This window comes from Mauremys mutica, chromosome 1 (assembly GCF_020497125.1).
Source record: "Mauremys mutica isolate MM-2020 ecotype Southern chromosome 1, ASM2049712v1, whole genome shotgun sequence".
Taxonomy (NCBI): domain Eukaryota; kingdom Metazoa; phylum Chordata; order Testudines; family Geoemydidae; genus Mauremys; species Mauremys mutica.
In genome coordinates, this window is record NC_059072.1 from 373,931,657 (window position 1) to 374,003,238 (window position 71,582).

Here is a 71,582-nt window from a genome sequence, read left to right on the forward strand (position 1 = left end):
ATTGTAGCAAAGAGCTGTAGCATCCCTCAGATACTGACACTGAGGGATGGCCAGATGCCCCCTGGTGGGTGGAACCTTAGCTCAGTCCTGCACTGGCTCAGGCAGCTCCAGCTGACACAAAGGACGGGTCCCTGGGCTACTGACTCTCTCATTGACCTGGCCGCCCTGTCAATCGGGCTGACCTGGAGCATTGGCCTCTCCCCATTGGCCCCAGGGACTGTCAGTCTCAGTATTCTGATTTCTTCACGGCCCTTCCCTGGTATTGGGAGAGGACAACCAAACAACCCCACTCAGTTTGCTTCAAGAAACTTGTCTGCTGATCCACTGTGAGTGGCTGAGTTTCCAAGACCCTACACAACACACACAGCCCCTGCTGTGAAAGGAAAAGGGGGAAATGAGAGGGGGGTACCCAGTGGTGACTTTGGCATGTACAGGATCTGAATGAATGTTTTCCTGATAGCTACCTAGGAGGGGGAGAGACCTTGGGTGTGTTTATGCAAATACAGTTTGCTCCTGCCCTGCTTAGATATTCAGCAGATAAAGTGGTGTCAAAGTAATCAATTTTGGCTGGTGTTAGGTACAAATCACTTTATTACTGAATGCAGGAGTAGAGAAATGCTGTTGCCGAAATGTTGTAAGTATTGTAGGACTACAAGGAAGCATGACTGTGCTTAACCTGTCCCAAATGAGGGGGGGGTCAGCTTCAGCTGAAAGGACCTTCTTAAGCCAGGAGCTTGAATGCCAGAGCCTGTGAACATAAGAGGGATGTGACAGATGTTCTAGTTAGGAGATGTATGGACTGTCTGTAGGCTGGTTTGACCTGTTTCTCCCCACTGTTCAAAGAAAGAGCTAAATAGGCTTCATTAGGAGCCTTTTTTGTTATTTTAAATGCTCCATCACTGAGAGCTGAAATCACTTAAGATGGGGTACTGTCTCTGCACGTCCTGCAAAGAGCTGAAAATCACAAAGAGATGGATATGCAGAGGTTACAGCAGAGAGGCTTGTGGCAGCAGAAGGTGACTGATGGCTGGCAAACGACTGGCTGGTGAGACAGTGAGCAGAGCAAGTGGCCAGTAGGGCAGCTGGTGGAGAGGGGTGGTGGACAAGTGCCTGAGCAGCAGAGCAAGTAAGGTGTCTCCTTACCTCCACCCAGGGTGGGAGGTGAACTCTGCAGATGCACCTTTGAACTCTGGGTCTGCACTGACCAAGGACAGCAACTGTGAGTGGGGTGCAGAGAAGGGACAGACACATTAAAGGGACTTTTGGGTTGCTGGACTTAAGCACCCGAGGGGAAAAGGACACTGCCAGCTTACTTGGGGTCGGTCTTTTGCTCAGGGGTTTATGTTTATGAACCCTGTGTCAGAGAAAAACACAGTTCTCACTCTCAGGTTGGATGCAGCAAGTCAGATACATTATATCTCTAGCAATTGCATGGAGGGAGAGAGCAGAACAGGTCTCTCTCCAGGTAAACAATTACAGCAAGCATTTATACCTTTTGTTACAGACAACAGTTGCATTTTGTTTATACATTGGTCATCCTGATATCTTATTTTTCTTACTAATTTAGACTCTAGCCTACATTCCACACTTATCTAACACAAGGTCGCAACAACTTCTCTCACAGTTCTTTCCCACCCGCCTCACACAATCCTCGCTTCTACAAATCCCGCGTTGTTAGGATTACAGCTACCCTGACTCTTGCTCACAAACTACACTATTTGCATTGAAATCCCCTTCATTTCCATCTCTATTTCCACACCAGTTAGTGGTGTTTTCCCAAATTAATGCTGAGTTATGTGATAGACCCAAGCTAGTTGGGTACAGCAGAATAGCAGAAGGCAGATATACTGGCCACTGGATTAACAGTTTTCTGTTCCCTGACTGACCAGAGCAGGGGCTGCTCCAGGCTAATGAGAACACCTGACTCTAATTAACCTGTAAAGAGTCAGGTGAGGCCATTCAGTTAATGTGACCACCTGACTCTAATTAAGGCCCTGCTGATACTATAAAAAGGGCTCACTCCAGTCAGGCAGGGGAGTCAGGGAGCCAGAGGAGAGGAAGTGCGGCTGAAGGGCTGGTTACTGAAGACACCCTAAAACCATCGTTAAAGGAGCCCTAAGGTAAGCCTGAAGAAGGGAGAAGCAGGAGAGCTGTGGGGAAGTGGCCCAGGGAAATGTAGCAACTCTGGCAGTGAAAGGTTGGCTGCCAACAACTGTTACCATTAGGGTCTCTGGGCTGGAACCCGGAGTAGAGGGCGGGCCCGGGTTCCCCCCAACCCACCACTACAGGAACAGCTCATGGAAGGGGAAGTCAGGTCCCTGTCAGGACAGGAGGCTGAACAGAGACTGTGGGAGTTCTCTCACCAACCTCCTTGCAGGCCTATGATGAAAAGGGCTCAGTAGACTGTGACCCTGGCCCCAGAGAGAGAAGGGCTACGTGGAGGGTCACAGTGAGCCACTGAGGCTAGCGTAAACCGCCTAGAAGCGCAGGACCCACGGGAGCAAGGTCAGAGCTCTGCCACAGTTACTTCCCTCCTTTTATTAAAAGTTTCTTTTCTGCGCTCAGACTCTGTGCTTGCGAGTGGAGAAGTATTGCCTCACAGAGATGCCCAGGGGTGTAATTTTCCCAGGTTACTGGGTGGGGGCTTGAGCCAGTTCTGTATTGTATTGATGGAAAGGAACCCCTAGATTTTGAACCCAGCACTGGTTGTTGCTGGCTTCACCTGGCAGAAGGGTTACACAAGAACTAGGGATCACCAAATGAAATTAATAGGCAGCAGGTTTAAATCAAACAAAGGAAGTATTTCTTCACACAACGCACAGTCAACCTGTGGAACTCTTTGCCAGAGGATGGTGTGAAGGCCAAGACTATAACAGGGTTCAAAAAAGAACTAGATAAATTCATGGAGGATAGGTCCATCAATGGCTATTAGCCAGGGTGGGCAGAGATGGTGTCCTTAGCATCTGTTTGCCAGAAGCTGGGAATGGGCGACAGGGGATGGATCACTTGATGATTTCCTGTTCTGTTCATTCCCTCTGGGGCACCTGGCATTGGCCACTGTCGGAAGACAGGATACTGGGCTAGATGGACCTTTGGTCTGACCCAGTCTGGCTGTTCGTATGTTGGAGCTTTAGACTGGTTGGTGCCTGCGCTGCCTGAGGGCCTGGGCGCCTGAACTATTCATTGCTCTGCCCTGTCTGAGGGTTTCAGTCCTGGAGACCGATTGCGGCTTGGCCCAGCCCAGGGGGCTTGAGCTCTAGAGACTGCTAACTCCCCCCTTTTACAGACTGCCCTTCTAGGATTCGTGAGGGCAAAGAGGTGTGGCCTCCCTCGGAGATTGACAGCAAGGGACGGCCACACACACCTACACCAATCAGGCCTAATTGGTGGACAGAATAATAAGGGGATGGGCTGTTCCACCCACCACTTCCTTTCCTGGGTCCTTAAAGAAACACAGGGGGGGAAATTGGCTAGAGGAGCCAACCCCACTGTCTCCTGGGATCCCGGGGCCTTCGTTATCCTGATCCTCAGAGATGTCCTCAGCAGACCAGGCCTGAAAGACTGACCCAGATGACATCACCACCTTCATGGGCTTTGGCTGAAGCCCAAATACCACTTGGGATTTGAAACTTTAACAGCAACAGCAACGCCGGCTCCAACCCATTGTAACTAACTACCTCTTCCCCAAAAGGGCAACGATGACCATCCCACCGCAGAGACCATCAAACAAGGGAGCAGGGGACCTTTTAAAATCTCCTGAGCGAAAAAGAAAGGGAAGAAGGGATGTTGTGAAGATAAAAGCCTTGCTTTGCACTTTACATTTCAATGCTCCTGGCCCCGTTTTAATTTTCTTTTCCTCTGGTCTGAATTTTATAATGCATTTGCCAGGGTACTAAGCAGTGTGAGGTCCCTGAATGCCACCCTCTGGGCCTTGTTTCCAGCTGGTCAGTGTTGGACAGTGACGGGGTTATGTTACCACTCCTGGGGGAATTCTGCACCACTGTGTGTGCAGAAAACATGCCCCCGTCCCCTTCCCCACCCCCCTCACACTCTCTCTCTCTCTCTCTCTCTCTCTCTCTCTCACACACACACACACACACACACACACACACACACACACACACACACACACTCTCTTTGCTTCCCTGCAGAAAGTGATGAGGAAACAGTTGGAAGCCATGTGGGGAGGAGGAGTTGCTGGGGAGGGGTGTAATTAGGGGTTTTTGCCCCCAAACAGAGGTGAGGTGGGATGGCACACAGGGGAGGGGAGGGGAAGCGGGGGGGGGCAGCAGGAGCCCGGCAATGAGCCCCAGCTCCTCTGCACCTCACCCGAACGAGCCCCCCGGATACCCACCCCACTGAGCCCCAACCAGCTGCACCTGGATCCCCTCCTGACGAGCCCCCCCTCCCCTGCACCCAGCCCCCCACCGCTGAGCCTCCCACACCCAGCCCCCTCTGCTGACCCCCTGACCAACCCGTAGAGTCCCATTAACCCTGCGCCTGGAACCCACCAATGAGCCCCTGTGCATCCAGATCCCCCACTGAGCCACCCACACCCAGACGGCCCCACACAAAACTCTCTTGCCCCACAGCTGGATCCTCCCACACTAAACTCCTCCACACTTGGATCCTGCTGGGCTGACAATTTTTTCTAAAAGACTTCATTAACTTTAGGAAAAACAAACCAATATGCACATAGACACGTCCAAGCAATTGCAATTTATTTCAATGTAGGGTTTGTATTTTGCAGACTCAATAATAAAAATAACGTACAGGAGTCTCTATTGTTTACTGGACTCAAATGCAATAGAAACACAAATAAGGTGCTTTGAATGTTCTTGTCTTTTTTGTTGTTTCTTTGGCTTTTTGGTAAAAGGTGGATGTCTGAACAACTATTCGACCCAGACTTTGCTCCCGTTCTTGTGCTCTGGGCACGAGCTCCTCACCATGCCAGGAAGCTGCCAAGCCCTGCAACAGCCCACACCTGTTGAGCTGCAGCAGTAGCTACAGCATCTGTAAAGAGCGAGTGCAGCCCTTCAGCAAAAGCCCAGCCTGGGGAAGGTGGGCTGGGACCTCACCTGTGGCGTGTGGAGTCCCAGGCTCCCCGTGCCCCGGCCAGGCAGGAGTGGGGAGCTGCACAGGAGAGTGCCCTGGTGACCCAATGCCTCAGCTGCCCCCACTGACAAGAGCTGCTCCAGCACCACGTTTCTCCAGAGGTGCTGCCTACACCCTGCTTCACGAGTGCCCTTCACTGGAGGGTGACGGCCTGCGCCAGGACAGGCTAAGCCCACTTCTGCTGCCCTTTACTCACTTAACATGGTAACAATCTGTCAGTCCCCTGCACTCAGTAGAAAAGTGACTTGTAACCCAGCACCAGCAGCCAACAGTTTTCCTTTGGCACCGCAGCTCTGTCTGCTGGATATCAGGACAAAGGTGAGTTCATAGGATCAGAGAACTAGAAGGGACCTCGAGAGGTCTCTAGTCCAGTCCCCTGCACTCAGGGCAGGACTAAGTATTATCTAGACCAGTGCTTCTCAAAGTGGGGGTCCGCAGACCAGTGCCGGTCCACGAGTCATCGGCTGCCGGTCCGTGGCGAGTTTCCTCATAAGAGCGTCAAATAGGATAATAATATGGCACCGGTCTCTGGCACATTGGGAAAAAAATTGCCGCTCCCCCACATCAGGTAGCTTGAGAAGCACTGACCTAGCTCATCCCTGACAGGTGTTTGTCCAACCTGCTCTTAAAAATCTCCAACGACAGGGATTCCACAACCTCCCTGGGCAATTTATTCCAGTGCTTAACCACCCTGACAGGAAGTTTTTCCTCATGTCCAGCCTAAACCTCCCTTGCTGCAATTTAAGCCCATTGCTTCTTGTCCTGTCTGCGGAGGTAAGAAAAAAAAATGTTCTCCCTCCCCCTTGTAACAACCTTTTCTGTCTCATGTAAACACAGGAGTCTTTTCCCGCAGCCCATCACTAGATGTCAGGGGAGAGCTCGTTCACTCCCTGCTTACATAACCCCTGGGCGCTGCCAACAGGGAGGGGTTCGGAGGGTTAACAGGCCTGTGGGGAACGCGGCTCCCTCCCACCAGCCAGGCCCCCAGTGACTGAACCCTGCAGGAGCCTGCAGAGACCAGGCATGAGGGGCAGACGCAGCCCTGCCTCTATCCCCCCAAACCCCTGCAACCCTCTGCAGGGCCCCTCAGAGCCAGGGTCAGCCCCACCACAGCAGTGTGGGGGGGGGGGAGCATGCGTGTGAGTGGTGAGAATTCACAGGGGGCGGGGGGAGTTCACAGAGGGGAGGGGGGTGACGTCTCTGCTGCTCCCCCCCCTTCCCCAGCCTGGGCTCCTGCCAGCTCTTCTTGCAGTGGATCAGGAAGCTGAAACTCAGAGAAATGAAACCTAAAGGGACCGCGGGGAAACAGAAAGAGCCGGGCTGGGAAATGCAGCAGGCCGTGGTGAGCCCACGTCCCCTGCCGGCCTGCCTCACTCTGGGGCGAATGCGCCCAGCCAGCAGGGCCGTCCTTAGCCATAGGCAGAACAGGCAGCCGCCTAGGGCACCACTAGGTCTGGGGGCACCGCTCTGCCGGGAGCCCGGACAGATGGAAAGCAGTAGAGCATGTAAGAGCAGGGCTGCTGGGTCCTAGAGAGAGCCGAATGCAGCACAGTCTGAGGGAGGGGATTGGCTGCTGGGGTCTCTGGGAAGGGGTGGGGGAAGGAACTTACCTGTAGGGTGACCAGATGTCCCGATTTTATAGGGACAGTCCCGATTTTTGGGTCTTTTTCTTATATAGGCTCCTATTCTCCCCCACCCCCGTCCCAATGTTTCACATTTGCTATCTGGTCACCCTTGCTGGGGAGCGCGTCTCTCCCCCGGGCTGGCAGCGATCCATCTCTTCCAGGGGGAGCTGCACAGGGCAGGATGAGCTGCTGTGGCACCATGGGTGCTCCATCCCTGAGATGAGATGCTGTGCTAACTTCACCATGGTCGTTGCGCTGGCGGTGGTGCCCATTGGCGTGTGATCAGAGATGAGGGTTTGCTGTTGCCACTCTGCACCCCAAGAGGTGGATTTTGGGGTCCTGCAGTTTTCCACCTATCTCCTCCTCTACTGCAGCTGTTGGACCAGCAGGCTGGGGGGTGAGCCAAGCATGAAAGCAGTACTGAGTTGCCATTTAGATTGTCATTTAACAACTTTGTTTGCCAAAAGAGCTTGCTAACAATCCTGAATTAAATTTCAATTTAAAAAAAAATCAATATCTTAGCCAAAAACAGAAAATTAAGTTGTTGACAATTATTTGTGACAAGTTTGGTATGGGGAAGGGAGTGGGACAGTTTTCATCAGAGAAACAAAAAATGTTGATTGACTTTCCTAAAGCCCTATTACTCCTAAATAGAGCCCTCCAACAACTGTAATATGCTCATCTCCTTACTAATGTATAGAGCAGGGGTCGGCAACCTATGGCACACGTGCCAAAGGTGCCACACGAGCTGATTTTCGATGGCATGCAGCGGCGGGCTGAGCGGCTCAGCCCGCCGCTGCTCTGGGGTTCTGGCTGCTGCCCCATTGCCACCCAGGGTCCCGGCCGCCGGCCCCACTCAGCACCCACTGCTGTTGACATATATCCTAATGTGTACATTGCCACTCGTATTCTACTGACAATTCCTGTAACATTAGCATCAGGAGAACGGTGTTTCTCAAAACTAAAGCTCATTAAAAACTATCTCCGTTCTACAAGGAGTCAGGAACACTTGACTGGTCTTGCTATTCTTGCAATCAAACAAGACAACACTTTGTCTTTGTCATACGATGACATTATTACTGATTTTGCAGCCAAAAAAGCCAGAAAGATTGCTTTTAATTAAAAACTAATCCTTGTTTCAATACCTCGTCATATAAATTTCCAATAAAATGTTGACAAATTTAAAAAATTGCATTATTTGCATCATTCTGTCAAATCAGAATTTTTTCTATAGTGCTACTTCTTTAGTGCTAGTGCATCAGCATTACAGTGTGCTTAATTAAGTTAAACTGGTTTTAATAATATGCATGTGGCAAGTTTTCCAACAGTGTAAGCTTATGTTTGTGTTGCTAAGAGCAAGACAGGCACGGGGCACCAGTTTGATAATCCTGTCTAGGGCACCATAAATCCTAAGGACGGCCCTGCCAGCCAGCAAGGCCTCAGGCTGCTCTGAGAGCCTCGCGTGACCCCGGCTGGGGAGCACACGGGACATGATGGGATTTGTGCCTTTAAGGAGCGTTTTGTGCATCTCCAGCAAGGGGCTCAGCTGGGAGCTGGTCAGGGCCCGTTAACCCTCGCACGCCCAGGCCTCAGGCACTGACACCCCCCAACAAAAAGAAATCGCGGCTTTGCTTCCCCTTTAAATAAATTGCTCTAGATGTGGCCCTAGGGTGCTGGCTGTTCCCCCTCACCCCTCAATGATGGGACAGTCCCCCCTTCCCCCACTGATTGAGGGCAGAGAACCAGGCAAACGATTCCCCGAGTTTGTTGAAATCGGCTTTTTAAGTGTATTGTCTTTATGCTGCTGCTCCCCCTCCTTCCTTCCCCTAGGATCACAACTCTGTCCTCACTTTCCCCCAAGTTGCCTTCCACCTTCAGATTCACAGCCAGCTCCTCCCTATTCATCAGAAGGAAATTGCAACTAGCCAGCGGCCGTCCCCCCTCACACCCCCCACCTTCAAACAAAACAAAATGTATCTTTAAAAAACCCTATGGAAACAAGACTCTTAGTTCTCCCTCTGGGGAGAGGGGAACCCAAGCACATACCAGGTGTTAGTCATGGTGGTTAATGCACAGCCGGACAGGGCCCAGACACTGCAGGGAGAGGCAGAGGATAAGAACCTACATAGGACTGAGCAGAAGAGACCCCACTGTCCCCACAGCGCAGTGAACCAGGCAGGGCCCCACGGAGATAGAACGCGATCGTGTAATTGAAGAGTGCACCTGCCTGCATCAGTGCAAAGGGCAGAGATGAGGCTGCACAGGGAGCCTGACTATAATTTCCTCACTTCAGAGGGTTTCATTTTTATGTGGGGGAGGCATTTTCAAAAGCACCGAAGTGATTGAGGAGCATGGATCACGCTGGCAGCCAATGGGGCCTGGGCGTCTAAATCAGGGGGGCACCTCTGAAAATCGCCCCCTGCAGGGGTAAAGCTGGGGGAGGGTTCGGGGAGGGGGAGGAGACCTGGGGGAGCAGGTACAAAGCGCTCACATTTTCCTAATTGCCCTGCCCCAGTCATTTCCCTCTGCTCCTCACTGCTAAGTGCCCCGTGCCAGGGGCAGGGGCGGGGGCAGGCTGCCAGCTGTGCCGCACAGTCCCCGTGTGTAGCACGAGGCCGGGCTGCCCACTGCCCTGTGCAGGCACCTTGAAGTGACCGAGGGAGAGCTCCTCTGTGCTATGGGCCCCATCCTCTGCACACAGCCGCAGCCCCTGTGCTCAGGGCAGCGCAGGCTGTTCCCACCCGGGCGACACGAACACCCCAAGGTGGCGGGGAAGGGCTGGCCGGAGGCCGGGACACGGCCGACCTGTTCACTGCCCGGGGCTGTGGCGCTGTGGGGTGCGGTAATGGTGAGTGACCCCATCTGTGTGCTGGGAAACCCAGGGCAGGATTGTACATGTGCAAACGTGTGTGTGCATAGACACACACACACACACACCGTAACTAGTCCCATATCACCCATGGGGCTGCAGATAGCAGTTCAGGCAGAGTGCAGGCTGCAGATGACAAGTGGAAGTGAAAGTTAAGTTTCAGTTTCCTTTTCTCCGGCTCTCTCTCGCTTTCTGTGGCAATGCAGTTCCCCAGCCAGCCCGGGGGGCTCCCCGGCTCGCAGCCCAGGCTGGCTATAAAGGGGCAGGCGGGTCCCAGCAGACACAGTCCGTTCTGGCCCCCGACAGAACTCGGGTCTCTCCCAGAACCGGGCACTTCTCCAGCTTGGGTAGGAAACCAGTGCAGTGAAAGGAGCCGTCACCCCCCTGGCTGGGCTGGGGACTCAGCGGAGCGCAATGAGGTAGGAGCTTTGGGGTCGTGGGCGGGGGGCATTTCCAGCAAGGGCTCAGTCCAGACACCTTCCCACCCCCTCTGCGCGTTTCTGGGGCTGTGAATCTCCGGCGTTTAGACCTACGGGGCGGGGTGAATCTGGGGTAATTTTGCATCCCGTTGACGCTCCAGGCTGGTGACTCACAGGGCTAGAGCAGGTCACTGTTTACACCTCACCCTGCGGGCTCACCTGGCCGCCACTTTCCGGAGAACTCCCCGCTCGGGCCAGCTGTCACTCCGGCTTCACTCCGCATCAACCCAGGAGCCGCGAGAGAGCCCCGCCCCCGCCCCGCCCCCTCTCCCTGTGGCTGTGACCAGACTAGTCACTGGCCTTAACTCCGGCTCCCCTCCGCACAAACCCGCGGGGGGGGGATTAACTCCGGTCCCCGGGGAGCTGGAGCCAAGGGGCAGCCGGGGGGCGGGACGGGACCAGCCCGGGAGATGCAGAGAGAAAAGGCAGCAGCAGGAGCAGGAGCCCTTAGCTACAGCGCGGGGGAGGCTGCAGGGAGGGGAACCAGCTGTTTGCAGAACGGGGGGGGGGCTCTTGTGAACGCTCAGCCTGGACTGAGACCACGTAACCCCTCCCCCACCCCCAGCGCAGGGCTCGACCCCAGACCAGAGAGCGGGGACAGCTTGGAGGGGGGAGTGGGGGGGGGTCGGTGTGTCTAGCAAGGCGCGGGGGGGGGGGGTTGTTCTATTGTTCAGTGCGGTGCTTGTTCCCAGAAAGAGGACACTGCCGGGTGGGGAGGGGGAGGGAAGCGGGGGGGTACAGTGGCGGGGGGCTGGAGGGGGTACCTGCAGCGGGGGTACTCACTGGAGGTGGGGGGCAGTGTCGCTCCCTGTCATGGTGGTGAGGATGATTGTAGGGTGCCGTGGAAATTCATTCAGCCCAGATGGAGTCTCATTTCCCCCTCTCTTTGCAGCCCCCTGCGTCTGAAGGAGAAGCTGCAGGCCCTCCAGTGCCACTTCACCTGGAACTTTGAAATCAGAGACAAGGTAGATGCAGCTCACATCCTCCAAACTCTGGCTCTCAGGATTGCCCACACTCACTACCAGAACCAGCCTACGCTCCTTGCCATGCAGGCTTATCTCTGCCACCTGCAAGGGCAATATGAAGACGCTCTGCAAAGCCTTAGAGAAGCCGAGGAGATTCTGCAAAGAGATCACCCAGATAACTTCCCCCCGCAGGTCCTGGTCATTTACGGAAACTACGCCTGGATCTATTATCACTTGGCCCACTATGATTTGGTTGAGCTTTACCTGGACAAGGTTAGAAATATCTGCAGCTCCCTGAAGAGCCGCTCTCCATATGCAGCTCAGATCCCTGAGATACATGCACAGAAAGGCTGGTCTCTCCTGGCAGCAGGCTTCCGCAATGGCGGAGAAGCCACAAAGTGTTTCCAAATGGCATTAAAAGAAGACGAAGCAAATGGGGAATTTCTTGCTGGGTCGGCAATTGCAGCCTTCGCATCATGGATTCACTCATACAATCCTGTATCTTGGAATGAAGCCAGAGAGAAGTTGGGCGCCATTATCCATGAACAGCAGCAAAACTATGAAGCTAAGGTGTATTTAGCCAAGATCCTTAAGAGGACGGATAGACAGCAAGCCGAAGCCCTCTTAGAAGATGTTGTCCAGAATAGCCTGGACCCTGAGGTCCTGAGACATGCAGCCATGTTCTTTCTACCAGAATTCCTAGAAAAAGCAATTTCTATCCTACAGCGAGCAATAGCTCTGAACCCCAATTATCATCTCCTTCACTATGACCTTGGCGTCTGCTATAAGAAACAACTGGAGGAGGCCAAATCAGGCAGAAGAGAAGAAATAGTGGCAGCAGCTATTGAGGCCTTCAAAAAAGCTGTGCAGAAAGATCCAGTGTCTGTGTTTTCAAAGCTGGCTTTAGCTGAAATGTATGGAGAAAATACACCTCACTATCAAGAAGAGATTTATCTCAATCTCATGAGTGAAATGCCCAGCCTCAGCAAGAAGTGTCAGCAGGCAGTCTCCCTTCACTGGGGGGATTTCCTCTTCTACAAGCAGAAGTCACTGTGGGAGGCAGCTGAGACATACAGAGCAGGTTTCGCCATTCCAGACAACTACCTGGAGAGGCGACAACTGAAAAAAAGGTTGGAAGAGGTGGCAGGAGCATTCCAGCAGAGCTCCCAGACCACTGAGGCTGAGGACATACATGACTTCATTCAACAGAATGAAACATCACAGTACATGAGGAGATCCACTGGTGGCAGCAACAGAGCAGGAGACTGGAGACGTAGAGAAAATGTGTGATCCTTTCCCTTCCCTGGACACACTTTGTGAAGCGAGTCACTTTCCTCACCTGTGTAACAATGACATTCATGTTGCAAATGATTCTGGGTCCCCTGAATAGTTCAGACCACGGCACATGCTGCTGCTGCTTCTTAGAATTATTATTAGCTACCTGTATTGTGATAGTGCCTAGAAACCCAGACATGGAGCAGGACCCCATTGTGTCTGGCCTCAACGAGTCTACAGTCTGTGACATGAGAGAACAGGAGGGAACCAGCAGACAGACAGGGGAGCACAAGCAGACAATACTGGTCAGCAAAATGGACAGTGGTCCCAGCCCACCAGCTACCCAGCCATTGTCAAGTGTTTCTAAGCATCACTGCAGAGGGGAGTTTAGCTTCTGATACTGAGCAGCTGTTTCTACTCAGAGGGGACGGTGCGACCATCCTTGTCTCTAAGCAAACCTACCTCCCAGCTCTGCTGCCTTCTAACATCCACGCAGCAAATAGGTGTGGAGTTTCTTCCAGCAGTGTTGCGCTTTTGTATTTGTATAGCCGAGTGCCTGTAGTGTGTCTATATCATGATTCCCATCTTTGCTTTCAGCACCTCTCACTGACAATGACTCACATTTACATGGCACCTTCATCCCCAGCTTGTCAGGGATCTGCTATGTTTTTTATTTCATTTACAATAGAAGTAACTGAGAAAACAGAAATAAATCAATGACACCATCTTGGAATGTTCCTTTCCCTGCCCTTCGATTGCATCGGGGTGAGCAGCCCCACAGGACCCCACGGGCACGTCGAGCTCACAGTAAAGCACCAGGACGGTCACTAATAGAGCAGGAGCCAAGGCTGGCGTTTCAGAAGCTCACTTGGTGGAAATGAGTGTCCAGATTTATCAGATAGCTCAGCACCCAGCAGCTCCCGTTGTTCTCATCTGGGGTCCAAGCTGCCTGCAGTATTCTCAGGGGAGTGGGGTGCGGTGGAATCCTCTATTGTTCTCAATGGAGGTGGGGTGAGGAAGAGTCTCCATTGGGCTCAGTGGACACTGCTAGCACTTTTGAAAAGCAGCCACAGACGCTTAGACAGCTAAGGGAGTATCTTTGAGGTCTGCTGGGCACTCCAGAGATTACCATAAAGGACCCTAAGCTCCCAGGTGGGTGAGGTGGACAAAGGGGTGGGGCAGGGGCGTGGGTAAATGCTCCTTACCTGGCATGTTCAAAAGCCCTCCCAGAGGTCCTGTGCGCTCCAACCCCTCAGGCACAGGGACCCCATCAGGTGCGGGGGAAGACGCTTGCCCCAGCGCTGCCGATTGGCCAGCCACGGCCAAACATCACGGGCCCCTCTGTGCTGCGATGAAGGGATCGGCAGACAGCCAGGGCAGGCCGGGTGGGAGTGAGAGAGGAGTGGGAAGTGGCAGGTTTGCCCTGTCGGGGGCGCTGGAGGGGACGAGGCATACATCCACAGGGAGTGGGGGAAGGGGCAAAACAGAAGAAAGCTCTTAGCGGGCTGGGGGCTGCTTCACACGCAGAGCAGGTGCCCTGCTTCCAGCCGCAATCCTGTTCCACAGCAAACACGGGCAGTGAGCAGGCACCTGCCCTGGGGCTGCCCAGGATTGGGGGCCCCTCCCAGCAGCTGTTTGCGGCTGGATGTGTCGCCAGTGAGAGCCGGAAAGGAGCCATTCTGTGGGCACAGTGGAGAGCTGAGGTGGCGTGATGGGGTCGGCACTACTCACCCATCGGCGGCACCTTCTTCTGGCTCACCTGGGGAATTAGCTTGGACGCCCCTTCCCGCGGTTACTCCGCCCGTCGAGCCCCTGGGTCACGCTCTGGCCTCTGGCGCGCCGGGAGCAGCAGCGCTTCCCTCTCCCTGAGCCCCCCGACCACGTCCTGTTAACGTTCTGCCCCCTGCCAGGTGTCACTGCAGTCTGCTCCAGATGGCCCCCGCTGCCCCAAGGGGTTCTCCCGAGTGTGTCACCCCAGCAGGGACTGGAAGGGGAACCCGGCCCGCCCTCTGCCCCGGGTGCCCGTCCAGTGACCCTTAACCTAGAGCTATGGGGTATTCCTCTCCCAGCCCTAACTGCTCCTCCCCTGTGTAAGTGCCCCCACCCCCGGGCTGCTCTGGCTCCAGCGCCCCCCACCTCCGGGCTGCTCCGGCTCCAGCGCTCCCCACCCCCGGGCTGCTCCAGCTCCAGCTCCCCAACTCCAGCCCCTCTGGCTGCTCCAGCTCTGGCGGCTGCTCTCCCCTTAGCTCAGCCCTGCCCTGGCTCTGGCAGCTCCCACTCATAGGGAGGACGGGACCCCGGGCTCCTGACTCCCTCATTGGCCTGCCTGCCCTGTCAATCAGCCCGACCTGGAGTATTGGCCCCTCCCCATTGGCCCCAGGGACTGTCAGTCTCAGGATTCTGATTTCTCCGTGGCCCTTCCCCCGTATTGGCAGAGGGCAGCTAAACAGCCCCACTCAGTTTCCGTGAGGGGCCAGCAGCCCCCTTACACCGAGACGGCTCTGGCTCCGTCCCCACAGCTTCCTGCCCTTCCCCCTCGCACCCGGGAGCAGGACTGCTGCTTTCCTCCTTGCAGCCGACCAACTTCCTCCCTTCAGAGAGCCGGACAGCTTCTCCCCCAATCAGCAACTAGCCCCTAGCTGTGCCTGGGTTTCCTCCGGGCGCAGCCTAGGAGTCATTACCTAATTGACCCCTTCAGGCCTTGTCTGGGGTGGACACCCCATCACAGGCAGCTTCAAGAAACTTTTCTGCAGGTCCACTGGGACTGGCTGAGTTTTCAAGACCCTACACAACTCCCTGCTGCGGGAGGAAAGGGGAGAAATTGGGGGGAGTACCCAGTGACCTTGGCATGCGAGGAAATGGAGTCCCCACTTTCTCCACCACTACCCAAGTGCCTGATCCTGCTGAAATCAGGGCAGCGGGTGGGGTTGCCACTGACGACAGCGGGAGCAGAAAGGACCCTGTGTCAGACACACTCAGTCCATCGGACGAGGGTCCCAGTGCAAGGAGGAGCCGAGCTCTCGCTGCGAACGGGATGGACGCAGAGAGGCTTCCTGGAGGTCAGAGTGAGGGATTTGCAGGGGGAAAGGGAGAGCACTCAGCATGCAGGGAGGGGCAGCAGGATGTCCCTCAGTCCCCCCAGTCAGGAATCCTCCTGTCTGCTCTCTTGTCGGAGCAGATTGGGCTCTCCCCCCACCCCACCCCCTCAGCTAAGGCATGGGTGGCAGGTAATGAAGACTGAGGGAGGCTAAGTCTCCCCAAACCTCTGCTAATGTCCCCTGCTGCAACCCCGGGATGAAGGATCAGGTCGCCGGCTGGGGCTCAGGACTCCTCCAGACTGCTCCAGGGGCCAGCCGGGCTTTGAGGCTGCTCCAGGCACCGGTTGGGGTTCCAGATTTTACTGGCCCTGGCCAGAGAGAGCGGGGGGGTGGGGGCAGAAGTGGCACAGTGGGGACAGGGCCTCGGGCAGCAGAGGCAGGGCAGGGGGTGCACCTGTCGCCCATGAGCTAAGGAATATCGCTCACCTCTCTTCTGCATCACCCTGCAATCCCCCAAAACCTGCTTAGCGTCTCCTCCCTTCCTGCCTCCTTCCCCACCCCTCCTCGGTTCCCAGCACCAATGGACGCGCACAGGGCGCTCACAGCATAGCTGCAGGTTTTACCCAGACTGGCTTGTAAGCAAAGCAGTCCTTGGCCCGAGCAGCTGGCTCTTCACTGCACTCTTGCAGAACGGGCCCGACTGTTCCAAATACATCGAAGGGCCTGGGAGGCAAGTGGAGAGAGGCGGGGCTTCCCCGGTTAGCCAAGCTGGGGGACTCAACCACCTGCAAGGAAACTCCACGTCTGAAGTGACTGGTGCATTATTCCCAGCCCCGACCCCCTGTGCAAAAATCATGAAGCCAGGGCCCCCCAACCCCAGCCAATCATGAGATGGGTGTAAAAGTCATGAGGTTTCCTAAATCTATGGATGTTGGGGGGGCTATTGGCCTTCTGATGTTGATGCTTTAGGGGGAAGCCCCGTGCCCCTGAAGTGTGTGCGCTCTCTGAAGGGTCAAAATCCAGCCTTAACACGCAGGCAAAAATGTGTCCTTCCCCACAGCTGCTCGCATGGGCTTTCCTGCCCCTCCATGCCTCCAGGGTAGGGGACATGCCAGCTGATCCCCTCCATCTCTCTCCCATCCCTAGCCTTTCACCCGCACCACCGGCCCCTTTCCTGTCCCGCTCCTGCCTCCTACCCCCTTTCCCTTAAATCTGCCCCCACCCCTTAGCCTCGCCAGCCTCCCTTTACAGGGCTCTGCTGCTCCTCACACCCCCTGAGACCTAACAGTATCCTGGCTAGCCCCAAGCCCAGCCTCATGGAGTGCCAAACATTTTGCCTCTGAGCATCAGGGTGACCACCCATTCTTTATTTTATAGGACTGTCCCTTATTTCATTGATTTGGCCCTTATGGTGACCACCCATAACTTAATTCTCCTGTGGTTTTTCCCCCTTTCTTCCATCCAACATAGGTGGTCACTTTACTACGCGAGGCTTCGGTCTCACTGAACACAGTCGGAGATGGCTGCTCTCTTCATTACAGGCAACTTCCCTGCCACATGCAGACAGCCTGTAGGGAAATGGCAGCCATCTTGCTGGCTTCCGCCCCACTGAGAGTAATGGGAGATAGCAGCCAAAATGGCTGCGGAAAACTTCACTCCTTGGCAGCGTGGCTGGTGAGGGCAGGGCAATGCAGGCCTGAGCGACCCTCTGTGTCAGGGATGGAGGCTGTGCCAGTCACATGGGTGGCTCTGCAGGGCTATGGAAAACTGTGTCCATCGGAGCATCAAGCCCCCATGTGCCATGGTGTTGCCGGCCCAGAGGGCCCGAGGGGGCAACAGCGGGGTTCGTTGCCTGGTGTGCGTCGCACTAATTAACACACCAGGGTGGAGAAGCAAACCAAGTTTATTCGAGATCTCGAAATAGGCACCAGGAGAAGCAGTATTTCAAATCAAGTGCACCGATACAAGCAAGTTCCCCTTTTTATATTCCAAGTTGTCTGTATTAGCCTTGGGTTTTTTCCTTTTTTCCCTTCCTCCCTTCCCTTGCAGCAGATACATTAGGCAATAAATTGTAGCTTGTTAGAAACTTTCCCGTCTGCATGTTTATCTCTGGCCTTCACGACACAGACGCATGCAGACTTCCCCCCCCTTCTCCCCTTTATCACTACCGCTTTTTGCTGGTTCGAGCTGTACTGCAGCTGCTAGCTAAAGAGCTGACAGTTACACATTTTTGCTTTCTGGCTGTTAGCATTTTAGGTTGGTTAAAGTTCACAACATGGAAGAACTTTGGTTCACTCAGGCCTCGAGACACCAACAACTCCCTCCTTTGAGAACACTCACCAAACCTTTGGCTGAGTTTTCTCATATTCTAAGGACAAAATGTGATTAAGCTCCATGCAGTCGGGGTCATCAATGAGAGGGTATAAAGGGAATTTCTGGGGAATGGGAGGTACAAATTTTGCGTAAAAGCACTTTACAGCAAGCGAGCAAAAGAAGAGCAACAAAACATATTACAACACCTGTGAGCAGGAGGTGAACAATGCCTCCCCCTAGATCCCACAGACCAGATAGCCAACCCCAGAGGGAATCAAAATAGTGGGTTCCCCTTTCTGGGCCTTCCACTGGTTAAAGGCCTGTTCAGCTGACAGGATGTGCTTGTTAATATCCTGTGAAGACTTTGGGACATAGGTACAGCATTTTTTCCTCAATAAGGGCACAGACCCCGCCCCATGAGGCCAGAACATAATCTAGGGCCTGGCGGTTTTGCAGGGCTAATAACCGGAGTTGGTAAAGCTCAGAGCTTATGCTTTTTTCTATGGCCAGGGTGTCATTGGCAAACTGGGTGAGGAATACAGAAAGTTTCTGGTAGAGTTGGGCTAGCCATCCCACTCCATACGTAGGGATGAATATCATTCCAAACCTGTCTCCTTCACCGATGGGCTCAATGGTAGCTCTCAGGTACCTGGGGCGACCTGAGGGAGCTTCCATGCCACCCATGAGGGAGTCACTTATAGGCATTGCGGCCACATATAAAAAATGCCTGACCATTAGCAACCAGTCCATTAATCCCCTGCTGGCGCTGGGCAGCAATATGAGGGGGCCAGTACTGGAGCCCTTCTCCAGTATCCTGGCCAGTGCTGTTGAGGAAGGGGCTGGTAACATTAGTTGTCGGGGATAAGTAATAGTGACAGGAACTATTACCCGCAAACCAGAGTGCGTTAGGTGAAGAAGGTTCCCTAAAACAAAGCAGACCTTGGGGTACAACCCGAAGTCTGATGGGGGTAGGTTTATGTGTGAAGTTGCCAAAGGGTCACCAGGAGCAGTTGGTTAAACTATAAAAGCACTCCTGAGAACAATTATGGCTCAGGTTTCCTCCAACCCTGCCCGACATAAAAGGCTGCCGCATATTATAAGAAGTTACCGATATTTCCTGGCAGATATTAGACCAATTTTGGGGAATGGCACGCCAGGGCAGCCCTGCTGAATGGTGGGGAATCTGGGCACATATTCAACCGTTGGAGAGATTAAACTCACGGGCAAAGGCAACTTTCAGGGCCTCATATGTGTTGGTAGCCATGTCTGCAGGGATTGCTCCCCATCCTGCATGTGCTGCGGGTGAAAAAGGAGCTAACAGAAGGGTTGCTCCTGTGACAAAAAGTAATGGTGTGACAGACCCTGGACCTAAACTCATGCTGTAATTACAATTTTTCAAATGCCCACAAAATAAAAATGATTAACAATAAACAAATCAGAAAATAAACGGACCAAGCCCACAGGCTAGGCCGGCCTTCTAAAAAGCAATAAAACCAATGCCCAAAGTCCTTGTGGGAAGTGCGCTGTGGCTGTTCAGAGAGATCACAGGGCATTCCCAGCAAACCTTATTGTCTCTTGAACAACAGTCTGAGTCCCAAATCGTCGCGGGAAGTTTTCTCAGCAGGCTGGACGGTCCATTGCTCAGGAGCGGGCACTGCTTTTAGGCGAGAGTGATGAATCCAGTTCTTGTGTCCTTCAACCTTTGCCGCCGTGTGGGAAACAAGCAGGACGGGGTGGGGTCCCTTCCACTTCTCTTGGAGAGGCTCGTCCTTCCAGGTCCGAACAAGCACAGAATCGCCTGGCTGCAAGGAGTGGACCGGGGCATCCAGCGGAAGAGGCTGTGAATCTTTGGTGTACCTGTGAAGAGAAGAAAGAACAGCAGACAGAGAGCACATGTACTGAGATAAGAAACCACACCCCATCTCCCACTCCCCTGCCAGAACCGGAGCACCGTTCAGAGGCCATGCCCTTCCAAACATAATCTCGAAGGGACTGAGCCCTAACCTGCCCTTTGGGAGAGCGCGAATGCGGAGTAAAACAAGGGGCAAAGCATCAGGCCACCTAAGAGAGGCCTCCTGGCAGACCTTTGAGAGGTGTCGCTTGAGTGTCTGGTTTCTGCGTTCCACTACTCCACTGGCTTGTGGTCGCCATGGCGTGTGGAGCTTCCAGGGGATTTGTAGGGCATCCGATATCTTTTGAACAACTTGAGACGTGAAGTGTGTTCCGTTGTTAGATTCCATCCACTGGGGAAGTCCGAAGCGGGGAATGATCTTCCTAACAAATTTGAGAGCCACCCTTTTGGCAGTGTTGTTATGACATGGAAAGGCTTTGGGCCATCCACTGAATTGATCCACTAAGACAAGGAGGTATCTGAACCCTTGGGTTCGGGGGAACTCAGTAAAGTTTATTTGCCACACCAATCCTGGGCCTGGGGTAGGTTCCAGAGTGGCTGGCAGCACTGATGCTCCTGGTCGAGGGTTATTCTTTTGGCAGATTAAACATTCAGCCTGTACCTGGGATGCTAGGGGTTTAAGTTCAGAGGTTAGAAAATACTTATTCATAAGATGGGTTAAAGCCTCCCTCCCTGCGTGGGTGGGTTGATGTAGTTTCTGCAGCACCGGCCGGATTGGGCCCTTAGGTAGGAGGATTTTTCCCTCCGTGGTGTGAAGCCATCCCTCCTTTTCCTGGAGACCGAGCCTGTCAGCCAGGTTTCTGTCCTCCTGGGAATACTGAGGGGCTGCAAGCTCACCTACTGATGGGATGAGGGCATGCATTTGGGCATTCTCCTCTCTTGGTAGTTTCAGGGTGGCAGCACGCTTGGCTTCCCTGTCTGCTCTGGCATTGCCCTTGGTCACATCCTGATCTTCCCTTTGATGGGCTTTGCAATGCACCACCGCTACTGCTGAGGGGAGTTGTACCGCTTTTAAAAGCCGGAGAATCTAAGGCCCATGCTTGACCGGGGAGCCTTGGGCTGTTAGCATTCCCCCTTGCTTCCACAGGCCAGCGTGAGCATGCAGCACCCCAAAAGCATATTTTGAGTCAGTAAAGATATTAACCCGTTTGTCTTTTGCCAGCTTAAGTGCACGGGTCAGGGCCACCGGATCAGCAAGCTGGGCAGATGTCCCAGCAGGCAAACCCTCGGCTTCCACGGTATCGTGGAGGGTCACGAGAGCATAACCCGCCCTCCTTTGCCCATCTATAACAGCACTACTGCCGTCGGTGTACCACTCACAGTCTGCATTTGGGAGCGGTTGATCTTTTAAATCTGGGCAGCTGGAGTATTGGGCATTTATGACATTCAAACAATCATGTTCCTGCTTCTCTGTCTCCGGTAACAGGGTAGCTGGGTTAAGGGAGGGACAGGTTTGCAGGGAAACTTTGGGGTTTTCTAAAAGCTTTGCCTGATACCGAGCAACCCGAGCCTGGGTGAGCCACAGACCACCCTTAATGTCCAGCAGAGCTTGGACCATATGGGGAGTATACACTTGCACAATTCCCCCAGTATCAGTTTTTCAGCTTCCCCAAGTACTAGGGCAGTTGCTGCTGTAGCCCTGAGGATTAATCTGTTGGTCTGTATAAAATGTCTTTTTGATAAAAGTGTGTAGGCTGCATAGATTAATAGAATTTGCAATAAGCTGTAATACAAGATACCTAGAAACTTCTAGGCCAGACATCCTGGCCTATTTCCTCTGTGATGCTGAAAGCAACCTTTAAGACCCTTACTCAGAAAAGTAATAATAGGAGACAAACCTACGCAAATTGTCTAGGGACTTTTCGAATATCTGCTAACCTTTCACCTAGTTAGGTGCAAAAGGAGAGTATTTCTGCCCACAAAATCTAACAAGTACACCACAAGATACGTAGATAGTTGTCATTTAATACGTACACAAAGGTCAGCCTATGAAAACAGGTACCCTCACCTTTCCATGGGGGAAAGACAAATTTGGGCATAGGAGGAAGGATTTCTCCCTATAAAAAGGGTGACAATCCTCCATTAGGGCAGGCGATCCATCTCTCTGTTTCCTTGTCGTCTCAACCTGCTTCGAAGCCTCTTTCTCCTACGAAAGCTGTCAATACTAAGTCGTAGTATTAATTCTTTTCAAAGTTGTGAGTATGAACAAATTCTTATTTCTGCTGTAGCATTTAGGTTAAAAAGAGAGTTTCACTCATAACCAGTCTCTTTATAACTTCCTCTATCAATAGGTGTGAACAACACCCTCTTTGCTGCAGAGTGCATTCAGAACTGTGTAATAGCATCTCATATCTCTTAAAGAACTGTGATATTTTGTAACTTTGTAATCAAACTGCTTTTAACATTTTACATTTACTTCTTGTTTTATTGGTTTTAAATAAAAGGTCTTGTTTGACTAAACTTCGTCTCAGTGTAATTTCCTGTTATATACCCCAATCTCCTTGTATTAAATTCTGTGAAGCCTGATTCAAGACGAACTTTATCTTCTGATCACACATATTGGCGAGCCATATCCATATTATTAATATTTATCACTTATTATTAACATTCTTAATTCATTAGAAAATTAATTATTAAATAAAACTAAATTAAGTGGACAAATTCCACTGTCCCTACTAACCCTCCCCAAATCAGGCTACAGGCTGGCAAGCCAGCCAGGAGGAGATTTAAGGAGTGTGTGACAGGAATTTCAGGTATCCAGATATTCCTGGACCCTTTGAAACGCAAGTAAATAGTTAACTTCAGTAAACTCTGAAACTCTTAAACCAGAGTCAACTTCCTGTGATTATTGTTGCTGGCAGTACACCCAGTATTTCCGTTTTGTATTGTGGTTAAGCATCTTAAGGTCTTTATTTTCACTTTTGCCTAAAGGTTTTAACTGTATTGATAACTGAATATTAAAGTAATATTGTTTAAAAGTGATACGCGCGTAAGAAAGGGGTTTTATAAGTTGAAGAAAGAAATGAATGGTACCGAATAAAATATTTGCAGTAGCACGGGATCCAGTGACCCACACTAGTGGTGGCGGGGAGTTAATAAAGCAAGGTATTCATAGCCGCCAGAAAGGCCGCAATCAGTCAGAACTTGAACAGTTCAAAGATACCTTATCTTAGTCCCATTAACTCTTCCGGACTGCACCTCTGATCCGTCTGCCTCAGTATTCCCTGATATTTGGCAGGTCCCGACAGAGGGGAAAGACCTCTCGATCTGCTATAAGCCATCGAGAGAAGAGAGGGAACGTATCCCCACTCCCTCTATTTACTTGGGACTTTTATGATACAGTGTTTAAACCGGTTAAGGGGTATTATTCCTGTTGTTTTCTGTAAAAGGGACGCCTTTTTGGATCAGAATTAAATCAACAGAGGATTGATTCTAGTGAATATACTAGACTATACTAGATTCTAGTGAATATACTAGAAGAAGAAAGAGATGAATTCTCTATTTCGTATTAAGAGTATGAAAAGTGAAGATAGAACAGGAGTGGAGTGTGTTGGAATTTCTAGCAGTCTGGCTTTGGAAAACTTTGCTAGGAAATATATTCAGGAACATGGTGGAGGTTTGGAGCAGCTGAGAAATAGTGGAATGATTTCTGAGCAGAGAAACCCGTGGGGTTTTGTGAGTAATGTATTTGAGGAAGAAACAGAGCAGAAAAAGAAAAGAGCTAAGGTGGTGAAGGGAATAGCTGTTGAATGCTTGCTTGTAGCTTGTAGTGCATTGGGAAAGAAATTGGATAAAAAGATGGAGTTACTCAGGGAAGTTCAGCAGATGCTGGTAGCCTATAGAGTAGACCGTGGTCGGCTGTTGGAAAAGATTAAAGAACTAGAAAAGGGAGAAAATAGAGCAGAGGAGGTTGTAGAATTGATTCCCATCCCTATTGGTATGGTGGAACCAACAGAGGTAGAAAATTCTATTGGACCAGTGACTAGAAGTAAAACAAGAGAATTAGCTCAAGCAAACACAGTACCTTCAGAAGCAAAGTTGCAGATTGAATCTGTAGAGTCAGAAGAGGAAATTGGCAGTGCAGACGGTACTGACAGTCTGCCGACAAGAGACGGAAGTTCTGAAGTGACAGTTCAGGAGGCAGAGACAAGTGTCACAGTCAGTGAAGCAGTTAGTGACACAAACAGAGAAGCAGAGAAAGAGGAAAAGATCTCTACTTCTGTAGAGACAGCTTCTGTGAGTGAAGAAGCAGTGCCTTTAGAATCGGTCATTGTTCAAGGATTAGAAGAGGCCGTATCACAGGTAACACTTGTAGCTAATGCATGTGATGTAGTGATCTCTAAGTTACAAAGAGAGCTACAACAACAAGCAGGGAATAGAATTCCTGCTCCTCCACCCAATGTTACATTAGCACCATATAGAGTAGAAAATCCAGTCCCTTTGGGTGGACATTTATTGGCATTCGGGCAATCAACATTGCCTAGACCCCAGGAATTTTGTGGGGCCTCTACACCCCCGTGGTATATGCTGGTATCACCTAGTGTATCGGTAGAACGCCCTACCACACCAGATTTCAGTGGACTAAGGGATGTCCTGCGTCAGTGTGGAGACACTTTGAATGTAAGCCATAGACATTTCATGGAAAATTATCCTAGATACCCAGGATTATCTCCAGTGGAAAGTTTTGATGGTTCAGATGAGGAAAATGTGAATCCAGGTAGAAGGAGTCAAGGAATAGAAATTGTAGATTTAAGTTCAAATGAAAGCTCAGACTCAGATCCAGAAGAAGGAATTGCAGGTTCCAATTCTGATTGTCCTGTAGCAGTTGTTACAGATATTAAAACTTTAGACCTGGTGGCTAAGCAAGTAGGAATGATGGAGGATTCTTCAGTTGCTATGCATGCACAACGTGTGCAGGAGACAGCAAAAGTGTTTGGCTTACCAAGGGAAGATTGGGTTAAAATCTTACAACTCACAGTGAATCGAGCATTGTGGAGTACTTTGCCACTTAAGTTTAGGGTAGGAGAGAAAACTTTTCAAGAGACAATAGCCCTATTGGAACATAATCAGCACCCAGGGCAAGCTGGAGTAGCAATTCTGTCTAATTTAAAGCAGAAACCTAATGAAACTCCACATCAGTTTCATTTGCGGTTAAGTGCAGCTTGGCGGAGTCATATCAAAGAAGAAACAGATGAACTGCCATACATCAGTTTGCTAGTTAATAATTCTCTTCCTCAGTTAAGAGAAATGGTTAATATGCATATCACTGATGATATTTCTTTAAAAAGAACATTAGCCTTATTGGCTAAAGCATATGCACAGGGAGGCTCTAAATTAGGTCGGCGTGGAGCCCCGGTTGCAGTACTTCAGGAACCACAAACTAATCCTACGGTGAGGATTGAGGGACCTCAACCTCAGCCAGGATTAGGACGAGGAGTTCCTAAATTCCCTAAGTATCAACGTTGGCAAAATGACCCTAACCCACGTAATAACCCTGGACCTTCGAGTGGCCAGGCCCCTCGACAGGGTTATGCGTTTGGATCCTATGCAGGAGCCCGGGATCATGTTCCTTTCTTTTCAGATGCTGCACAGAACAGTTCACGTTTGCAGAGACCTAAATCACCGCCTTTGCACAAAACTGAGGACTCAGTTGTGAAAATGTTTAAAACAGTGCAACAGACGCTTGAGGCTCAACGACGGGCTATCCAAGAACTTCATGCCCGTGTGAATGAGCTAATGATGATGGAAGGCCAAGGCTCAGCAACCTTGAACCGTCCAGTGGCCTCCGTTGATCCATCCCCTTTTCCCCAGTGGACAGCCACTCCTCCAGAATTGGCTGCCTCTGAGGAGATAGAGGAGGAACCCCTAGATTATCTGACAGCATATGCTGCATGACTACAAACAACCCCGAGTGTAGTCATAACCCCTTTAGGCAGAGATACAAGTGGAAGACCCACAATATCTGCAGTGATAGAGGGACTAGACAGGAATCTCATTATAGATACTGGAGCAGCAATCAGTATTCTCCATGTCGAGGATCCTAGATCCTCTCCTCTATCATCAGGATGTACCAAGACACTTGCAACCTTTGCAAGTAATCAGGTTACTACCACACTTTCTATACCCCTTGAAGTACAGATAGGTCACCTAAGAAAGAATCATACTTTTGCATTAATGAAGTTAGCAGACCCAAAGAATTCCTTATTGGGAACTGATTTCTTATACAAACAGGGATGTGTTCTTGATTTGTGTAACCAATTATTGTGTCTTTCAGTAGAACAGGAAAAGGATGACTCTCCAGTAGTCATACCTGAGTGTGGCATGGTATCTCCAGTGGAGGACTTTGAACCTGAAGGGTATGATTTGGACGAAATAGTGGCTAAACATGCAGACCAACCTGAGTTACAGGCATTACTGTACAAACATGCAGATGCCTTTGCTAAACACAAACATGACTGTGGGATGCATGGCTGTCACTATTGTTGTGGAAGGAGGAGAAATTTCAGCCCAAAAACAGTATCCTTACCCAGAACAAGCAAATCCATACATAGAAAAGACTATTAAGTCCTTGCTGACACAGGGAGTACTACGAAAATGTACTTCCACTGCAAATTCACCTATTTGGCCTGTTAAGAAACCGGATGGTTCGTGGCGTCTCACAATAAATTACAGACGCCTAAACCAGGTCACACCAACTTGTGCCCCCACAGTGGCCAAAATGCCAGATCTAATCAAATCCTTTGATCCAGAGGCTGTATGGTTTACTGTATTAGACATCAGTAACAGCTTTTGGACATTACCATTGGCACACATTTCACAGTACCGTTTTGCATTTAGTTTTCAGGGAGTGCAATATTCTTGGACACGTTTGCTCCAGGGATATAAAAACTCTCCAGCTTTATTTCATGCACAAATGAGACGAATACTGTCATCATTTTCTAAACCAAATGTTCTATTTCAATATGTAGATGACCTGTGTTTAGCAACACAGACGAAAAAGGAGCATTTAGAAAGACTTGACGAGCTCCTGCAAATTCTAAAAGCAGCAGGGTTAAAGTGCAATCCAGCCAAAGCCCAGCTAATGGCTAATTGTGTCTCTTTCTTGGGCCTCACCCTGACAAAATGGGGTAGAACCAGGGGTGAGCTGCAGCGGGTTCGCACGGGTTCGCGCGAACCCGTTGTTAAATTTTAGCAGCCATTTTAGAACCGCTTGTTAAGGGCTGCTAAATTTAACAAAAGTTCCCGCCCACTCCTCTCCTGCTCCGCCCCCTTCTCCTCCCCCTCCCCTGCTTCCCGCGAATCAGATGTTCGCGGGAAGCCTGAACAAGCAGCATGGAGGCAGTCAGCAGGTAAGCTGGGGCGCGGAGTGGGAGGGGAGGTGCGGCTGGCTCAGCAGCTCCCGGTCCCAGACCGCAGCTCCCTCCAGCCCAGCGCCGGCCCGGGGAGTCGGGCCGAGCGGCCGGACCCCGGTGCCGGCCCGGCCCGGGGAGTCGGGCCGAGCGGCTCGGCGAGTCGGGCCCCGGTGCCGGCCCGGCCCGGGGAGTTGGGCCCCGCGGCGCCGGTCGTGGTCCTGGCAGAGTGGACCCGGTCCCCAGGCAGTGTGGTAAGGGGGCAGGGAGGGGGTGGGTTGTGGGGGGGGTGGATAGGGGTCAGGGCAGTCAGAGGGCAGGGAACAGGGGGATTGAATGGGGGCAAGGGTCCCGGGGAGCAGTCAGGAAAGAGCAGGGTTGGATGAGGTGGTGGGGGCACTCAGGGACAGAAAGAAGGGGTAGTTGTATGGGGTAGGGGTTCTGGGGGGCCATTGAGAATGAGAGGAGGGGTTGGGTGGGGCGGCAAGGGGCAGTCAGGGGACAGGGAAGGGGGGGATGGGTCAGGGGTCTCGGAGTGTGTGTGTTAAGGAACATGAGGGGTTGGATGGGGCACGACCCCCCCCCCCACGGAGGGGGGGGAAGGAGGGAACCCGTTGTTAAAATTTTGGAGGGAGGAGGGAACCCGTTGTTAAAAATTTGGCAGCTCATCACTGGGTAGAACCCCAGCGCAACAGAAGGTGGATGCAATCCAAACATTGCCTTTACCACAGGAACCTACAGCTTTAAGAGCTTTCCTAGGTTTAACTGGGTACCACAGGGATTTCATCCCTAATTTTGCTTCTATTGCAGGTCCTTTGTACCAACTTCTAAAGAAAGGTGTACAGTGGGAATGGTCTGAGCAACACACGGAGGCAGTATCCCAACTAAAACAGGCCATTATCAAGGCTCCGGTGTTGATCACACCAAATCCTGAAATACCCTATCATCTGGAGGTAGCGGTGAGTGTTAATGCGTTGGCGGCTGTGGCCTCACAAGAAAGGCATGGGAAAATCAGACCTGTGGCCTATGCCTCACGTTTAATGTCATCAATTGAACTCAAATATGACAATTGTGAAAAGTATCTATTGGCAACCAGTTGGGCCATACAACACTTTTCTTTTCTAATTGGCCTCTGCCCGATCATATTACACTCATCGCACACTCCTCTTCAGTTTTTACTGTCCAACAGGGTAAAAGATGGGCAAGTTTCAAATGCTCGCCTTGCTCACTGGGCATTATTACTGCAAGGGAAAGATATCGCAGTCAAACCTATTAGGACACCATCCTTGTTACCAACCGCTCTATTGTATCAGGGAGAGCCACACAAGTGTCCCAACTTCGATCAATTGGATCTAAGGGGGGAGGAAAAACAAAAGCTCTTTCAACCTTTAATCCAGGAGACAGATCCCATTAATAGGTATAAATTCTTTGTTGATGGTTCTAGTTATTACCATCAAGGCAAACCCTATACTGGGTTCGGAATCTATGCAGTTCCCCCTGAGGGGAAAGGAGAGCCTTGGGAAAAGGCATATTCATGCACTCCACATTCGGCTCAATATGCAGAATTAGCTGCAGTGGCTTGTGTGTTGGAGTACTGTGTACAGTTCTCCATCACCACCACATACCAAGATATCTGTCTGTTTTCAGACTCTGCATGGGTATGCAATTCTCTCACAGAGTTCCTACCATATTGGGAAACAAATGGTTTTACATCTTCTGATGGCACACCTATTAGGTATGCATCACTGATGAGATATATCCATTGGTTAACAGTAATAGTTACTGTTTCAGAGCGGCCAATCAAAGTAAAAAAGTAAAAGCTCACTGGAAATTGGACCCTTATGCTATGGAAAATGAGAGAACTGATAAATTGGCCCGTGAAGGAGCCCGATTAGGAGAATTTTAGGAAGGTAAGGATCAGGAGTATTCTGTTATTACCCCTAATCCTAAATGTCCTATAGCTGCAACTAAATTGGTACAACCCAATATACCAGATCTAAAAGATATGCAAAAATTGGATAAGGACATAATAAAAGTAATTTTAGAGCTTTCCAAAATAGACAAAGAGGGATCACTAACAATAGACCCTTTGTACAAACGACATGAACAGCAGTTACAAGTCGTAGATGGAGTTCTCATGTATACAGGAGGTCCTTTCCCTGTGTGGGTAGTTCCAGCTCACCTACGAAGGGAAATGATGTACATGGTCCATGACACTCCTACAGGAGGACATCAGGGAGTGGACAAAACTGTCCAACGTCTTGCATCTGTAGGGTGGTGGCCACTTCTTAGGATGGATGTGCAACAATATTGTGAAAATTGTCTGGCATGTGCCCAAGCTAATCCTACTCCATCCAAAAGAAATGCGCCACTAAAATCCCAGGTGTATGAAGGTCCGTGGATGGCTTTGCAGATTGACTTTGTAGGTCCTTTGCCAAGGACCCAAAGAGGTAACCAATATCTATTGGTGATTATCGATCCTTTCTCAAAGTGGATAGAGGCATTTCCTCTTAAAGCCAATACTGCAAAAGCCACTGCCAAGGTCTTGGTAGAACAAGTCTTCTCTCGCTGGGGGATCCCTGCAAAGGTAGAATCAGACCAGGGATCACATTTTACAGGACAGTTCTTTAGGGATTGTCTTAAATTGATGGGAGTCCCGCAGAGACTACACGTCCCATACAGACCACAGTCATCTGGGATGGTGGAACGAACCAATCGGACTATAAAAGTGATGTTGAGGAAACTGGTTGATGCCAATGGACGTAACTGGGACACCCTCATGCCTTTAATTTTAATGGCATTGAGGGCGACACCGGCTGCATCTACTGATAAAACACCTTTTGAAGTGATGACAGGCCGAACAATGAGATTACCAGAACATTTAATTTGGCAAGCTAGTGGCACTCAATTAGAGGGAATAAAAATGGATACCTACCTGCAAAATCTGCAAAAACATTTAAATCACATTCACTTGCAGGTAGCTGCTAAATTGGGAAAATCCAGACGTAAGGCAAAGGCTTACTTTGACAAAAACCAGAGAGAGAATACTTGGGAGGTAGGAGATCAAGTAATGTTATTGTCATATAAGTCACCAGAACATGGGTTGTGTAATCGATGGATTGGACCTTTCCAAATCATTGATAAACTCAGTTCAGCAGTATATAAGATCAGAATAACAGGAGGAAAGCATAATAGAGACAAGATTTATCATGCTAACCAGTTAAAGCTGTATCGATCGTCCAGGTCGCAGGAGCAACTTCCTCCTCAGGACTTAAGTGATCAGACGAAATCGCAACAACTGGAGCCCAGCAGTTTGCAACCATGAAATTGACATTGACATTTTTGACTTATTACACCCTTATTGTTGCTCTAAGGGTAGGACTATGCCAAAATCTTAAGTCTGAAACTGAACTATTGCAACCCCAGGAAACCAGACGACCGGATCGTACTCCATTGTCTGAGCCCAAGCAACAGACCATACCAACAAAGAAGGAACGGACTATTATACTTAATCCAGAACTGGTCAACAACCCGATTCAACAGGTTAAGGGAATTCGGGGGGAGGATGTTACTTTTGAATATCAATTGGAAAAAGTAACTGCACTACCCTCTAGTGGCTGGAAAAAGATGTGGCCCTTGGATGAGAATTCAAAGGGTGGTGGTTGCAAGACATTTATAAATTCAACTTCCCTAAAACATGGTATAGCTTATGGAACTTGGAAAAATAAAGCTAGCTGTAATAATTTGATAACAGGGGGAAGTTTAACCTTGTATAAGCTTGAATATGAGGATCAAGGGCGATATGAGGTGCTCATCATAGCTACCTTTCAAACCAAAACAGGAAACAAAAAATATGTCCAAAATATGACATTTGAACTTAGAGTTCAGGACCCAGTTATTGACTATGATGTTGATCAGTCAAAAATAAATGATGTAAATTGTCCAGTATTAAACCCAGAACCTGTTAGTGGTCTTATCACAACACCCATGATGGGGAAAATAATTAATCAAGTTCAATTTATGCATATTCCTGTAGTGGTAAATTTGTCTAATTGGTACTTGGGAGAATTTAGCTATTGTCAGCATACTAAAGTAGCTTCCTTTTTCTCAGTACGACTTGTGGGGGTGTTGGAGCTGAAGGGGACACCGATTCTGCCATTACAACTGTGGGGGGGTTTTGGGGACTAGCAGCAGTTACTACCGAATCTGTCGGAGTCAAATGTCACTTCTGCAAAATATCAGTACTATTTCATAAAACCATAAACGGATACGCATAGAGATGTTCATTCCATTTACCCGTTCGCTGACAAAACAGGAGTAATTGAAGGATTGTGTTGTAATTAAGTGATCCTTCCGGTAGCCACCTTTCCTGGCTCTCTAGCTGATACTGAGGCCAGTCAACTGTACAGAACCTCTTTAGTTTACTCTTAGTCATCGGATCCGAACCAAACACCTTCCAATTTGCTAGAATGCATTCTAAGGGCGTACACCTTGCCCTGCCGGCCGTACTCTGTCCCTGCCCCATACCATGCCCTTGACCCATTATATGACGCTCTATCGTCTAATGGGAATTACAACGACTGGGCGTCCCCAACCTCAGGCAAAAGTCCACACCACTGGACTGTTCCTACCTTATCCATGGGACCGGTTCCTCACCGTCGCCCGCAACAGCTTCTCCACTATCCATGTGCGTTGCACTGTTGTGCCCTCCGGGGTCGATCAAACCACGTCTCTACCGAGGCCCCCGATGAAGTCACCGGTGTGCGCTGGGCGTCGGTCGTCATCGCAATCCGTCGGCCGCCGGGAGGGATCTGGGCAAGGCTAAATTTCAGCCTCGAGCCCCACGTTGGGCACCAAAACTGTTTCCGGCACAGAGGGCCCGAGGGGGCAACAGCGGGGTTCGTTGCCCGGTGTGCGTCGCACTAATTAACACACCAGGGTGGAGAAGCAAACCAAGTTTATTCGAGATCTCGAAAAAGGCACCAGGAGAAGCAGTATCTCAAATCAAGCGCACCGATACAAGCAAGTTCCCCTTTTTATATTCCAAGTTGTCTGTATTAGCCTTGGGTTTTTTCCTTTTTTCCCCTTCCTCCCTTCCCTTGCAGCAGATACATTAGGCAATAAATTGTAGCTTGTTAGAAACTTTCCCGTCTGCATGTTTATCTCTGGCCTTCACGACACAGACGCATGCAGACTTCCCCCCACTTCTCCCCCTTATCAGTACCGCTTTTTGCTGGTTCGAGCTGTACTGCAGCTGCTAGCTAAAGAGCTGGCGATTACAAATATTTGCTTTCTGGCTGTTAGCATTTTAGGTTGGTTAAAGTTCACAACATGGAAGAACTTTGGTTCACTCAGGCCTTGAGACACCAACAACGGGAGCCCGGAGGTGGCTCCCCAGGGCCACGGGGAAGCGTATTTATTGTCACACCGGCTGGATGGCTCACAAGTGAGAATACCAGCCTAGGGCAGACTTTTAAGACCCACAGCACAAACCCCAAACTGGCTTGGAATTCTATACTTCGATTTCACCAACCAAGTGACAAGTTTGAACCCCTCAGCCTCTAGGCAGCTTTACCGTGGGGCCACAGACACTCCCCTGGGCCATTCCGCTCTATCTCGCAATCCAGGCAAGCTTGCTCTGTGGTACATGGTCGCTTTACAGCAAAGATCACAAAATATTCAGGTTAGTCCTACTCACAAAGGACCAGGCACTGACACCCAGCTCAATTTGCACCTTAGATCTCCCACCCAAGACACCACTTGTAGACATTTCTCTAGTAAACTAGAATTTATTAACCAGGAAAAAGAAATAAGAGCATTATTTACAAGGTAAAAACAAATTTACATTTAAATGAATGGAGATATCCTATCTCCTAGAACTGGAAGGAACCTTGAAAGGTCATCGAGTCCAGCCCCCTGCCTTCACTAGCAGGACCAAATAACCATACACACAGAACATGGTGCAGTCTTAGGATTCACATGGTGCTAGAGCTGCTGAAATATGCCAGCTCGATATGTCCATTAGGGCTAACCCCGGTTAGTCCTGCGCATCTCTTGCTTGTGTTTAGGAATCTTTGCCCCTGAGAATCCACACAGGATAAAAGGGCCAGAATTCCTTCTGCTCGAGATTTTTATCCCCAGCTCCCTAGAGTCTGGGATGAGTGCTTCTACATGCTTGATTTAGTTCTAAATGGAGCACAGGATCCGGTCCAAGAGGTGAATATCGCTCAACTGCTTTGTAATAGCATCCATAAAATAATTACATTTAACATCTCTGGGGGGAGGGGACCACCAAAGAAATCCAACACAGGAGCATTTAATTTCAGAAAGGGGAACTACACAAAAATGAGGATGCTAGTTAAACAGAAATTAAAAGGTACAGTTCTAAAACCTACGTCTGTATCTATTGGGTTCCGGGAAGTGGGCGGGCGGAAGCCCACCCACTGCTAAAGGATCCCCCCCTCCAGCCTAAGGGGAGGATCTACAGGACCAGAAAACCCAACTGAGTTCGGGGGAAAACTAATAAAAGAACAGGGACAGGAGTGCAGTCAGAGGGTCAAAAGAAAGGACCCTGATGGGGACACCGAGCAGAGAACCCTGGACAGCGCCCACTGCTCCTCGAAGGCGTCAAGGGAGCCAGTGGATGCCACCCAGAGGAACTCTGCCCGGATACGTGAACGGACAGAGGATCGGAACCAAGCCCCACAGTCACAGGAGTCTCCATTGGCCAACCTCCTCTCCCTGGTCGCGTAGATGGCCATTTTAGCCAGGGCTAGGAGGAGGTTGACCAGGAGGTCCCATGACTTTGTGGGGCCACGGATAGGGAGTGCATAGAGAAGGAGGTGAGGGGAAAAGTGCAGCCAGAAACGCAACAGTATATTCGTGAGGAGCCGATATAGGGGCTGCAACCTGGCGCACTCTAAGTAAACGTGAGCCAGGGTCTCCCTCGCTCCGCAGAAGGGGCAGGTGTCTGGGACAGGGGTGAACCGTGCCAAATACACGCCCGTGCTCACAGCCCCATGAAGGAGCTGCTAACTTATATCCCCGGCGGGCCTTGGGACCAGGGTGGAGTATAGGCTGGCCCACCGGGGCTCCTCACCCTCCAGAGGTGGCAGGAGGTCCTGCCGCTTTGTGTCGGGGCAGGACACGAGGGTGAGGAAGTGAAGGGTGTGGAGCACGAGCGTGTAGAGATGTTTCCTTGGCGCAGTTTGGAAGCGGACTGGCTGCAGATTGTGCAGCTGGCTTACGGAGGAGAGACGGGGGGCCGGTTGGGTCCACGGGGCACGGGCCCTCAGTCATTTAAACCAGCCTCTGTGCAAGATGAGAGGAGGATAGCTACTGTGGCACCAATTTCTAAAAAAGCTCCAGAGGCAATCCTGGCAATTACAGTCCGGTAAGCCTCACTTCACTACCAGGCAAAGTGGTTGAAACTATAATGAGGAATTATCACATATAGAAGAAAACGATTTTGTAGAATCATAGAACTGGAAGGGACCTGGAATGTTCTTCTAGTTCAGTGCCCTGCACTCAAGGCAGGACTAAGTATTATCTAGGTCATCCCTGACAGGGGATTGTCTAACCTGCTCTTTGACGGAGATTTCACAACCTCCCTGTGACGGGATGGGATTCACCACTCTAGTGCCTCCTACTGGCTGTCATGGAAATTAGCTCTACTCACTAGGGCACCTTCCTCTGGTGGTGTCTTGTCGCCATCACTTTTGTTCCAGGACCCATGCCACTCCCAGAACTGCAGAGTCCTCTTCAGTGACACTGCCCTCTGGCTGTTCCACACTCTGTGTTCCCCCCTTCCGGGGGACCCACAGTCTTTGTCCAGCCACTCCTCCAGTGGCAATTGCAGTCCATTGTCCCAAGGCCACTTCCCATGCAGCTGCAATACCCTTTTCTGCCCATATCTCAGGTCCTCAGCCTGCAGGCCGTAGCAGCCAGCCCGGAGCTCTCTCTAGCTCCCCCGGCCCCTGCTTGCAGCACTGCTCTATCCCAGGTGCTGGCGCTCCTTCGCCCGGCTCAGAGCCTGGTCTTCTCCCCTCAAGCTCTGTTCAGCTACTGAATTCTGCTATGCCTTGCAGCCTTTCTTATATGAGCCTGCTGGGCCATGATTGGCTGCTGCTCTCAGCCCCTTTCTAATTGGCTGCCTACGGCACACCCTCTGTAGGCCTGCTTTTAACCCCATTTCTGTCAGTGAGAGGTGACCGCCCCATCACACTCCCTAGGCAATTTATTCCAGTGCATAACCACATGGACAGTTAGGAAGTTTTTTCTAATATCCAACCTAAATCACCCTTGCTGCAATTTAAGTCCTTTGATTCTTATCCTATCCTCAGAGGTTAACAAGAACAATTTTTCTCCCTCCTCCTTGCAACAATCTTTTATGTACTTGAAAACTGTTATAATGTCCCCTCTCAGTCTTCTCTTCTCCAGATTAAACCCAGTTTTTCATATCATGGTTTATAGACCTTTAATCATTTTTGTTACCTCCTCTGGACTTTCTCCAATTTGTCCACATCTTTCCTGAAATGTGGTGCCCAGAACTGGACACAATGCTCCATTTGAAGCTGTATCAATGTGGAGTAGAGCAGAGAAATTACTTCTTGTGTCTTGCTTACAACACTCCTGCTAATACATCCTATTTCTTGGGGAAGAGTCAACATGGGTTTTGTAAAGGGAAAATCATGCCTCACCAATCTATTAGAATTCTTGGAGGAGGTCAACAAAGACAAGGCTGATCCAGGGGATCTGACAGAAAGCCTTTGACAAGGTCCCTTACCAAAGGCTCTTAAGCAAACTAAGTTGTCATGATAAGAAGGAAGATCCTCTCATGGATCAATAACTGATTAAAAGACAGGAAACAAATGGTAGGAATAAATGGTCAGTTTTTAGAATGGAGAGAGGCAAATAGTTGTTTTCCCCAGGGGTCAGTACTGGGACCAGTACTCTTCAGCATATTCATAAAAGATCTGGAAAAAGAGGTAAACAGTGATGTGGTAAAGTTTGCAGATGATACAAAATTACTCAAGATAGTTAAGTCCAAAGCTGACTGAGAAGAGTTACAAAGGAATCTCACAAAATGGGGTGACTGGGCAACAAAATGGCAGATGAAATTCAATGTTGATAAATGCAAAGTACTGCAAATTGGAAAACATAATCTCAACTACACATACAAAATGATGGGCTCTAAGTTAACTGTTACCACTCAAGAAAGACTTTGGAGTCATTGTGGATACTTCTCTGAAAGTATCTGCTCAATGTGCAATGGCAGTCAAAAAAAGGCTGACAGAAGGTTAGGAACCATTAGGACAGGGATGGATCAAATAGAAAATACGATAATGCCTCTATATAAATCCATGGCACGCCCACATCTTAAATACTGCCTGCAGATCTGGTTGCCCCAGCTCAAAATAGATATAAGGGCAACAACAATGCTTAGGGATATGAAACAGCTTCCATATGAGGAGAGATTAAAAAAACTGGGAGTTTTCAGCTTGGAAAAGAGATGGCTAAGGGAGGAATATGAAAAAGGTCTATAAAATCTTGACTGCTGTGGAGAAAGTGAATAAGGAAGTGTTATTTAGTCCTTTACATAACACAAAAACTAGGGCTCACCCAATGAAATTAATAGGCATCAGGAAGTACTTTATATAAGGTACAGTCAACCTGTGGAACTGGTTGCCAGGGGATGTTGTGAGGCCAAAACAATAACAGGGTTCCAGAAAGAACTAGGTAAGTTCATGGAGGTCAAGTCCATCAAGGGCTATTAGCCAGGATGGGCAGGGATGCAACACCAAGCTCTGAGTCTAACTTGCCTCTGTTTGCCAGAAGCTGGGACTGGATGACAGGGGATGGACCTTGCGATGATTCCCTGTTCTGTCCATTCCCTCTGAAGCACCTGGCATTGGCTGCTATCAGAAGACAGGATACTGGGCTGGATGGACCATTGGTCTCACCCAATATGGCTGTTCTTCTGTAACCTGTTCATGCTCCATGTAACCCCCTCATGCATCCTTGATCCCCATCTCCTCGTGCCCCGAACTAGACTATATAGCACTGCACAGACAAACCACCCTCAGTTCCTCCTCCGCCACAAAGTCCCATACGGGAACCCCGAAACAGTGGAAAGCAGGGCGGGTGGTGGGGCACGCACAGGGGGACACATCTCGAAGATCTCCAGTTACTGCACAGGGGGAATTACCTCTCCTTCTTTGATTGAGGAGCATGGATCACGCTGGCAGCCAATGGGGCCTCGGTGTCTAAATCAGGGGGGCACTTATGAAAATTGCCCCCTGCAGGGATAAAGCTGGGGGAGGGTTCGGGGAGGAGGAGGAGGAGGAGGAAGAGACCTGGGGGAGCAGGTACAAAGCGCTCACATTTTCCTAATTGCCCTGCCCCAGTCATTTCCCTCTGCTAAGTGCCCCGTGCAGGGGGCGGGGGCAGGCTGCCAGCTGTGCTGCACAGTCCCCGTGTGTAGCACAAGGCCGGGCTGCTCACTGCCCTGTGCAGGCACCTTGAAGTGAGCGAGGGAGAGCTCCTCTGTGCTATCGGCCCATCCTCTGCACACAACCGCAGCCCCTGTGCTCAGGGCAGCGCAGGCTGTTCCTACCCGGGCGACACGAACACCCCAAGGTGGCGGGGAAGGGCTGGCCGGAGGCCGGGACACGGCCGACCTGTTCACTGCCCGGGGCTGTGGAGCTGTGGGGTGCGTAGCAGGGAGCGCACTGGGGTGTGATAATGGAGAGTGACCCCATCTGTGTGCTGGGAAACCCAAGGCAGGATTGTACATGTGCAAACGTGTGTGTGCATAGACACACACACACACACCCCGTAACTAGTCCCATGTCACCCATGGGGCTGCAGATAGCAGTTCAGGCAGAGTGCAGGCTGCAGATAACAAGTGGAAGTGAAAGTTAAGTTTCAGTTTCCTTTTCTCCGGCTCTCTCTCGCTTTCTGTGGCAATGCAGTTCCCCAGCAAGCCCGGGGGGCTCCCCGGCTCGCAGCCCAGGCTGGCTATAAAGGGGCAGGCGGGTCCCAGCAGACACAGTCCGTTCTGGCCCCCAGAACCGGGCACTTCTCCAGCTTGGGTAGGAAACCAGTGCAGTGAAAGGAGCCGTCACCCCCCCCGGCTGGGCCGGGGACTCAGCGGAGCGCAATGAGGTAGGAGCTTTGGGGTCGCGGGGGGGGGGGGGGGCATTTCCAGCAAGGGCTCAGTCCAGACACCTTCCCACCCCCTCTGCGCGTTTCTGGGGCTGTGAATCTCCGGCGTTTAGACCTATGGGGCGGGGTGAATCTGGGCTCATTTTGCATCCCGTTGACGCTCCAGGCTGGTGACTCACAGGGCTAGAGCAGGTCACTGTTTACACCTCACCCTGCGGGCTCACCTGGCCGCCACTTTCCGGAGAACTCCCCGCTCGGGCCAGCTGTCACTCCGGCTTCACTCCGCATCAATCCAGGAGCCGCGAGAGAGCCCCGCCCCCGCCCCGCCCCCTCTCCCTGTGGCTGTGACCGGACTAGTCACTGGCCTTAACTCCTGCTCCCCTCCGCACAAACCCGGGGGGTGGGGGATTAACTCCGGTCCCCGGGGAGCTGGAGCCAAGGGGCAGCCGGGGGGCGGGACGGGACCTGCCCGGGAGATGCAGAGAGAAAAGGCAGCAGCAGCAGCAGGAGCCCGTAGCTACAGCGCGGGGGAGGCTGCAGGGAGGGGAACCAGCTGTTTGCAGAAGGGGGGGGCTCTTGTGAACGCTCAGCCTGGACTGAGACCACGTAACCCCTCCCCCCCCAGCGCAGGGCCCCAGACCAGAGAGCGGGGCAGCTTGGAGGGAGGGAGGGAGGGCAGGGGGGGTCAGTGTGTCTAGCAAGGCGCGGGGGGGGGGGGTTGTTCTATTGGTCAGTGCGGTGCTTGTTCCCAGAAAGAGGACACTGCCGGGTGGGGAGGGGGAGGGAAGCGGGGGGGTACAGTGGCGGGGGGCTGGAGGGGGAACCTGCAGCGGGGGTACTCACTGGAGGTGGGGGGCAGTGTCGCTCCCTGTCAGGGTGGTGAGGATGATTGTAGCGTGCAGTGGAAATTCATTCAGCCCAGATGGAGTCTCATTTCCCCCTCTCTTTGCAGCCCCCTGCGTCTGAAGGAGAAGCTGCAGGCCCTCCAGTGCCACTTCACCTGGAACTTTGAAATCAGAGACAAGGTAGATGCAGCTCACATCCTCCAAACTCTGGCTCTCAGGACTGCCCACACTCACTACCAGAACCAGGCCACATTCCTTGCCATGCAGGCTTATCTCTGCCACCTGCAAGGGCAATATGAAGACGCTCTGCAAAGCCTTAGAGAAGCCGAGGAGATTCTGCAAAGAGATCACCCAGATAACTTCCCCCGGCAGGTCCTGGTCATTTACGGAAACTACGCCTGGGTCTATTATCACTTGGCCCACTATGATTTGGTTGAGCTTTTCCTGGAGAAGGTTAGAAAGATCTGCAGCTCCCTGAACAGCCGCTCTCCATATGCAGCTCAGATCCCTGAGATACATGCACAGAAAGGCTGGTGTCTCCTGGCAGCAGGCTTCCGCAATGGCGGAGAAGCCACAGAGTGTTTCCAAATGGCATTAAAAGACGACGAAGCAAATGGGGAATTTCTTGCTGGATCGGCAATCGCAGCCTTTGCATCATGGAGTCACTCTCACAATTCTGTATCTTGGAATGAAGCCAGAGAGAAGTTGGGCGCCATTATCCATGAACAGCAGCAAAACTATGAAGCTAAGGTGTATTTAGCCAAGATCCTTAAGACGACGGATAGACAGCAAGCCAAAGCCCTCATTGAAGATGTTGTCCAGAATAGCCTGGACCCTCAGGTCCTGAGATATGCAGCCATGTTCTTTCAGCCAGAATTCCTAAAAAAATCAATTTCTATTCTAGAGCGAGCAATAGCTCTGAACCCCAATTATCATCTCCTTCACTACGACCTTGGCATCTGCTACAAGATACAGTTATGGGGGGACAACTCCAGCAGAAGAGAAGAAATATTGGCAGCAGCTATTGAGGCCTTCAAAAAGGCTGTGCAGAAAGATCCAGTGTCTGTGTTTTCAAAGCTGGCTTTAGCTGAAATGTATGGGGAAAATACACCTCACTACCAAGAAGAGATTTATCTCAATCTCATGAGTGAAATGCCCAGCCTCAGCAAGAGGTGTCAGCAGGCAGTCTACCTTCACTGTGGAAATTTCCTCTTTTACAAGAAAAGATCACTGCGGGGGGCAGCTGAGATGTACAAAACAGGTTTCGCCATTCCAGACAACTACCCGGAGAGGCAACAACTGAAATGGAAGTTGGAAAAGCTGGCAGAAATATTCCAGCAGCACTCCCGAATCACTGAGGCTAAGGCCATTCATGACTTCATTCAAGAGACTGAAAGTCATTCTCTTGACTAAAGGAGGAAGTCCACTGGTGGCAACAACAGAGCAGGAGACTGGAGATGTGGAGACAATGCAGGATCCTTTCCCTTCCCTGGACACACCAAGACCTCCTTCTGAAGCGAGTCACTTTCCCCACTTGTGTAACAATGACATTTGTGTTGCAAATGTTTCTGGGTCCCCTGAATAGTTCAGACCACAGCATGTGCTGCTGCTGCTTCTTAGAATTATTATTAGCTACCTGTATTGTGATAGTGCCTAGATACCCAGACATGGAGCAGGACCCCTGTGTGTCTGGCTTCAACGAGTCTACAGTCTGCGACATGAGACAACAGGAGGGAACCAGCAGACAGACGGGGGAGCACAGGCAGACAATACTGGTCAGCAAAATGGACAGTGTTCTCAGCCCACCACCTACTCGGCCATTGTCAAGTGTTTTGTAAGCATCACTGCAGAGGAGAGTTTAGCTTCTGATACTGAGCAGCTGTTTCTACTCAGAGGGGACAGTGTGACCATCCTTGTCTCTAAGCAAACCTACCTCCCAGCTCTGCTGTCTTCTAACATCTACACAGCAAATACGTGTGGAGTTTCTTGTGTTGTGTTTTTGTATTTGCACAGGTGAGTGCCTATAGTGTGTCTATATAATTATTCCCATCTTTGCTTTCTGCACCTCACCCTGACCATGACTCACATTTATATGGCACCACTTTCCCCAGCTTGTCATGGATCTGATTTATTGTAAATGAAGTAAAAATATAAGTAACAGAGAAAACAGAAATAAATCAGTCTCTGTGTTGGAACATTGCTTCTCCTGCCTCTAGATTGCATTGGGATGAACAGCACACACAGAAACCCACTGACCTGTTGAGCTCACAGTAAAGCACCACGACAGTCACTAACAGAACTTGAACTGTCCCAGACTGAGGTATCATTACAGGAGGTTTTGGAACAAATCAATGAACTAAAAAGTAATAAGTCACCAGGACCAGACGGTATCACCCAAGAGTTCTGAAGGAACTCAAATGTGAAATTGCAGGACTAGTAACTGTCATCTGACTGTAACCTACCATTTAAATCAGCTTCTGTACCCAGTGACTGGAAGATAGTTAATGTGACGCCAACTTATTTCTTTTTAAAAAAGGCTCCAGAAGTGATTCTGGCAATTACAGGCTGGTAAGCCTGACTTCAGTACTAGGCAAACTGGTTGAAACTATAGTAAAGAACAGAATTATCAGACATGTAGATGAACATGATTTGCTGGAGAAGAGTCAATGTGTACTTAGATTTTAAGTAAGCCTTTGACAAGGTCCTTTGCCAAAGGCTCTTAAGCAAGTAAGCGGTCATGGGATAAGAAGGAAGGTCCTCTCCTGGATCAGTAACTGGTTAAAAGGCAGGAAACAAAGGGCAGGATATGCGTATGAGTGACAGATATGTACGCAGTTTGTGGTGTACGTGTTAAATTTGGGGGTAGGTTTATGTGTGAGTGTAACCGGGTCCCTTCCTGGCCTCGCTTCCCTGCTGCTCTGGGCTCCTTCAATAAAGCACCTTCAGACTTTCTTTTGGTTCCTGGACTAGCTCATACGGCTTTGCCCAATTGTTATGTCGGACAGCTGAGTGTCAGAGTCCATGCAAAAGCAACTCCTTATAGGGGTTGAGCAACCTCATATCTGCCTCCTCATTTGGATTCCACCGGGCGTCCACTGTGGGGACAGCGACCTCAGGCAGGGGCTTTCCTTCGCTATCCTCCTCATGTCGTTTCTGCACCTCCTCCCTAGCCTTAGCTATAACCTGATTCCGCTCCACCTCAGACAGCACGGCTCTCATAAGTATGTTACAATTATCCCAGTCAGGCTTGTGGCTAGCTAGACACCCTTCAAAGATTGAAATGAATCGACTTGGATTCGTTGAGAATTCCCCAGCCTCTGTCTTAAAGGCAACTAGGTCTACCGTGTTAAAAGGCACATGGGTATAAACTTGCATAGTAGTAGCCGAGCGATCCTGTGTTCCTGGACGGGCTACCACATTCTCGGTAATCAACGGATACAATCCTACCGAGGGGGCGATCTCCGGAGCCCGGGGCACCCTTTCTTTATATGGTGGGGGTGTTGGAGCCGAAGGGGACACCGATTCTGCCATTACAACTGTGGGGGGGGGGGTGTTGGGGACTAACAGCAGTTATTACCGAATCTGTCGGAGTCAAATGGCACTTCTGCAAAATATCAGTCCTATTTCATAAAACCATAAACGTATATGCATAGAGATGTTCATTCCATTTCCCGTTCGCTGACAAAACAGGTAATTAAGTGATCCTTCCGGTGGCCACCTTTCCTGGCTATCTAGCTTATACTGAGGCCAGTCAACTGTACAGAACCTCTTTAGTTTACTCTTAGTCACCGGATCCGAACCAAACACCTTCCAATTTGCTAGAATGCATTCTAAGGGCGTACACCTTGCCCTGCCGGCCGTACTCTGACCCTGCCCCATACCATGCCCTTGACCCATTATATGACGCTCTATCGTCTAATGGGAATTACAACGACTGGGCATCCCCAGCCTCGGGCAAAAGTCCACACCACTGGACTGTTCCTACCTTATCCACAGGACCGGTTCCTCACCGTCGCCCGCAACAGCTTCTCCACTATCCATGTGCGTTGCATTGTTGTGCCCTCCGGGGTCGATCAAACCACGTCTCTGCCAAGGCCCCCGATGAAGTCACCGGTGCGCGCTGGGCGTCGGTCGTCATCACAATCCGTCGGCCACCGGGAGGGATCCGGGCAAGGCTAAATTTCAGCCTCGAGCCCCACGTTGGGCACCAAAACTGTTGCCGGCACAGAGGGCCCGAGGGGGCAACAGCGGGGTTCGTTGCCCGGTGTGCGTCGCACTAATTAACACACCAGGGTGGAGAAGCAAACCAAGTTTATTCGAGATCTCGAAAAAGGCACCAGGAGAAGCAATATCTCAAATCAAGTGCACCGATACAAGCAAGTTCCCCTTTTTATATTCCAAGTTGTCTGTATTAGCCTTTGGTTTTTCCTTTTTTCCCCTTCCTCCCTTCCCTTGCAGCAGATACATTAGGCAATAAATTGTAGCTTGTTGGAAACTTTCCCGTCTGCATGTTTATCTCTGGCCTTCACGACACAGACGCATGCAGACTTCCCCCCACTTCTCCCCCTTATCACTACCGCTTTTTGCTGGTTCGAGCTGTACTGCAGCTGCTAGCTAAAGAGCTGGCGATTACAAATATTTGCTTTCTGGCTGTTAGCATTTTAGGTTGGTTAAAGTTCACAACATGGAAGAACTTTGGTTCACTCAGGCCTCGAGACACCAACAACGGGAGCCCGGAGGTGGCTCCCCAGGGCCACGGGGAAGCGTATTTATTGTCACACCGGCTGGATGGCTCACGAGTGAGAATACCGGCCTAGGGCAGACTTTTAAGACCCACAGCACAAACCCCAAACTGGCTGGGAATTCTATACTTCCATTTCACCAACCAAGTGACAAGTTTGAACCCCTCAGCCTCTAGGCAGCTTTACCGTGGGGCCACAGACACTCCCCTGGGCCATTCCGCTCTATCTCGCAATCCAGGCAAGCTTGCTCTGTGGTACATGGTCGCTTTACAGCAAAGATCACAAAATATTCAGGTTAGTCTTACTCAAAAAGGACCAGGCACTGACACCCAGCTCAATTTGCACCTTAGATCTCCCACCCAAGACACCACTTGTAGACATTTCTCCGGGGAGGGGACCGTTAAGCCTCACCCCGGAGAGTCTGGGGGACGACAGGGAAGCCATTTCTCTAGTAAACTAGAATTTATTAACCAGGAAAAAGAAATAAGAGCATTATTTACAAGGTAAAAACAAATTTACATTTAAATGAATGGAGATATCCTCTCCTAGAACTGGAAGGGACCTTGAAAGGTCATCGAGTCCAGCCCCCTGCCTTCACTAGCAGGACCAAATAACCATACACACAGAACATGGTGCAGTCTTAGGATTCACATGGTGCTAGAGCTGCTGAAATATGCCAGGTTAGTCCTGCGCATCTCTTGCTTGTGTTTAGGAATCTTTGCCCCTGAGAATCCACACAGGATAAAAGGGCCAGAATTCCTTCTGCTCCGAGATTTTTATCCCCAGCTCCCTAGAGTCTGGGATGAGTGCTTCTACATGCTTGATTTAGTTCTAAACGGAGCACAGGATCCGGTCCAAGAGGTGAATATCGCTCAACCGCTTTATAATAGCATCCATAAAAGAATTACATTTAACATCTCTGGGGGGAGGGGACCACCAAAGAAATCCAACACAGGAGCATTTAATTTCAGAAAGGGGAACTACACAAAAATGAGGATGCTAGTTAAACAGAAATTAAAAGGTACAGTTCTAAAACTTATGTCTGTACCCATTGGGTTCTGGGAAGTGGGCGGGCGAAAGCCCGCCCACTGCTAAAGGATCCCCCCCTCCAGCCTAAGGGAAGGATCTACAGGACCAGAAAACCCAACTGAGTTCGGGGGACAACTAATAAAAGAACAGGGACAGGAGTGCAGTCAGAGGGTCAAAAGAAGGGATCCTGATGGGGACACCGAGCAGAGAACCCTGGACAGCGCCCACTGCTCCTCGAAGGCGTCAAGGGAGCCAGTGGACGCCACCCAGAGGAACTCTGCCCGGATACGTGAACGGACAGAGGATCGGAACCAAGCCCCACAGTCACAGGAGTCTCCATTGGCCGACCTCCTCTCCCTGGTCGCGTAGATGGCCATTTTAGCCAGGGCTAGGAGGAGGTTGACCAGGAGGTCCCGTGACTTTTTGGGGCCACGGATAGGGAGTGCATAGAGAAGGAGGTGAGGGGAAAAGTGCAGCCAGAAACGCAACAGTATATTCGTGAGGAGCCGATATAGGGGCTGCAACCTGGCGCACTCTAAGTAAACGTGAGCCAGGGTCTCCCTCGTGCCGCAGAAGGGGCAGGTGTCTGGGACAGGGGTGAACCACGCCAAATACACACCCGTGCTCACGGCCCCATGAAGGAGCCGCCAACTGATATCCCCGGCGGGCCTTGGGACCAGGGTGGAGTATAGGCTGGCCCACCAGGGCTCCTCACCCTCCAGAGGTGGCAGGAGGTCCCGCCACTTTGTGTCAGGGCAGGACACGAGGGTGAGGAAGTGAAGGGTGTGGAGCACGAGCGTATAGAGATGTTTCCTTGGCGTGGTTTGGAAGCGGACCAGCTGCAGATTGTGCAGCTGGCTTATGGAGAAGGGACGGGGGGCCGGTTGGGTCCATGGGGCACGGGCCCTCAGTCATTTAAACCAGCCTCTGTGCAAGATGAGCGGAGGATAGCTAATGTGGCACCAATTTCTAAAAAAGCTCCAGAGGCAATCCTGGCAATTACAGTCCGGTAAGCCTCACTTCACTACCAGGCAAAGTGGTTGAAACTATAATGAGGAATTATCACATATAGAAGAAAATGATTTTGTAGAATCATAGAACTGGAAGGGACCTCGAAAGTTCTTCTAGTTCAGTGCCCTGCACTCAAGGCAGGACTAAGTATTATCTAGATCATCCCTGACAGGGGATTGTCTAACCTGCTCTTTGACGGAGATTTCACAACCTCCCTGTGACGGGATGGGATTCACCACTCTAGTGCCTCCTACTGGCTGTCATGGGAATTAGCTCTACTCACTAGGGCACCCTCCTCTGGTGGTGTCTTGTCGCCATCACTTTTGTTCCAGGACCCATGCCACTCCCAGAACTGCAGAGTCCTCTTCAGTGACACTGCCCTCTGGCTGTTCCACACTCTGTGTTCCCCCCTTCCGGGGACCCACAGTCTTTGTCCAGCCACTCCTCCAGTGGCAATTGCAGTCCATTGTCCCAGGGCCACTTCCCATGCAGCTGCAACACCCTTTTCTGCCCATATCTCAGGTCCTCAGCCTGCAGGCCGTAGCAGCCAGCCCGGGGCTCTCTCTAGCTCCCCCGGCCCCTGCTTGCAGCACTGCTCTATCCCAGGTGCTGGCGCTCCTTCGCCCGGCTCAGAGCCTGGTCTTCTCCCCTCAAGCTCTGTTCAGCTACTGAACTCTGCTATGCCTTGCAGCCTTTCTTATATGAGCCTGCTGGGCCATGATTGGCTGCTCCTCTCAGCCCCTTTCTAATTGGCTGCCTACGGCGCACCCTCTGTAGGGCTGCTTTTAACCCCATTTCTGTCAGTGAGAGGTGACCGCCCCATCACACTCCCTAGACAATTTATTCCAGTGCATAACCACATGGACAGTTAGGAAGTTTTTTCTAATATCCAACCTAAATCACCCTTGCTGCAATTTAAGTCCTTTGATTCTTATCTTATCCTCAGAGGTTAACAAGAACAATTTTTCTCCCTCCTCCTTGCAACAATCTTTTATGTACTTGAAAACTGTTATAATGTCCCCTCTCAGTCTTCTCTTCTCCAGATTAAACCCAGTTTTTCATGTCATGTTTTATAGACCTTTAATCATTTTTGTTGCCTCCTCTGGACTTTCTCCAATTTGTCCACATCTTTCCTGAAATGTGGTGCCCAGAACTGGACACAATGCTCCATTTGAAGCTGTATCAATGTGGAGTAGAGCAGAGAAATTACTTCTTGTGTCTTGCTTACAACACTCCTGACTCCTGCTAATACATCCTATTTCTTGGGGAAGAGTCAACATGGGTTTTGTAAAGGGAAAATCATGCCTCACCAATCTATTAGAATTCTTGGAGGAGGTCAACAAAGACAAGGCTGATCCAGGGGATCTGACAGAAAGCCTTTGACAAGGTCCCTTACCAAAGGCTCTTAAGCAAACTAAGTTGTCATGATAAGAAGGAAGATCCTCTCATGGATCAATAACTGATTAAAAGACAGGAAACAAATGGTAGGAATAAATGGTCAGTTTTTAGAATGGAGAGAGGCAAATAGTTGTTTTCCCCAGGGGTCAGTACTGGGACCAGTACTCTTCAGCATATTCATAAAAGATCTGGAAAAAGAGGTAAACAGTGATGTGGTAAAGTTTGCAGATGATACAAAATTACTCAAGATAGTTAAGTCCAAAGCTGACTGAGAAGAGTTAAAGGGATCTCACAAAATGGGGTGACTGGGCAACAAAATGGCAGATGAAATTCAATGTTGATAAATGCAAAGTCATGCAAATTGGAAAACATAATCTCAACTACACATACAAAATGATGGGCTCTAAGTTAACTGTTACCACTCAAGAAAGACTTTGGAGTCATTGTGGATACTTCTCTGAAAGTATCTGCTCAATGTGCAATGGCAGTCAAAAAAAAGCTGACAGAATGTTAGGAACCATTAGGACAGGGATGGATCAAATAGAAAATACGATAATGCCTCTATATAAATCCATGGCACGCCCACATCTTAAATACTGCCTGCAGATCTGGTTGCCCCAGCTCAAAATAGATATAAGGGCAACAACAATGCTTAGGGATATGAAACAGCTTCCATATGAGGAGAGATTAAAAAAACTGGGAGTTTTCAGCTTGGAAAAGAGATGGCTAAGGGAGGAATATGAAAAAGGTCTATAAAATCTTGACTGCTGTGGAGAAAGTGAATAAGGAAGTGTTATTTAGTCCTTTACATAACACAAAAACTAGGGCTCACCCAATGAAATTAATAGGCATCAGGAAGTACTTTATATAAGGTACAGTCAACCTGTGGAACTGGTTGCCAGGGGATGTTGTGAGGCCAAAACAATAACAGGGTTCCAGAAAGAACTAGGTAAGTTCATGGAGGTCAAGTCCGTCAAGGGCTATTAGCCAGGATGGGCAGGGATGCAACACCAAGCTCTGAGTCTAACTTGCCTCTGTTTGCCAGAAGCTGGGACTGGACGACAGGGGATGGACCTTGTGATGATTCCCTGTTCTGTCCATTCCCTCTGAAGCACCTGGCATTGGCTGCTATCAGAAGACAGGATACTGGGCTGGATGGACCATTGGTCTGACCCAATATGGCCGTTCTTCTGTAACCTGTTCATGCTCCATGTAACCCCCTCATGCATCCTTGATCCCCATCTCCTTGTGCCCCAAACTAGACTATATAGCACTGCACAGACAAACCACCCTCAGTTCCTCCTCCGCCACAGAGTCCCATACAGGAACCCCGAAACAGTGGAAAGCAGGGCAGGTGGTGGGGCACGCACAGGGGGACACATCTCGAAGATCTCCAGTTACTGCACAGGGGGAATTACCTCTCCTTCTTTGATTGAGGAGCATGGAGCACGCTGGCAGCCAATGGGGCCTCGATGTCTAAATCAGGGGGGCACTTATGAAAATCGCCCCCTGCAGGGATAAAGCTGGGGAGGGTTCGGGGAGGAGGAGGAGACCTGGGGGAGCAGGTACAAAGCGCTCACATTTTCCTAATTGCCCTGCCCCAGTCATTTCCCTCTGCTCCTCACTGCTAAGTGCCCCGTGCCGGGGGCGGGGGCAGGCTGCCAGCTGTGCCGCACAGTCCCCGTGTGTAGCACGAGGCCGGGCTGCCCACTGCCCTGTGCAGGCACCTTGGAGTGACCGAGGGAGAGCTCCTCTGTGCTATGGGCCCCATCCTCTGCACACAACCGCAGCCCCTGTGCTCAGGGCAGCGCAGGCTGTTCCCACCCGGGCAACACGAACACCCCAAGGTGGCGGGGAAGGGCTGGCCGGAGGCCGGGACACGGCCGACCTGTTCACTGCCCGGGGCTGTGGAGCTGTGGGGTGCGGTAATGGTGAGTGACCCCATCTGTGTGCTGGGAAACCCAGGCCAGGATTGTACATGTGCAAACGTGTGTGTGCATAGACACACACACACACACACACGTAACTAGTCCTATAGCAATTCAGGCAGAGTCAGGTTAAAGATGACTGTAGTGGAATTGAAAGTTAAGTTTTAGTTTCCTTTCCTGCAGCAATTCCTTTCTATTGAGATTCAGGTTTCCAGGTAAACAAGAGAGTTCACCAGCTGGCCACCCCACCTGCATATAAAGGTGAGCCCCGTCCTGGCAGACACAGTCCGTTCTGGCCCAAGACAGAACACAGGCTTCTGAGGGACCCCAGCACCTGTAGAAGTTGGGCAGGAAACCAGTGCGGGGAAAGGAGCCGTCACCCCCCTGGCTGGGCTGGGGACTCAGCGGAGCGCAATGAGGTAGGAGCATTGGGGTCGCTGGGCGGGGAGGAGGGGGCATTTCCAGCAAGGACTCAATCCAGACACCTTCCCACCCCCTCTCTGCGCATTTCTGGGGCTGTAAATCTCCGGTGTTTAGACCTCTGGGGCGGGGTTAATCTGGGGTCATTTTGCATCCCATTGACTCTCCTAGCTGGTGACTCACAGGGCTAGAGCAGGTCACTGTTTACACCTCACCCTGCGGGCTCACCTGGCCGCCACTTTCCGGAGAACTCCCCGCTCTGGCCAGCTCTCACTCCGGCTTCACTCCGCATCAACCCAGGAGCCGCGAGAGAGCCCTGCCCCCGCCCCCTCGCCCTGTGGTGGTTTTAAACATCATGTCTGTTTGTGACGGTGCTGCCCGTGGGAGCCAGCAGAGATCACTCAATTAGGGTGAGCTGCAAACAGAACGGGGCAGACAAACCCCAAACGCTGGTGGATATTCCAAAATTTACATTTACCAAGCCAGCCCAAAACAGCCTCTGTATTACCTCACTGGTTACTCAGAAGTCCAACCAACGCAGTTCCCTTCAAGTGCCCAGCCTCAGGCCTCTGTCCAGACACACCTGTCAGATATGATGATAAATTCTGAAAATCTTTTTTCATCATATAAAAGAAAAGGTTCTCCAAATCCCAAAGGATCAGCCACGCACCCAGGTCAAATGATAACTTAGATCTTACTCAAAATACACGCTTATAGACAATTCTTATTAACGAAACTAAAATTTATTTAAAAAGAAAAGAGAGAGAGAGAGAGTTGGTTGAAAGATCAATATACAGACAGACTTGAGTTCAATTTCTTGAGGTCCAGTTACATGGCAGAGATGTTGAGTTTGTAGTTGCCATAAGTTCTTTTAGAAATAGTTCATAGGTTTTAGTCCAATGTCCATATTCAGGGTGGCTCCAGTCAGTGACTGGGGATCTCAATCCTTATGGCTTAAGGTTTCCCCCTCTTCAAACCCAAAGCAGATCTGAGATGAAGAAGGATCATGTCCCAGGGTTTTTATACATTTCCAGCAGCCTCTTGGCCTGAGAAAACAATAGGTTCAACTCTCCTTCTCCCAAACATCCTGGCAATTAGCACAGGGTAATTTATCCATTAAACAGTTCAGAAAAAGTTTCCCACAACCTTCAGAGACATAGAGACAGTAATACTATTTCACTCCAGTATCTTCCCAAATGTTAATACTCCTTTTTGATCTTTGAATCAAAGCTATAGTAATAGACAAGACTTGTTTGCTTACATCACAAGACCTGAGCAAACACCCACCCTTCTACCTCTAACACTGCAGGCTGCATTTCAAAGCTCTATTTATTCACATATCTTCCTAACCAGTCTCTATAGTTCGGCCATGGGTCGGGTCAGTCTGGGAGGTAATTAACTCTTTCTGGCCCTGTCACCTTTCAATGAGATATTATATTACACTCATAACCTAGGGTTACCATATGTCCATATTTTCCTGGACATGTCCGGCTTTTTGGTTCTTAAATCACCGTCCGGGAGGAATTTTTAAATATCTAAAACCATCTGGGATTTTACCATTATTGTTTTTCCCCAAAGAAGAGTTGATCATTTGAGAAAGAAAGTGAACGTTGATCACTCGAGAGAGTGCCTGCTTTTTCCCCCTAGCTCCCACCGTTTGTGCTGCGAAACAGCTGTTTCGCACGACTGGGGGGGAGAGGAGAATGCAGTGCGCTCAGGGGAGGAGGCGGGGCCGAGGCGGGGACTTTGGGGAAGGGTTGGAATGGGGGCGGGGAAAGGATGGAGTTGGAGGAGGGCCGGGGGCCCGGTGGAGTATCCTCTTTTTTGAATGTTCAAATATGGTAACACTGCATAACCTCACACTGTTACAAGACTATTTACTGGCCTTTTAACTCTTGCTGTCCCTCTGCACAAACCGGGGAGGGGGGATTAACTCCGGTCCCCGGGGAGCTGGAGCCAAGGGGCAGCCGGGGGACAGGACGGGACCTGCCCGGGAGATGCAGAGAGAAAAGGCAGCAGCAGGAGCAGGAGCCCGGAACTACAGCGCGGAGGCAGCTGCAGGGAAGGGAGCCCCAGGCAATGTGCCAGGGGGCCATGCAAAGTCAAATACCTCCCCTCCAGCTGGAGGCAGGGCAGGGGGTGCGGGGCTGGCTGCGGGCAGGGCAGGGGGGTGCGGCAGGGGTTGGCTGGAGACAGGGGGTGCAGGGCTGGAGGCAGGGCAGGGGGTGCGGGGCTGGCTGCGGACAGGGCAGTGGGGTTCGGGGCTGGCTGCGGGCAGGGCAGGACAGGACAGTGGGGTGCAGGGCTGGCTGTGGGCAGGGCAGTGGGGTTCGGGGCTGGCTGTCGGCAGGGCAGTGGGGTGCAGGGCTGGCTGTGGGCAGGGCAGTGGGGTTCGGGGCTGGCCGCGGGCAGGGCAGGACAGTGGGGTGCAGGGCTGGCTGTGGGCAGGGCAGTGGGGTTCCGGGCTGGCTGTGGGCAGGGCAGAGCAGTGGGGTGCAGGGCTGGCTGTGGGCAGGGCAGGGGGGTGCGGCAGGGGTTGGCTGGAGACAGCGGGTGTGGGGCTGGCTGTGGGAAGGGCAGTGGGGTTCGGGGCTGGCTGTCGGCAGGGCAGTGGGGTGCAGGGCTGGCTGTGGGCAGGGCAGGAGGGTGCAGCAGGGGTTGGCTGGAGACAGGGGGTGCGGGGCTGGCTGCGGGCACAGCAGGGGGTGTGGGGTTGGCTGGAGACAGGGGGCAGTGCCCTAAGAAGGGCGAGGCGAGTGAGGCACTTGCCTCGGGCGTGCAAAGCTGAGGGGCACAGAAAAAGATGATGTCACTGCATTTGTCTGCAGACACAACCACCGTCATTCGAGTAATCAAGTTCTAGTATTCCCAGTGAGCACACTCTTAGTATAGATTAGGACTTCTCAGATCCGCTTAAGACCCACCAAACGGAGGGAGGGCGCAATTTTATATTCTTGCCTCAGGCGCAAAAATAGCTAGTTACGGCTCTGACAGGGGGTGTGGGGCTGGCTGGAGACAGGGGGTGCAGCAGGGGCTGGCTGCAGGCAGGGTGGCGGGTACTGGGGCCATCCCTAGATATTCTGGGTACCTACGCTGCCCCCCTCACAGGTGGAGGGTTCTCGGGGGGGAAGGAATGGGGGGGCAGGGCTGGCTTGGGGGGCAGGGGGGAACCACCCCCCAGCGCTCCCCGGCGGCGCGGCTGGGACTGGGTCTCTGCACTTCCCCTCGCCAGTGAGCGCAGGCCCGGCCCTGGTGCTGAGCTCAGGGAGTGGGGACGAGCAGGGGCGGGGGCCCTGGGGCAGAGCCCGAGCAGCAGGGAGCAGCGCAGCACCCCCGGTGGCCTGAGGGGGAATGACGTCACTTCCCGGCGGCCTGAGCGGGAATGACATCACTTCCCGGCCGGCCTGAGCGGGAATGACATCACTTCCCGGCAGCCTGAGCGGGAATGACATCACTTCCCGGCGGCCTGAAGGGGAATGACATCACTTCCCGGCGGCCTGAGCGGATCAAAGCCGCAGCGCCGAGTGAGCATCCCAGACATTTTGGGCACCGCATTTTGGCGCCCTCGTGCTGGGTTGTAGAGCAATGGCTGCTGTGCCATTTTACATTTTAACTGAAAAACATATTGTCATCATTTTTTGTTCGGCATTCAAGAAAAGGAAGGAATCAGAAAGTCTCATATAAGTCTCAGATGTGTTTATGCCTCGAATTCTTAGGGTTTAGGTTCTATCCAGGCCAGTTCCAGAACAAAGAACAGAAATTGCATCCACAGAGTCCATAAGAACAGCCATAGTAGGTCAGACCAAAGGTCCATCTAGCCCATTGTCCTGTCTGCTGACAGTGGCCAATGCCAGGTGCCCCAGAGGGAATGAACAGAACAGGGAATCATCAAGTGATCTATCCCCTGTCACCCAATCCCAGCTTCTGGCAAACAGAGGCTTGGGACACCATCCCTGCCCATCCTGGCTAATAGCTATTGATGGACCGATCTTCCATGAATGTCGTTAGTTCTTTTTAGAACCCGGTTATAGTCTTGGCCTTCACAACAAAGAGTTCCACAGGTTGACTGTGCGCTGTGTGAAGAAATTCTTCCTTTTGTTGGTTTTAAACCTGCTGCCTATTAATTTCATTTGGTGACCCCCGTTCTTGTGTCTGAGGAGTAAATAACACTTCCTTCTTTACTTTCTCCACACCAGTCATGATTTTATAGACCTCTATCATATCCCGCCCCCATCATCTTTTTTCCAAGCTGAAAAGTCCCAGTCTTATTAATCTCTCCTCATACGGAAGCCATTCCAGACCCCTAATCATTTTTGTTGCCCCTTTCTGAACCTTTTCCAGTTCCAATATATCTTTTTTGAGATGGGGTGACCACATCTGCACGCAGGATGCACAGCACGGGGAGGGGCGTAACCAGTCTTGATTGCCTCAATTAATTGTCTGGAGAAAGAATATTTATGTTCTGCCCACCCTCAGAATCTCCCCATTACATTTCTCTCCTGCCTGCTGACTAGAGTGGGCCCCGTTCCCATGGATACTAAGGGTAGGCTACACTGAAGTCACAGGTGTGTCTAGCTCAGTGGGATAGAAATACGAGTACGTATCCGGGGGGCCAGATGGGCTCGCGGATCCCACGCCACCATGCATCACTGCTGTTTTCAGCTGTGGTAGCTAGGTTACAGCTAGTGTGGGTAGGGCAGCCCATGCTGTGATCACACCTATCACTGCAGGGTAGACACACCCTGCGGCCATTCACAGCACCCTGGCCGTGTGAAGGGGCCTGTACATTTACACTCACTTTATGCTGACAGTGTGCTGGGATCTAGCCTTTGTGTAAATGAGAGTGAGGCCCTTCCTGACTTCTTGGATAAATGACCCCCATTGAAGTCAGAGCGAGACTCTCTCTCCCCACACACATATATACATATTCCAGGCCATAAATGACCCCAGTGGCCAGACAGATGATTTCCAATGTTTGAGGGGGTTTAAGATTCAATTTTCTAGATATCAGCTCCTTGCAAACGACACCTTTCTATTGAGGTTAGCCCTCATCCTGTACATTAATGGTCCATATTGCATTTGCAACCTTTGCTCCAGATTCACAAAGTTCTTACATGGGAATTCCCTCTGGTTTGGGGGGCTCTGTTTATGACATCATGATGTACATGTTGGCTTGGAATAACATGCATCAAATATTCCAGTTAATAGCTAGCTTCAGCCCCAAAGTGAACTGCACAACAAAATAATCACTGATAAATGCTCTCACGCAGCAGCTCTGGTGCTGGATGGGGCATTCAAACAGGGAAACACATTTTGAACAAACATTGTACATTGTTATTTCCCCCATGAGAAATTCTCCTGAAGTTACCAAGTGTGGAGCTTTCTGTGACATAACAAATACCACAGACTGCGTCTATGGCAGTGAGCCATGTGGTTTTGCAGTGTTGCTTTCTAGGACACAGGAAGTACTAAGAGGATTTCACAAAGGTTAGATTCAACCCATTCATAAGAGTCCCACGCCTGAGAGAGTGAGGACGTCAGACACTGAAATCCAGCCTTGGTTATGTGTTGCCACTTGGCAATTTGCTTTTAACCAGAAAGAGACCATGTCACTCTATAATCACTGCCCCATGATTGTAGCGTGCAGTGAAAATTCATTCAGCCCAAATGGAGTCCCATTTTCCCCCTCTCTTTGCAGCTCCCTGCCCCTGAAGGAGAAGCTGCAGGCCCTCCAGTGCCACTTCACCTGGAACTTTGAAATCAGAGACAAGGTACATGCAGCTCACATCCTCCAAACTCTGGCTCTCAGGATTGCCCACACTCACTACCAGAACCAGCCTACACTCCTTGCCATGCAGGCTTATCTCTGCCACCTGCAAGGGCAATATGAAGACGCTCTGCAAAGCCTTAGAGAAGCCGAGGAGATTCTGCAAAGAGATCACCCAGATAACTTCCCCCAGCAGGTCCTGGTCATTTACGGAAACTACGCCTGGATCTATTATCACTTGGCCCACTGTGATTTGGTTGAGCTTTACCTGGACAACGTTAGAAAGATCTGCAGCTCCCTGAAGAGCCGCTCTCCATATGCAGCTCAGATCCCTGAGATACATGCACAGAAAGGCTGGTCTCTCCTGGCAGCAGGCTTCCGCAATGGCAGAGAAGCCACAGAGTGTTTCCAAATGGCATTAAGAGAAGACAAAGCAAATGGGGAATTTCTTGCTGGATCGGCAATCGCAGCCTTCGCATCATGGATTCACTCATACAATCCTCAGAGGGGTAGCCGTGTTAGTCTGGATCTGTAAAAGCAACAAAGAATCCTGTGGCACCTTATAGACTAACAGACGTTCTGCAGCATGAGCTTTCGTGGGTGAATACCCACTTCTTCAGATGCAAGACATTCCAAGATACAATCCTGTATCTTGGAATGAAGCCAAAGAGAAGTTGGGCGCCATTATCCATGAACAGCAGCAAAACTATGAAGCTAAGGTGTATTTAGCCAAGATCCTTAAGAGGACGGATAGACAGCAAGCCGAAGCCCTCCTAGAAGATGTTGTCCAGAATAGCCTGGACCCTGAGGTCCTGAGATATGCAGCCAAGTTCTTTCAGCCAGAATTCCTAGAAAAAACAATTTCTATTCTAGAGCGAGCAATAGCTCTGAACCCCAATTATCATCTCCTTCACTACGACCTTGGTTATTGCTACAAGATACAGCTGGAGGAAGCCAAGTCAGGCAGAGGAGAAATATTGACAGCAGGTATTAAGGCCCTCAAAAAGGCTTTGCAGAAAGATCCAGCCTCTGTGTTTGCAAAGCTGGCTTTAGCTGAAATGTATGGAGAAAATACACCTCACTACCAAGAAGAGATTTATCTCAGTCTCGTGAGTGAAATGCCCAGCCTCAGCAAGAAGTGTCAGCAGGCGGTCTACCTTCACTGGGGGGATTTCCTCTTACACAAGAAGAACTCAGTGCAGGAGGCAGCTGAGATGTACAAAGCAGGTTTCGCCATTCCAGACAACTACATGGAGAGGCGAGAACTGAAAAAAAGGTTGGAAGAGGTGGCAGGAGAATTCCAGCAGAGCTCCCAGACCACCGAGGCTGACGACATACATGACTTCATTCAACAGAATGAAAGTCCAGGGTACAGGATTAAGTCCACTGGTGGCAGGAACAGGAACTCCTGCATATGAGGAGGCTGGGCGAGAGCTCTGGAAGCTTTGTGCAAGGGTAGTGGGGCACTGGCGTCCAGACCATGACCCACCCCCTGCTTCACCTCAAGGTCCGCCCTCACTCAACCTCCTCCTCCTGAGGCCCCACCCACACTCCACCCCGCTCCCACTCAGCCCTCCTCGCCTGCTGCTCTTACCTCTCCCTCCCCACAACTGAGGGCCTCCCCATCCGCCACTCATGCCTCAGGGGGGCCCTCAGGGGAGGGGGCAGAGTGAGGATGGGAAGAGGAGCAGTGTGGGAGGGGCCATGAGGGAAGAGAATGAGCCGGAGTGGGGCCTCGGTGTGGAGCGTGGGAGAGGCCACGCCCCAGGGATCCGTTTGGCAGCGGCCATTGTCAAGTGTTTCTACGCATCACTGCAGAGGAGAGTTTAGCTTCTGATACTGAGCAGCTGTTTCTACTCAGAGGGGACAGTGCGACCATCCTTGTGTCTAAGCAAACTACCTCCCAGCTCTGCTGCCTTCCAACATCCACGCAGCAAATAGGTTTGGAGTTTCTTCTAACAGCGTTGAGTTTTTGCATTTGCATAGCTGAGTGCCTGTAGTGTGTTTATATAATTATTCCCATCTTTGCTTTCCGCACCTCACCCTGACCATGACTCACGTTTACATGGCACCTTTAGCCCCAGCTTTTTATGGAGCTGTAATGGGTTCCCCCTATGGAGCCACTTGGAACTAGGGTACCACTGAGCTCTCTGACCCACCAGCCTGGGCTCCCTCTCACACTGTGCAGCTTGTTGGATTAAAAGTAATAATTAATACATTAATTATTTTTGGGAAAATACGGTCCAGAACAGACCCCGGATTTGGCTTGTATTATTAAACAGAGATATGTCTCCCAGCCTGTTCTCTCAGCCTGCTGAGTTTGTGCTAAGTGAAGCAGGCCTGTTAGTTTGCAAGGTCTGTGCTAATTGTAGAAAAACATTCAGAAACAAAGAGCTTGTCCTAAAAGTGATACAACAACAACATGTTACAAATGTTTTTTTCTGAATTCAGGAACAAGATTTGTTGTTCCTCAACTTTTACATTCCTATCTTGCTTGTTTTCTTTTCATGCGTGACAAGTGGCCTGGCTAGATTCATTGGAGTCTGTCATGCCCTAATGATTTGAGAATAATTATGTTACGTGAAATAGGGTGTGATTGTAAATGTATGTTTGAATGAGTAATAAAAGGTTGAAGTGCCAGCCTAAGAAATAACAACTACCCAGGAACATTCGGCTGAAGAATGTGCAGCATAACAAAGCAAACCCTATGGATTTGAATGAGAATGAATTCCTGTAAAGACAGACTCTAAAAACGGAGAACTTTGAGTCTGGTTCTGCAACATCCCTCCAAGAGCATCGGATGCGCATCTGACAAGACTCGGCTTCATCCTTGTGTCCAGGCCACCTGGCCAGTGGCTTGGCACTAGCAACTCTGAGGCTGGTAACTATGATAACAACCTTGCAGAACCTGTGTGTGTATAAATAAATGTGAAATTGAATGGAATGTTATAGCTACAACTGGCTGCTTACTCTGATCCTTTCTGTATTCACAATAAACGTGGCATTTTGCCTTATCCCCTTTAATAAGATCCTGCTGGTTTTTATTTTATTGGTATAACAAACTGTGACAAGCTGCAGTGCCCTCCACTTTCACCAGCATTCACCCAGCTGCAGTTACGCGCAGGCTCTCTAACTACCAACTTCCCAGCTTGGACCCCAGAGCAGTACCATCCTGCCCTGTTCAAATCTGGCTAGTATATGAACATAAGAGCAGACAGACTGCGTCAGACCAAAGGTCCATCCAGCCCAGTATCCTGTCATCCGACAGCGGCCAGTGCCAGGTGCCCCAGAGGGAATGAACAGAAAAGGGAATCATCACGTGATCCAGCCCCTGTGGCCCATTCCCAGCTTCTGGCAAATAGAGGCTGCCACAATGACTCCAAGATCTTTTTCTTGAGTGGTAACAGCTAATTTAGACCCCATCATTTTATATGTACAGCTGGGATGATGTTTTCCAATGTGCGTTACTTTGCATTTATCAACATTGAATTTCATCTGCCATTTTGTTGCCCAGTCACCCAGTTTTAAGAGATCCTTCTGTAGCTCTTCGCAGTCTGCTTGGGACTTAACTATCGTGAGTAATTTTGTCTCATCTGCAAATTTTGCCACCTCACTGTTTACTCCTTTTTCCAGATCATTTATGAATATGTTGAACAGGACTGGTCCCAGAACAGACCTCTGGGGGGACACCACTATTTACCTTTCTCCATTCTGAAAACTGACCAGTTATTCCTACCCTTTGTTTCCAACCCATGAGAGGACCTTCCCTCTTATCCCATGACAGCTTTGCTTAAGAGCCCTTGGTGAGGGACCTCATCAAAGGCTTTCTGAAAATCTAAGTACACTATATCCACTGGATCCCCCTTGTCCACATGCTTGTTGACCCCCTTAAAGAATTCTAGTAGACAGGTGAGGCATGATTTCCCTTCACAAAAATCATGTTGACTCTTCCCCAAAAGTTATGTTCATCTATGTGTCTGACAGTTTTGTTCTTTGCTATAGTTTCAGCCAGTTTGCCTGGTACTGAAATCAGGCTTACTGGCCTGTAACTGCTGGGCTCACCTCTGGAGCCCTTTTTTAAAATTGGCATTATATGGGTTTAACACCCAGTCTGCCTCTCCCTCAATGTGAAGAGGACAATGCACACTTGTGGTAACCAACCAGAGATTTTCCCCTCACACATTAGTCAAAGCTCACTGGTTTCGATTAAAACATAAAATGAGTTTATTAACTACAAACGATAGATTTTAAGTGATTATAAGTGATAGCAAACAGATCAAAGTAGATTACCTAGTAAATAAACAAAATGCATCCTAAGTCTAAGATTCTAGAAAGATAGGATATGAACTAGCAAATTCTCACCCTGTCTGATGATACAGGTGGGCTGCAGATGATGGGACATTCATTGTCTTTGCAGCAATGTCTGGCTTCTTCATTGTTGCACCTGAAAGGCTAGTTGTGGGTGTGACCCGGAGTAAGCACCTTTGAAATACAGCTACATCGTCAATATTCCTAACTTTAGATACAAAAATGACACATACATACAAATAGGATAATCAATCATAACTTTTCCAATGACCTCACATGACCCATCTTGTACAAAAGGGATCATAGTTATGCCATAATCATAGCATAATATCATCACAGAAGAATATGGGGCGCAGGGTTATATCTCCCCCTTAGATTACTGCCAGAAGGTTAGTCACTGACTAATGCTCACTTTAGGTTTTGGTTATACAACTCTCACGAGTTACCAAACATGTTGGGTTACCCACAAGTGTTCTTGCAAAGTTCTCTGTTTCTTTTCTCGGGTTGCCTGAAAACATTTGTGTGCGTAGCATTGTTAACAATGCAGATAGCAATATCTTTAGAGGACTGGTGTCTTGACATTTAGCCACCAATGCCATGAAGCAGCGTGCCTCAATTTATCCTTCCACACAGCAGACTAGGGCTTTGGCTACACTTGCACTTCAAAGCGCTGTCGCGGCAGCGCTTTGAAGCGCTAAGTGTAGTCAAAGCGCCAGCGCTGGGAGAAAACTCTCCCAGCGCTGTCCGTACTCCACCTCCCTGTGGGGAATAACGTACAGCGCTGGGAGCCGCGCTCCCAGCGCTGGGGCTTTGACCACACTGGCGCTTTGCAGCACCGCAATTTGCAGCGCTGAAGAGGGTGTGTTTTCACACCCTGCTGCAGCGCTGCAAATTTGTAAGTGTAGCCAAGCCCTAGGTTTGTTATGCTTTCCCTGCTGTGCCAAACTCTAAGCTCATTTATAGGTATTATCTGAGAAGCAGTATCCTTACAGGACTTCCCTGATACCACTCCTGGCATGGTCAAAAGTTTTTTCCCCCAACAATCATGCATGTTACACCTTTTCATAGGATTTACCATTAGCACCAAATTCTTTGTTATAACCAACAAAATGTGTATTATGAGACTTAACCGTACAAGCAGATCCACGACAGGGAGGCGTTTCCAAGTATCTTCATCATACCACACACCTTCTGTTTAGATGGTCTGCTTTGTTTAATATTCATTGTGTTTTTCAATTCCTCCCTGAACCAGAGCATGTGTTCAGATCCTGGGCTTTCTTCCCCTTTAATGTTTTTCCCATTGTCCCCTTCAGTAAGGGGTCTCAGTTTAGGTACGTCTTAGGGGTTTTGGAGCGAGAAGGATGAGAGAGGACCTGGCATGTTGCTGGCTGACCCCCTATGGAGCTGCATTCGATCTCCAGGGCTATGCCCAGGCAAAAAATCCACACACACACACACACCCCTTGATGTTTTCTTGTATTTGCCACTCCCAGCATTGGGGCTTTCCCCACCCCGCTCTCCTAGAGAGTTCTGATCTTTCAGCAGCTTTTCCTTAGCTGCTTCCTGTTGTGACATTATTGACATGAACTGTGACCGTATCGGTCATTGTTGCAATCAGGGTCTTACAGTTGCACTAAATCTTGTACAAAGGAGGTCCAGTAAGGTGTCTATGGAAAGGTTACGATCTGCTGGTTATGATTATGCTATCTGTATGCATGTATCAATTTTGTAGTAGAAATTATTATTATTGGCTATGTACTTGTATCTCAATGTGTTTGATTCTAAGTAGCATTAGTGAAGCATTTGGTCAGCTTCTTGGGAAAGCAATTTGCAGATTAAGTGCCCAATTAAGAAACACTTAACTGACAATGGACCTTGGGAGACTCCAATCCACATGAGAAGTCTTCCTGGAAACATTCAAGGTAGCATGTGAGCAACAGCTGCTCTCCCTGCAAAGAACTGAGTCAAGCATGGACATGTGACTTGCCCATGTGACTCCAAGCTCCATCTTGCTGCTGTGATTTTTCACAGTAAGAACAAAGGGGTGTCCTTCCACATGGCAGAGTATATAAAAGGCCACATGGCAGAGTATATAAAAGTATATAAAAGACTTGCATCCAAAGAAGTGGGTATTCACCCACGAAAGCTCATGCTGCAAAACGTCTGTTAGTCTATAAGGTGCCACAGGATTCTTTGTTGCCTTTAAAAGGCCCTGGAATCCCCTCCATTTTGTCTTCAGTTCTGTTTCTTACCTCTGGAGGGACTTTGCTACAAACGGAAGCTCTGAACAAAGGACTGATGACCCATCCCAGCGGGGGATGTTCCAGAGACTTGATTTGAACCTGCAGTTTATTCCATCACTGCTACAAGCCTGAACCAAGAACTTTGCCATTACTGGATGGAATTGATTCCATTTAACCAATTCTAGCTCTCGTCTCTATCTTTTTCCTTTTATGAATAAACCTGTAGATTTTAGGTTCTAATCTAAAGGATTGGCAACAGTGTGATTTGTGGGTAAGATCTGACTGGTATATTGGAGCTTGGTTCAGGCTGTTAGCCTGGATTTATTCATATTGGGGCTTGATTCTTTGGGATCGGGAGAACCTTTTTTCTTTTACGGGGGTGTTGGTTTTCATAGCCAGTCATCCCCATAAGGAGTGGTGTGAATGGTGATACTGGGAAACTGCAGCATTTAAGAGAATTGCTTGTGTGACTTATGGTTAGCCAATGGGGTAAAACCAAAGTGTTCTCTGTTTGGGTGGCTTGGTTTGCCTTAGTAATAAAGCACACCCAGCTTTGGGCTGTGAGGGCCCTGCTCTAAGCAATTTGTCCTGAATTGATACTCTCCTTTGTGTCCTGCCAGGGCCACCTGTACCTGACCCACCTGGGAAATTGCTCCCTCTTCCCCTTCCTCAGGTGGGTCATTAGCATTTTCACAGACAATCAATTCTTCAGTACGGGCTGCATCCTGTCTTAAAGAGACAGAGTTAGTTTCCACAAATACGCCAGGAACCGCAGCCTGAAAAAGTGGGACCTGGATTGGGGTACCCTGTGTTACCCTTCTCTCTATCCCTGAGACGTTAGTTGTGTGACTGCTCCCCTCCGGGAGGTCAGATACACAGCTCCCTCTCAAAAGCTGAGCCGCAGGGTGGGTGCCTGCCAGCACAGAAGCTGACCCAGCATCTCCGTCCTGGGCAACCCCCACCCCCATGTAACCAGTGAGGAGATATTCCTGTACCCCCACTAATTCTCTCTCAGCTTCGTCCTCTGGGCGCCCCTCTAAGACACACACCACTGCTCTCTAGAGTGGGGTCTATCCCCTGTCCAGGTCTCACAGCTAACAGCCTGAACAGTTCTTCCACTGGCCGGCACTACCACCCTCCTCCCTCTCAGAGTTGGGTTTGCCTCCAGTTACAGAGTCCCTGGAGCCCTCACCCACCTCAGTGGTCTCTACAATTCCATCACCCTCCTCTGGGCTTCATTCTAGGACACATCTCCCTGTGCACGCTGGAGTGAGGTCTGTCCTTGGCTTAGCTGCAACCTGCCGGCAGCCAGCAACCTGGACAGTTTTCTCACAGACAGGCAGCACACTCCCCTCCCTCTCCGAGGAGAGGCTGCCTTTAGCTACAGGGTGGGAGCTGGTCTCAACCACCCCTGGAAGCACCCAGTTTCCCACTGCTGCAGAGGAATTAAGGAGACACTTTCCCATTCCTTCCGCAGTACCTGAGACTTTACGCTTTTCCTCTGGGGTTTCAGTATAAAATTTCTCTTTGACAGCCCGAGCTACACAGAAGAGATCATCCCCCAGTCAGAAGGCAATTGGGTTAGCATTTACCACTGCCACAGATAATACAGCTTCCAAATCTTCAGTTCCTATGTGCAATTTAGGAAGAGGCACAAGGATTTTGTAACCTCCCACTAATAAAAGCTTGGTCATCTGTCCTGGTAGTATGTCACTTTCCTGTACAACACTCTTCCTAACCACAGATATTTCTGCCCCTGTGTGTTTTCCAACCCAAGATGTTCTCTGCCATTAATTTTGACAGCCTTTATGTGCTTCATGCCTGGCTGAGCAGAGGCTACTTTTACAAACCCAGTATGATAAGTGGTAATTGCCTGAGGTGCCTCTGTGCTCATGGTAGCAGCATTTCCATGAGTTGCTTGCTGTCTGTTCCCACCCAGCCCAGGGCATTTACTCCTCAGGTGCTCAATGGAATTACAGTGACAGCACCTTCTGGGCTCTTCTGTTTCTAGGAGATCTGGGATGAGGACTAGAGGAATGCAGTGGGTGTGTTATTCCTTGACTTTAGCAAAGCTTTTGACACGATCTCCCACAGTATTCTTGCCAGCAAGTTAAAGAAGTATGAGCTGGATGAATGGACTACAAGGTGGATAGAAAGCTGGCTAGATCGTTGGGCTCAGAGGGTAGTGATCAATGGTTCCATGTCTAGTTGGCAGCCAGTTTCAAGTGGAGTGCCCCAAGGATTGGTCCTGGGGACGGTTTTGTTCACGATCTTCATTAATGATCTGGAGGATGGTGTGGACTGCACTCTCAGCAAGTTTGCAGATTACACTAAACTGGGAGGAGTGGTTGATGTGCTGGAGGGTAGGGATAGGATACAGAGGGATCTAGACAAATTAGATGATTGGGCCAAAAGAAACCTGATGAGGTTCAACAAGGACAAGTGCAGAGTCCTGCACTTAGGACGGAAGAATCCCATTCACTCTTACAGACTAGGGACCGAATGGCTAGGAAGCAGTTCTGCAGAAAAGGACCTAGAGGTTACAGTGGACGAGAAGCTGGATATGAGTCAACAGTGTGCCCTTGTTGCCAAGAAGGCTAATGGCATTTTGGGCTGTATAAGTAGGGGCATTACCAGCAGATCAAAGGGATGTGATCATTCCCCTCTATTCAACATTGGTGAAGCCTCATCTGGAGTACTGTGTCCAGTTTTGGACCCCACACTACAAGAAGGATGTGGAAAAATTGGAAAGAGTCCAGCGGAGGGCAACAAAAATTAGTAGGGGGCTGGAGCACATGACTTATGAGGAGAGGCTGAGGGAACTGGGATTGTTTAGCCTGCAGAAGAGAAGAATGAGGTGGGATTTGATAGCTGCTTTCAACTACCTGAAAGGGGGTTCCAAAGAGGATGGATCTAGACTGTTCTCAGTGGTACCTGATGATGACAGAACAAGGAGTAATGGTCTCAAGTTGCAGTGGAGGAGGTTTAGGTTGGATATCAGGAAAAAACTTGCACTAGGAGGGTGGTGAAGCACTGGAATGGGTTCCCTAGGGAGGTGGAGGACTCTCCTTCTTTAGAGGTTTTTAAGGTCAGGCTCAACAAAGCCCTGGCTGGGATGATATAGTTGGGAATTGGTCCTGCTTTGAGCAGGGGGTGGGACTAGATACCTCCTGAGGTCCCTTCCAACTCTGATTATCTATGATTCTATAAATGAATTTGGGGAGGTGAGTGCCCAGCCTTCCATCCACCATCCTTCTCCCCAGGGGTAAAATGGGAGCCCTGCTTCCCACCAGGTTTAAACTCCTCTGACTGTGATTGGTTTGCAACAGATGCTTGACTTTGTTCAAATTCAGCAGCCAGAGTAGCCAGCTCCTCTACAGTTTTTACCTTTGTCCCATAAACACTGTTTCACATCTTCTGTACCTATGCTCAGGAAATGTTCCCGAGCAACAGGGTCACGCATTCCTTCAAAGCTTCTAACACCTTTCCCATCGTGTCTTTCATCTAGTTTACATATGCCACATTAATCATCCCAGCACCCCTCTTAAGGCTTCTAAATTTTACTCTATATTTCAGGCGTAATCTGAAACATTTAAAAACCATTTCCTTGAATTTACCATAATCTGAAGCATGTTCAGTTGGCATCTTTTTTAATAAATCCAGAGCTGTACCAGTCAGCTTTGCAACCAAAGTGGGCATCTGCTGGTCCTCGGGAATCCCATGAAGTACACACAGCCTCTCAAAGGTGATAAAATATCACAGCAAGACAGGGGATATTGCTGATGCAGGACACAACCGTTCCCATTTGTGGATTTTTGGAGGGATGGGACTCACTGGAGCATGGGAGTTCAGCTTCTCTACCAAGCCCAGGTGGTGCTTCCTCTCTCTCTCTCTCTCTCTCTCTCTCTCTCTCTCTCTCCTCCCTGGCTAATTTCTGGATCTCTATTTCTTTGTCAGCCTCTATCGGTTTCAGTTCCAAAACTCTGGTGTGCAGCTTTTTGCTTGGTCTCCTCTGCTTCCAAGGCTCCTCGGTGTACAGCTTCTTGCCTGGCGTTCTCAGCTTCCATTTCTTCTATCTGTCATTGTTTTAATTCCAAAAGCCTTGTGCTATTTTTCTCTCTCTTCTGCCTGTAATCTGCACAGCTCCAGCCTCTTACTAGTTTCTCACGGACAAGGAACACGCTCCCCTCCCTCCCCGAGGAGAGGCTGCCTTTAGCTACAAGGTGGGAGCTGGTCTCAACCACCCCTGGAAGCACCCACTTTCCCACTGACAGTCCCCAGGATGAATGGGGAGATGCCAACACCCCGATGGGCAGGCCAGTGAGGGAGCGGCGAGCTCAGGGGCCCATCCACTGTGTAAGCTGGAGCTGCCTGAGGCACAGTGCAGGTAGCACACTCAGTATTGTAATGGATGGTGTGTGACCCTGTCTGGGTGCTGGGAAGCTCAGGGTCTGATTGTATATGTGCAAGTGTAACCCACACACCTCCTGGGTGTGGTGTTCTGTGCCATCGAGACCACTTAGAGAGAGATTACTGAGTTTTCTCTACACCAGGCCTGCACAACCCGTAAAGCAGTGAGGACCATATTACGCCAAAGAAAACAGCTGAGGGCCGAAACCCCCCGCCCCCTGAAACACACACTCCAGCACTGCCCAGCCCTCCTGAAACACACCGTCCTCCCCAGCGCCGCCAGCCTCATGGAAACAAACCCTCCTTCCCCAGCGCCGCCCCGCCAAAACAGCGGTATTGAACCTCGGTAATATGTTATAGGGGGCCCCTAAGGTAGTATAATTAAGGTAAAAGAAAAATGTCTTTTTGCTAGAAGTAGAAGAAGATCTTCCCCCGCTTTGTAATCAGTTGCCCTGTTGAGTGAATGAGGTGGGACTGAGGAAGGTGGGAAGGCAGCACCTCCAGACAGCTGCACCCCTTGGAGAGGGAATGGGAGCCAGACCAAGGACAATCAAACTTGTCAAGTGGGCTGACTCGAGAAGAGGAGACACACTGACGGCCTCAGGGTTAGGAGCAAGCACCTTCCTTTGGGAACCCCTCTGTGCAGCACTGGGACAACCCCCAGCCCAGAGAAAAGCAGCAAAAAGGACCAATTTTATGACAGACAAGATCAGTAGAACAGGTCAGTCACCAGCTCGCCTCCTCTCCCCTCCCCACCACTGCCCACCCGCTTGGCTCATCATCCCCCTCCCCCTCACCTCCTCTTCCCCGCACCGCCCGCACGCCTCCTCAGAGCCTCCTCACCCCTCCCCACCACTGCCCACCCGCTCGGCTCATCATCCCCCTCCCCCTCGCCTCCTCTCCCCCCCACCGCCCGCTCGCCTCCTCTCCCCTCCCCACCACTGCTCACCCGCTCGGCTCATCATCCCCCTCCCCCTCGCCTCCTCTCCCCCCCACCGCCCGCTCGCCTCCTCACCCCTCCCCGCCACTGCCCACCCGCTCGGCTCATCATCCTCCTACCCCTCCGGCTCATCTCCTCTCCCCCCCCCACCGCCCGCTCGCCTCCTCTCCCCTCCCCACCACTGCCCCCCCGCTCGGCTCATCATCCCCCTCCCCCTCAACCCCTCCCCGCCCGCTCGCCTCCTCAGAGCCTCCTCACCCCTCCCCTCCACTGCCCAGCCGCTCGGCTCATCATCCCCCTCCCCCTCGCCTCCTCTCCCCTCCCCGCCACCGCCCACCCGCTCGGCTCATCCTCCCCCTCCCCCTCGCCTCCTCTCCCCCCCACTGCCCGCTCGCCTCCTCTCCCCTCCCCACCACTGCCCACCCGCTCTGCTCATCATCCCCCTCCCCCTCGCTTCCTCTCTCCCCCCCACCGCCCGCTCGCCTCCTCAGAGCCTCCTCACTCCTCCCCGCCACTGCCCACCCGCTCGGCTCATCATCCCCCTCCCCCTCCGGCTCCCCTCCTTCCCCACACCGCCCGCTCGCCTCCTCAGAGCCTCCTCTCCCCCACCGCCAACTCACCTGCCCCCCTGCCACTGCCCGCCAGCTCAGCTCGTCATCCCCCCACCCTCCCTGGCTCGCCTACTCAGCCCCCATCCCCCACCACTATCTCACCTGCCCCCCCACTGCCTGCCCACCTTGTCATCCTCCCCTCCCTGCTCGCCTACTCACCCCCCCATCTCCCCCTGCCACCAGCTCACCTGCCTGCCCGCCGCTGGCCTCTTACCTTCTGCCACCAGCTCACCCTCACTCCCCAGCCTGCCACTGGCCTCTTCACCACCCCGCCCACCCGCCAGCTGGCCAGCCATTGGCTTGCCTCACTCCGCTGCTTGCCTACTCACCCCCCCGCGGGCCGCACAGCAAGCCCCCACGGGCCACATTCGGCCCGTATGTTGTGCAGGCCTGCTCTACGGCCTTAGCTAACAGCCAGTTGGCTTTTAGTGCATGTGGTAGAGACTCATGCACTAAGCTCCCACGATCCCAGGTTCGATCCTGCCCGCCGCCGACCAGGGTCTGTCAGTGTTACACAAGCACGTGCGTGCGTTATGCGTACACACACGTAACTAGTCCTACAGTGAATATATGAGTCAAAGCTAAAGATCACCAGTGGAACTGAAAGTTATGTTTCAGTTTCCTTTCCTCCAGCTCATTCTCCCTTTCTGTTGAGATTCAGGTCTCCAGGTAACCAGCTGAGATCACCAGCTGGCCACCCCACCTGCATATAAAGGTGAGCACCGTCCTGGCAGACACAGCCCATTCTGGCCCAAGACAGAACACAGGCTTCTGAGGGACCCCAGCACCTGTAGAAGTTGGGCAGGAAACCAGTGCAGTGAAAGGAGCCGTCACCCCCCCGGCTGGGCCGGGGACTCAGCTGAGCGCAATGAGGTAGGAGCTTTGGGGTCGCTGGGTGGGAGGGCATTTCCAGCAAGGACTAAATTCAGACAGTTTTCTGCTACCAGATGTGCCCATTACTTTGGGGTACGCTCATTTATTAGGGTTACTTTTTTGGGGGGGGTTACTGTAATTCTGTCAACGTTCTGCTTGTGCCACGTGTGTTTTCATATGGAGCTCTACTTCTCCCTGCTGCTAGTCCCCTCCCAATGGAGCGATCCTGCAGGACCTCCCCAGGGCTGGGTTCCAGCCCCTCCCACGTGCACACACACACACACACACCCCGAGTGGACCAGGTCAATCAGCACTTTCAAGCTGCCACCCTCGTATGTCACAGGTTCCGCACATCCCTATCCCCACTTTCGTGTTACTATTGTACTGGCAGTGACCCACTTGATGAGCAAACCCCACAGTATTTTTGGGCACTGCAGGGATCTTTAGCTTAGGTAAGAGGAGCGTTGCTGCACAGTAAATGGGGAAGCTAAAAGCAAAAAAGAGTAGAGAGAGAAAAGCAACCAGCTTAACCATAAAAGTTATTTATTGAATAATAGTGAGAACTACACAAGGAGCCTAAACCAACGTAACAGTTACATTATTAAAGTTACATTATTCTACCTGAGGTAGAAAGGAAAACGGTGGGGGGGGGGGGAGAAGAGAAGAGATCTCACCACTTCCATGAAGCTTGAACTGGTCGGGGTTCCCAGGTGATGGTGGCAGCTCAAGGTCCTGAGGGCTGGAGACAGGCAGAGCCTCCAGCACGATCAGCCAGGAGAAGATGAAGTCCCAGTGGAACTGATGCAGAGTTTGGATCCAGGCATCAGAACACTTACTGCAGCATGAGTAGGGGGTTCTGTAGAGAAACAATGGGTCAAGGGAGAACACTAGATTTGATTATGGGTAAACTGAGGACTCAAGAGTTTTCTTTAGACTAGACAATAGGAGCTGATCACTCTTGTCTATGGGTGGAGTTCCTTCCAGGGAGCTCACAATGCAGTTAGGTAGAGTCAGTATTTTGGATCCCAATCAAGGATTCATTACTAGAATTGGTCTGATAACTGCTGAGCTGGGTGTGGGCAGGCGTGGATTCATTAACATCTGGAGCAGAGATTCCCCCATCATGCCGTGCTTCCCGGCTTCTCTGGTCCCAGAGTTCAGTGCAGTTCTTGCCTTGGAATCTGTTCTCCATTCTGTCTGCCAATGGAGATGCCTCCTTGTCCCATCTTTGATGCAGATGAGGCTATGAGTTGCCTTAATCCTGTCACCCTTGTCAGGAGGGGTCTAGGTGTCTCTCCCACCACCCTTCACTGCTCTCTGCAAGTCTTCTCTGATCGGTTTTGGTTCAAGCAGAGGCGGGTGGGGGTGGCTGTCCTTCATGAGTCAGACAGGCTGGATACTGCGCCCTGGTTCCCCAAGAACACAGAGCTGACTGGTATCAAGGGACTCAGCTGAGCGCAATGAGGTAGGAGCATTGGGGTCGCCAGGTCGGGGGGGGGAAGAGTGGCATTTCCAGCAAGAACTAAATCCAGACACCTTTCCACCCCTCTCTCTGTGCATTTCTGGAGCTGTAAATCTCCGGCTTTTAAACCACTGGGGTTGGCGGGGCAGAAATCAATCTCATATGATTTTACATCCTGTGGAATCTCCAGGCTGGTGATTCACTGGGCTAAAGTGCAATCTCGGTCATTTAACAAGTAATTAGCTGTTTACATCTTCATACATACATATCCCAGGGCATAATATACCCCCGTAGGCAGAGGGATTTTATTATTTTTTGGTAATGAGGAGCCAACCACCTGCCATTAGCAGCTATATCACCATAAAAGCTAAATCAAGAGATCAGAGGATGACCTTTGGAAGCCAGTGCCCAAACCGCACATTACCGTTATGTCCCAGAACAGGGTGGCACAGTGAGGCTGTCTGGGACATCGTCACTCAGCAGTTCCCACATGGGAAACCATGAACATAGGTGCTGGAATTGGGATGCTGGCGCACCTCCTGGCTTGAAGTGGTTTCCATCATAGCCAGGGTTTACAGTTTGGTTCAGTGGCTCTCACCACCCCCACAATACATATTGTCCCAGCACCCCTGCTCATGAACGATTGCCAATATTTGAGGGACTTCAAGTGCACCCTAAATGCTCAATTTTTCAGATATCAGTTCTTTAAAAACACCACATTTCTTTCATGATTCCTCCACACCCCTTATAATATCGGTCCATACTGCATTTGCAGCCTTCATTCCAGATTCAGAAAGTTCTTGTGTGGGAATTCCCTTTGTTTTGGGGCTTCTGTTTGTGACATCATGACGTCTATTTTGACTTGGAATAATATGCATCAAATGTTCCAGTTAATAGCGAGCTTTGGCCCTAAAGGTGAACCGCACAACAAAATGACCCCCGAGTTACACCAAAAGAGAGGCTAAATGCTCCCATGACGCAGCTCTGCTGCTGAAGAAGCCTTCAGACAGGTGAACACATTTTAAACAAACATTGTACATGAGTTTCTCACCTATGTGAAAGTCTCCTGGGTCACTGACCCTACCCCAGAGGCCTGGTAGCTTTCTGTGACAGGATACGGTTTTTGTAAAGGGAAATCATGTCTCACCGATCTATAAGAATTCCTTGAGGGTGTCAACAAGCATATCGTGTCCTTGGACTGTCAGTAAGGCTTTGACAAGGTCCCTCACCAAAGGCTCTTGAGCAAACTAAGCAGTTATGGCATAAGAAGGAAGGTCCTCTCGTGGACTGGTAATTGGTTAAAAGACAGGAAACAAAGGGCAGGAATAAATGGTCAGTTTTCACAATGGAGTGAGGTAAATAGTGGAATCCCCCAAGGAGCAGTCTTGTGACATGGGTAATTCATATTCATAAATATCCAGAAAAAGCAGGCAAACAGTGAGGTGGCAAGATTGCAGTCAGCTTTGCAGTTTACTAAGAATTACAAAGG

The 71,582-nt window shown here is 50.6% G+C and overlaps 2 protein-coding genes across 2 annotated transcripts; both read left to right on the forward strand.

The window, feature by feature from the left end:
• Positions 1 to 9,996: 9,996 nt before the first annotated feature.
• On the forward strand, positions 9,997 to 12,343 carry LOC123363370 (interferon-induced protein with tetratricopeptide repeats 2-like). The gene is made up of 2 exons (XM_045004278.1): positions 9,997 to 10,028; positions 10,981 to 12,343. Exons 1-2 carry the CDS (start codon positions 10,024 to 10,026, stop codon positions 12,341 to 12,343), a joined length of 1,368 nt encoding a protein of 455 aa, XP_044860213.1. The 5' UTR covers positions 9,997 to 10,023.
• A 25,676-nt stretch (positions 12,344 to 38,019) lies between these two features.
• LOC123363374 (interferon-induced protein with tetratricopeptide repeats 5-like) lies at positions 38,020 to 40,364 on the forward strand. The gene is made up of 2 exons (XM_045004290.1): positions 38,020 to 38,106; positions 39,059 to 40,364. The coding sequence occupies exons 1-2, from the start codon at positions 38,102 to 38,104 to the stop codon at positions 40,362 to 40,364; spliced, it is 1,311 nt and encodes a 436-aa protein (XP_044860225.1). The 5' UTR covers positions 38,020 to 38,101.
• Positions 40,365 to 71,582: the final 31,218 nt, after the last annotated feature.